This window comes from Coffea arabica, chromosome 8c, assembly GCF_036785885.1.
Source record: "Coffea arabica cultivar ET-39 chromosome 8c, Coffea Arabica ET-39 HiFi, whole genome shotgun sequence".
Taxonomy (NCBI): Eukaryota; Viridiplantae; Streptophyta; class Magnoliopsida; order Gentianales; family Rubiaceae; genus Coffea; species Coffea arabica.
The window spans coordinates 10,224,376-10,296,464 of NC_092325.1; the positions used below are offsets into that span (position 1 = coordinate 10,224,376).

At 35.7% G+C, this 72,089-nt stretch overlaps 2 protein-coding genes across 2 annotated transcripts; both read left to right on the plus strand.

Moving 5' to 3' along the window:
* The first annotated feature begins 20,923 nt into the window (after window positions 1-20,923).
* Window positions 20,924-23,806, plus strand: LOC113705777 (disease resistance protein RPM1-like). Its single transcript, XM_027227687.1, has one exon. It carries the CDS (start codon window positions 20,924-20,926, stop codon window positions 23,804-23,806), a length of 2,883 nt encoding a protein of 960 aa, XP_027083488.1.
* Window positions 23,807-30,581: 6,775 nt separating this feature from the next.
* LOC113705778 (disease resistance protein RPM1-like) lies at window positions 30,582-33,455 on the plus strand. Its single transcript, XM_027227688.1, has one exon. The coding sequence runs from the start codon at window positions 30,582-30,584 to the stop codon at window positions 33,453-33,455; it is 2,874 nt and encodes a 957-aa protein (XP_027083489.1).
* Window positions 33,456-72,089: the final 38,634 nt, after the last annotated feature.

The following is a 72,089-nucleotide window of genomic DNA, read 5'->3' on the forward strand; positions in this document are numbered from 1 at the left end:
CTCCAATCAGAACTCGCATTTACTAAATTTGGCATACAATTGATGTTCCCTTAACATCTGTAACACCACTCTCAAATGCTCCTCATGCTCCTCACGTGTCTTAGAGTAGACCAAAATGTCATCAATGAACACAACGACAAATCGGTTCAGATAGGGTTTGAAAACCCTATGCATTAGGTCCATAAAGGCGGCGGGAGCATTGGTCAGTCCAAAGGGCATAACGGCGAACTCGTAATGCCCATATCTCGAGTTGAAAGCGGTTTTCGGAATATCCTCATTCCTAATTAACAACTGATAATATCCTTGTCGGAGGTCCAACTTTGAGAAGATCACTGCTCCTTGCAGCTGGTCGAACAACTCGTCGATGTGGGGCAGTGGATATTTATTCTTGATCGTAACATTGTTCAGACGCCGGTAGTCAATACACATCTTCAAGGTTCCGTCCTTTTTCTTCACAAATAGGACAGGAGCTCCCCAAGGAGACCCACTCTCATGAATGAATCCCCGCTCTAAAAGGTCTTGTAATTGCAATTTAATCTCCTTAAGTTCTGCAGGCGCCATTCGGTAAGGGGTTTTTGAGATAGGTGAGGTTCCAGGTAACAGGTCTATTTGGAATTCTATCTCCCGTTCTGGAGGTAAGGCTACTGACTCATCAGGGAATACATCCGGAAATTCCCTCACTACGGCCACGTCTTCCACTTTTAACTTATCTGTAGGGGTGTTAATCAAAAAGGCCAAAAATCCTTGTGCCCCTCTACTTATCAGTTTCCTAACTCGAATGCCCGAAATTAAAGCAGATGAAACTAACCTACCCCTTATATCCAACCTTAAGGTTGCCTCACCAGGAATGCGAAATTCCACCACTTTCGTTTTACAATCCAGTTGGGCATTATATTTGGCTAGTCAGTCCATACCCAAAATCACATCATACCCCTTAATGGACAAGCTTATCAGGTCTCCTAAAAATCTCTTTTCACCTACCCACACATCACAATCCCTATAAACCATACTAGTCACCAAACGTTGATTTCCCGTAGGTGTACTAACTTCTAGGTCATATGGTAAACTAGCAGGTTTTATATCGATGCCACACATGAAATCAGGGTTAACAAACGAATGAGTGGCACCATGATCAATTAAAACTTTGGCAAAACGGTGGAAAATAGGGATCGTACCTTCTACGATCTCTGAAAACTCTAGGACCTGATGGGGCTCTAAGGAATACACCCTAGCCGGCACTTTAGGTTTGGACTCATCTCCCTTTGCTGGTCCAGCATTGGTCCTCGGCGGTGGTTGGCTTCCCTTTCCATCTTGTTTCAGGACCGGGCAAGTAGCCAATTGGTGGTCTGCGCTTCCATATCGCAGACATTTGCCCTGTTTCCTCCAGCAGTTATCTTCGGTGTGGTTTGGCTTCCCGCAATGCCCGCAGGGACCGCGAGGTGCTGAAGTTGAGCCACTCTGAGCATTTTCCCTTTGTGCTCGCCCAACTTGGCCACCCCTGAATGGAGTCCCTCTACCTGAACCAGATTGTCGACCACCTCCCGTTTCTCGTCCAAATTTAGAGGGAGTACTCTTCTCACCCTGTCCAGAACTACTCCCAGGAAAGCCACGCTTCTTCGCCTGGAAGTTCCGAACTTGCAACCGCGCACTTTCAACTCGTTGGGCCTTTTCCACAACCTCGCTAAACGTATTGATTTGAGCCACTGCGAGATCTTTCTGAATCTCAACATTCAAACCCTGAATAAAGCGCCTAATCCGTCGTTGCTCAGTCATGATTAACTCAGGCGCAAACTTGGACAGGCGGGTGAATTGACTCTCATATTCCGCCACAATTTGAGCCCCTTGACGGAGCCTAATAAACTCGTCTTCCTTCCTCTCCTGAACTAGAGGAGGGAAAAACTTCGCATTAAACTCTCGGATGAAATTCACCCAAGTCCTGGGCGTCTGCTCCCTTTCCCATTTCTGTCGGATTACGTTCCACCAGGAACGGGCCGCCCCCTCAAGCTGGAACACGGCAAAAGTCACCTGCCGTTCGTCAGGGTAGTGTAGGGCTACAAATATATCAACCATCTTTTCAAGCCATCTTTCGGCAACGTCCGGGTCGCGTCCCCCAACAAACTTCGGCAGGGCAAACTTTTGAAAGCGTTCGAGAGTTCTATCTTCGCTCTCGATATGGTTACCAGGGTTTCCGGGGTTAGGGTTTGGGTCTTGGCCTTGTTGCTGCACCACTTGTGCTAGCAAGTTTGTCATTTGCTGCATAGCAGCAGCTATTTGCACATTAGGGTCTGCTTGTGGTTCAAGATTGGGTCCAGTAGAGGTTTCTCCCGTACCCCTAACGGGTGTGGGTTGTCTAGTTCCGCGCCCACGTCCCCGACCACCCCGTGTACCTTTCATGAGTTTTACTCGATTTAGGCAATAGTATTAAACCAAAGTAGTAACAAGGCATGTAAGTAACATTCAAAACTTTCACAATAACACATATTTATACATTCCAAACATGATCATAAACGTATATATACAAGCCAAGTAAGATCAAGCCACACACATATATACAATCAGTCGAGTCAAGTACAGGCAAGTCAGAAACAAACACAGACGTCCCCCGAGGAATGGCCTTATCAAAAGAAATTTACACGTAGCTAATCCAACAACCAAAACGATTAGCTAAGGCTCTTTCCCTATCCCTATGTACATACAAAAACCACCAAACTATCCCAAAAGAAGCCTAGAAGTCAAGGCCTAGTCAATTGCCGGGCTCTGGGACTCAGGCGATGGGGTAGATTCCTCCCCAGCCTCGGCCCCGCATACGAAGCCTCATCACTATCCTCCTCAAGCCCGTCGTCACAAAGATTAAGGATCGACTCAGCGCGACCCCTGACTTTGCGAGCTCGCTTAATCTCGCGCTCTCGTGCCTCCCTCAGTTGAGCGCAGAGGTCGTCAACCCTATCCTCGACCTCAAGCACGTCGTATTCTAGCTCTTTAATACGTGCAGCTTGCTTCTCGTTGGTCGCCCTAACTTGGGTCACCTCAGCTTCCAACTTAGCATTATCCTCAGCTAGTTCCTTACGCTCCTCCGTCACAGCCAATACTAGAGCGTTCGGATAGGCATAAGTGTGACGGCACTCACACTGTCGGAGGCGATTGGCCGGGTTCCAACGAACTACGGCCCCCTTTTGCCTGATCTGGTACTTAATCTGCGGTAGCCCGCCACGAGGAAGATCTCCAGCCGGACGATCACTCGGTTCACCACTTCCGTCCATCCTATATCAAAGGAAGAAATAACATGAATACACTTAAAGGGGCATGAACAAAGGAACCCTCAAGTCGAGCTTGTCTATACACCCAAACTAATTCAAACCTAAGCTCTGATACCACCTGTGACAGCCCCACCTTCCCCTAAGGCGAACCAAAGGGGTTAGCGGACTGCCTGCCCAACTCTCGCCAGGACTAACGGATCAGTTTACGTCGATCTACTACGTCCCGGAACACACCAACAAGTCAAAATCACAAAATAAAAAAAAATGAAAAATCAAGCCGATGATGAACAGTACCGGCCACGTCAGAATCCGGAGTTCAACCAAACATCAATCCAACATATATACATCGAAATTTAACATTTACAAGCCAAAGCGGCATACCAAAATATCCAACAAGTTCATACATGTGCAATTAGCCAATTACAAACCAACCATTGGTTGAAACAAAATATTTAGGGTTTTCACCCTCAAGGAGCTATTCAAAATATACATTTACATGAGCTCAACTTGACAACCAACTAGCACAACCTTTCCCAAAATAGTCATTTTCCTGTAAGGAAAACAAATGGAACGGAGTGAGCTAAAGCTCAATGAGTTACTACCACATAAGCAACGAAGAGCATATAGCATAACCTTTCATTTCAAGTACACAATTAAGGAATAAAACAAATCGGTAAAAGGATACAGACGGCTCTCAAGAGCCCCTTTCCACGCTTACATTCTTGATCCAACCTCATTGACCCTCCGTCAATGTTTAAGAGTACCAACCGTAGACCTCACTTCACTTCCATTCCTTCCACTCAACATACCCCAATCGGGCCCGCACTTCAAACAGTAGCTTTTGGTAATACTCGAGTTTACCGGAATCAAGAGTCTCATTACTACAAGATTCCACAGTACAGTCCCCGTAGCATGTCAATTTTCACGACCAAGCCTTCGCTGGCTCGATTCATTTGACTACCAACGGGGTTGAGATCAGTAACACAGTAAGGCCGTTGGATATTCGTCCAAATGACACCAAATCAAGTTTCCATGAAATGGAATTCAATAACTCATATATCAAGTTCAGTATTACAGTGAAACGGTAAACAGTCATTAACAGTATCAAAAGGGGTGAGGGCAGCCAAGTACACCCTCACCTTAACCAATTCCAATGGCCAAGTAAGCCTTCACGGCATCACAATCACATATATCAAAACCACATTGTAAACATTCATGTGAGTAGTACACTCACCAATCAAGTATGTGATGTTTCATGCACCGTCGTCAAAAGTACGTCGTGAACCACCGTCACGCCCTAGAACACGCAAACAAGTACAATGAGACTCGATAACGAGTCATAAAACAATGCGAATCACAACCCCAATAGGGTTTCATAAGCATATACAAGCATCACAGGTAACCAGAAAATCAGGAAATGGCATTAGCTTTAATCCTGATAAAAACAATGTTTGACCTCATTTTGCGGGAATAGCACCAAAGACACTACGATTGTCGGATTAGGGTGTAAGACCCACCGTTTCGAAGCTAAGAAACAGGGATACAACACTGTAAAAGGTCACTCAGTCCAATTCCTAGCACAATTAGGTCAAATATGCGAGATACTAACCCAGAACCACAATAACAGGTTCACAAACTACATTTTGCTGTAATCAGTACAACTCAGTCTATACAGGTCCAAATCTAGAAATTCCAAAGGCATATGGTAGCTAGGACATCAAGCTACATTTCATCAGAAGACCTCAACAACCAAATCCAAAGCAATTCCAGCCAAAACAACCAATTTCAGACACAGTTCTTACATTCGGATGAATCCAGAACAGCAATAGTAATTTCGACTTTTCTCATTCTACACTACTCCGATTGACCTGAAATTTTGTAGGCACCTCTAAAATGTCATTCTCTACAACTTTTATGTTTTAAGCTAATGCCAATTCGGCCTCTAACTAGGACCTAAAATTTCGAACAGAATGCCCCCTCAAGAACCCTAGTTTTCTAAAATTTCTTCCAAACCCAAAATTGGTTGCAAATACCAATCATGTACACCTACTAGAGTCATTAATCATCATTTCCAACCATCATAGATAGCCACAACATCATGATCACATTAAACCAGAAAAATCACCAATAAATTGAAAACTTCATCAATTCATCCAAAAGTAAGAAATAAACCACAAAATTCAACACTTTAGCCACCACTAGGCACAAATTAAGCTTCATTAAGTGAAGAAAAAAGTTCAATCACCACTCACCTAGTAAACAAGAGAGGAAGAGTTGTTTGTCACCTTAGTTTCTCCAAATACTTCACCAAACCACTTACTAACACCAAATGGAGAGGTTTTATGGAGTAGAAACAAGATCAAATGGTTGGATGGTTACACTCAAGCAAGATGGAAGCAAGAATCTTGAAGAGTTTTCTTTCTTCTTTGCTCAAGGTGGCCGGCCACAATGGAGAAGACAAGAGTGAATTTTTGGTGATTTTTGAGATATTTATTCAATTGGTAAGAAAAGTCAAAAAGGTGAATAGTGTCCAACAAGTGTAACAAACCACAAAGTGACACTTGTCACTCCATAAAAGCATCCCTATCCTTTTGTTTCCTCTCACATCAATCACATCTCATCCTCTACTTATCTCTTAACACCCGATAAATTTCAACCAGTATCCGGAACTTACCCTAATTGGTCGAATTTTTTCGAACTTTTCGCACTAGTGGGTCCCACGTCCATTATATATCCTTAATTTTTCAAAAACTATCCAATACAAGAAAAATTATCTAAAAACTATAACTACTCATAAAATTCACCAGGAAAATTTTCCTAAGCCAGAAAATGCAGAAAACATGCCATTAAAGGGGAAAAACCCTAGGAAAATTATTAGGGAATTTACGAGTTCTCATACTCTGACGCGAAACATGCGTACTTACACGAAATGCGTGAACTTACGACGCGCGCGTGAAAAATCGAAACTTAAGAAAAATTCATGCACTACTAGGGTAATTAAATATAACTAGGGCAATTAATTATAAAAAAACTAAATTAAGAATAAAAAACACGAGTCCTCACAGAACTAGCATGGAAATTTCTGGTTTTGAACCTTGAGATTCTTGTCCTGCTTTCTTCACAAGTCTTGACTATCATTGACATTTTCTTGCTTCATATGATACTTGACATATTGATTTATCATGCATGAGATTTCACCCCTAGATTTGAATAAGAAAATTTTGCATTTTTAACAACTATATGGGGGATAAACCTACAAATCACTTTATTGGCTAAGTGAAGTTTCAAATTTCATAGTTTGCATTTATATTGGGATGAATTGACTAGACTCTTGATGTATGAGATGACCACAAGACTCGAGAGTGACCAAGAGAAAGAACCATGGTTTGAAATAAAAAGATTGCAATCAATTGGTGAGTTTTCCAACTGTATATTAGGACCATGTGATGTATTTTATTGATGCTGCCATATATCCTGAACTACAAATGAATAGGCGAGTGTGTATTTTATAACACTCGACCTAATTTGCTTGAACTCTTGTTATACTATTACAAGTAAAATGTTTTCAAGTGAATTGTTATAAGTGAAATGTTTACAAGTGAACTGATATTCATGTGCATGACTTGAAAGTGACTGCTAGTTAGTTGAATCGAACTAGCAAGAGTTTGGTTGAGAAGATTGACGAACTATGGGTACTGTTGCTATTTATTCCACTATTTAATCCATTGGATGCGTCCTTTGGAATCGGTATACTCGAATATTACCACCCAATATTCTAGTGTTTTTGGATTTCGGGCCGGAAGGGGGTTGATCGGTGGACGGAGATTGGAGTTAAGTGGTGCTCTACTGGATTTATTATAATTCTATGGTTGACGGAGTGCCAACGAATCCTGGACAAACTGCTATGGAACTTGCTCTCGGAGCAGACTGTACCCTTAAGTTGCAAATGAAATACTGAACGGGACCAAATGCTATGCCTAAAATCTGGGAGGAGACACCGTATTAGCTGTATCAAAGTTTGAATCTTGGGTGCTCTGCCGATAATCCGGCAGGAGCCACTATAACAGCTGTATCAACGTTTGAATTCTGAGTGCTATGTTTAGAATCTGGCGGGAGCCATCGTATCAATATCATATCCTTTTCTTGCTGGTGTTAAATTGCTTATTTGAATATGTGAACTATTAATGACATCGTTTGTAACTGTTTACTGTTTTTGCTTTAAGATTATGATATATATGATTGATATCTTGCCAATTTGACTGCATGTTTTCTTGGAACCCTACCGGTCTTTTAGTTCATCCCGTTATTTGTTTTCCTTAATAGGGTGCTGGATGAGACAAATTATGACATCCCGGATTTTTGTAAGAAGAAGAGAGTGTGGCGACTTGAAAATTTGCTCATATTTTTTTTAATTTCATCTTATTTTGAATAAACTATTTTATAATTCCTTTACTACTACTTTACTTTCTCATTATTTGTAATATATAAGGGAATCAAGAGTTTTACCTTTAGTTTTATAATTAGCGTAAATTTGAATTTTTCGCGTATTTTGGTAGTGTGATTAATTGTGGAGGTGTGTGTACTAAATTTGGTGGTTAAGAGTGACTTTTATATAAGAGAAAGTGTGTGTTTAGAAGTGCTAATAATAAGTTAGTGAATCATAAGTTAAAACACCAGTACGCGAGAGTTGAGGAAAAACGGATTGAACCGATGTGCACCGTTTGTTACCGGTTGAGTACATCGCTTGAACAATATTCTCTTACTTTAATCTCCTTGGTTTTATTTCATTTAATCCTCCCTTAATCTTGTGACAGCCCCACCTTTCCCTAGGGCGTACCCTAAGGGTTAGCGAACTGACTGCCCAACTCTTGGTAGGATTACTAAGACAATCACACAAAGGCCAAACCGTTCCGAATCCCAATTAAGTACCAGTAACTTTATATAACCCTAGAGAATGTACATACTAAACCAAATATAACATATGAACATGATTAAACACTTTATATACACACGTTGGTAAATTTACAAATCAAAAGGGAAACATTTGGATCAAGGTACATTTAGGGTTTTCCAACTACCGAGGAGCTATACAAAAGAATATCTATACTAGCTCAATTCATTTTTCAAAACATCGTAGTTCCAAAATATTGTTCCCTGTAAGGAAAACAAAGTTAACGGAGTGAGTTTTCGCCCAATGAGGTACCATCATGCAAGTATTCAAGAATCACATAAACACAATGAAACTCAATTCAAATACGTTCATCAAGTGAGCAGAACAAACACCACACATCAATATAAATTAAGAGGATACGGGCGGCTCTCAAGAGACTTTTTCCTCTTTTGCCATACTTGATCTCACCTCGTTGACTCTCCGTCAATGCTTAAAGAGTAACCATTATCGTAGACTCCACTTTACTCCGATTTCCATCCACCACACATACCCCTTACTGGGTTCGAACACCAAACAGAATAGAAATGATAATACTCGAGTATACTGGAATCAAGAGTCTCATACCCAACGATTCCCTAAAACAGTACCCATGGCTTGTCAATTTTCCTTGACCACGCCCTTGCTGGTTCGATTCAATTGACTACCAATGGGGTTGAGCTCAGGGTTAACAGTAAAAGTTGTTGGATACACGTCCAAACGACACCAGTTCAAGTACAATCAAGAGAATTCCAAGTGATACAGTAAACGGTTAAATAAGCCATAGAGTACAAGAGTGATAAAGTACACCCTCGTCTCAGCTAACATCATTAGTAATCATAAGCATTCCAGTCACAGATTTCAAGTACAATAAAGCTATGAAATAACAATCATGTGAGTAGTGCACTCACTAATTCAAACAAAAAAATTTCACAAATTTTCGCCTGACGTATGCCTTGGATCACCGGCACGCCCTACAACAATCAAGAAAACACAATGGGACTCGAACACGAGTCATAAACCTAATCAATAAACTACTAATGCAAGGCCAAATAGAACTTGGAAGTGAAAATAAGGAACACTTGGTGCTAAAAGCATAACCAACCCCAAAACCTTTCATTTCTACCCAATCTAAATCTCAACTCAAAGGAACCCAATATCCCCAAATTTTGGACAGCATATCCCCTTAAATTTCATGCTATTCCATCCTATAAACAACCACCAACTTCATCCAATCACAACCACAAGTACAACTACAATTCATAGGCTATTCAACACACCTTATTAAGGTTACATTACCCTTCAATCTTAGCCAACCAAGAGCTCCACAACAAACCATAGTAAAGCCTTAATTTTGAAACCCTAAAACTGAAATTTTTCGCATAAGTTGAAATTTTCCGCAAACAACCATAACTAACATACACAAGCTCCATTTTACACCATATTAAGCTATCATTCCATGGCCAACCAATAATTATCATATAAAATCAAAAAATTCACCAATAAATCAGAAATTTATCAAACTCTACTTAAAACCATGAAATCTTCTACAAAATAGCATATTTAGCCACTAAAAACCACTAATCTACCCTTATTAAGAACAAAGAGAGAATTGCTAGGCAAGGTACCTTGAAACCTCAAGAAAGGTGGTAGCTTAGTCCTTTCTCCTCCAAAATTAATCCACCAATAACTTTAGTCTTCCTTAAGTAGCAACTTTGATGGTGTATTTTGCAACTCACTTGGTTAGAACTCAAAATTGAAGCAAATTGAAGTTGGCAAATGAAGTTTTCTCCCTTGGTTTTTCTTCTCAAGAAGCTCAGCCAAGAAGTTAAAAAGTGAAGCCAAAATTGGTCAAAATTAGTTTTAATAAAGGTGAAACATCTTGGTCAAAAGTCCACCTTCGAATAAGAACGCGACACATGGCACCTTTTATGTTTAAATCTATCTTCTTGTCTCTCCAAAGGATAATTATCTAGCTCACCTCTAATTATCTCCAAACACCTAGTAAAATAATATCCCTTAATGCAAAACTTAATCTAATTGGCCGAATTAATCGCACTTAACGCACTAGCGGATTCCACGTCTACTATACACTCCTAATATCTCATGAACTAATTTATACTACAAAAATGATTTAAAAACTATTTTTACTTATAAAAATATCTATAAAATTAATATAATAACAAAAATATAGAAAACATGTGCAAAGAATTAAAATAATGCCTAGAAATTAAGAAAATTTTCGGGTTCTCACAAATCTCACCCTAAATCTGGCCAAAATTGTTGACTAAAAACAAGAGAAAAGAAAACAAAAACAAGAGAAAAATTGGTGGTGACAAGTATTGGCAATTAAAGCTAGGGTTGATTACGACTTTTCTTTCCTTCTTATCTTTCCTTTTGGCCACTTTTTCTTCATTCTTTCTTCATCATGGCCGAACCTCTTGAGGGAAAAACAAAGAAAGAAAACTTCTATGCCTACCATGATTCTTACCTTGTTTAAGTGAAGATAAAAAAGAACAATAAAACTAAACCGAACAAAGTGGCAATAAGGTAGCAAGGAAGCTTGTAGTAGAGTTTCTTTGGAGAGGAAAGGCTTGTTTTTAACTTTCTCTTGGAGGATTGAAGGTAATAAGCTGGAAAATTATCTTTCTCTTTCTATTCTTGAAATTTATTAGGATGATGACCTGAAATTCGAAGTTTTATGGAAGATATCATGAATTTGTGAAGATTGGTGAAATTTCCAGCTTAGGGTTTCATTTTCCAGCATTGATTTGTGTTTTTAACTATGATATGATGGTAACTAACTTTGTTAAGGACTTGTGTGAAGATTTATAGCTTTATTTTGACTTTTTAGCTTTCAACTAAGAATTTCCAGCTTTAGCTCTAAAATTTCAGTTTTGTCAAGCAATTTCCAGCTTTAGCCCTGTTTTTGAAGCCAACTGGAACTGCATGTTCGTCCATGATAAAGGCCAAATCAATTCTTGCTCAAAACATGAAAGTTGTAGAGAATTGATTTAAATATCTACCTGAAAAATTTCAACTCAATCGGAGTAGTGTATATTGTGAAATGACTAAAATACCGCTGACTGCCCAATGCCCTGTTTAACAGGCAGCTTTTTGTTTTCTCTGAGATTTCAATTTTTGACCTTAAAGATACAAGAACTGGGTGTTGATGTGTTCATAGGAAATGTAGGTGTCTGTCTTAGCTTCGAAACACCATAAAATTTATCCCAATCCGATAAGCATATCTTTAGTTGTGACCAAAATGCCAAAAGATTACAAACCTGCTACTTAGCCATTCATCTTTAAAACTGGTTTCTAGCTTTGATTTTGATGGTTGCATTGCTAGAATTGATTTGTATTTGGATGATATTGAGCCTAGTTGAAGAGGTATTTTATTACGCTTGCTTATGTGATGAATTTGGCCTGAGTTAAGGAAAATAATGAAGCTATATATGGCTGAAAAATAACGAAATACAAAGGGCGTGCTGCCCAAATTTTCATTCGAGGGTTAAGCAGATGTACTTGCGACTTGAACGAAGATTTGAGGTCGAATTGGACTTGGTTTGTCTCGGGTATTCGAGGTTTCTTTGATAGAAGTATATAAGTTGAAATTTCGCCGGAACTCGTACCTTGAAAAAAATGAAAGTAGTGACTCTTTAAAAATATGATTTTCTCGATCTTTTATATCAAGTGCGATTTTAGAAGTATAAACCACTTTCTTATCAAAACTAAACGAGCGAGCATGAATTTTCTAGAGTTTGATGACTAACTTGAATACTACTTAAAACGAGTTTCATTTACTTGATTTTTTTGAAATGAAACTCCTATGTTTCAAACCCTAGTTGATTTTAAATTCTTGAATAATATTTTATCGTAGATTTGGACTCCATCCAAGGAGTTGCACCTGAGCGTGACCTTGAAAAGCACTAGACCTTTGGTGAGTGCTTCCAAGTGCATGTTTGTATTTGATACTTGTTTTTACATGATTTATTAATGTGTTTGGATAATATTTGACTTGTTTGGACAGACAAGGGTGTACTTTATCGCACTTGTCCTAAACATGACTTGTTGCTATGCCTTGATGGCACTTGACTTGATATTCTTGTCTGATGTACTTGTGTCACGGCCCCACCTCCCCCTAAGGCGAACCAAAGGGTTTGGCGAGTCGCCTGCCCGGCTCTCGCCGGGACTCAGTCGTTCCTTAATCAAATCCAAAATAATTCACAAGAATAAATAGGGCAGCAATCCAAACTTAAAACGGAACTTATATACATTGCTATCTCAAAAGGAAGTACAGCCATCAAATGTACAAAGGTTCTCACTTCACCATACAACCAGCCCGTGCCAAGCACTAGGGCGAGAACCATTACAAAAGAAACAAAATACCTAGACTAGGCTAGTCTATGCTCCCATCCTGCTCGCCGTCCCCTGTTAAGGAAAACAAAACTAAAGGGGTGAGTTAAAAACTCAGTGAGGTTCCGAACAGATAATCAACAATCAATTCAATACATTAAACATGGAGTATCAATAATTCAAGGAATATTTACAATGGAAAGCAATAGTTACATTCATTAAAAGGATACAGGTTCACATGGAGCTATTCGTTCTTTCGTTCGTTCCCCTGACATTTTTCCTTATTCCTCCAATTATTTGAAAATTTTCTTTTTGAGAAATAAAACCCTCGTGCCTTTGTTCGTTTATTCATCCCTTTCCGGACATTGACCGGACTCCACCCATCCGGACGTTGACCGGACTCCACCCATCCGGACGTAGCCAGACTACAAGGTAATACTCGAGTATACCAAATTCACCCAGGGTCATCATATCGCCCGACCGAATCCGCTTCTGGCTCGAGTCGATCGGTAACGAAGGGCAGGGCCCAATTCAGCCAAAAGGCTTACATCATGCGTAACTAATGTTTCCATCATTAAATCATTGAAAATTTCACGTTTCATTAAGGTCGAGCGCGATAAAGTACACGCTCGCCTAGAAAACTCGTTTTAAAAATTCTTGAAAGCACTTAACACATTATCAAACAACAACAACAAGTCATGAAGTCAAGGAGAATATAACAAACAAGGAACACTCACCTAGTTATGCAAAATAACGTGCAAAATATCCTTCCGGATATTACCCTTAGTCACCAATGAAACCTAAGGTTGAACAAGAGAACATATTACAGTTTATCGAGCAAAACATTTAAGAGAAACAAAGAAACCCGACTAATTAGGAATAAAACGTGTAAAGATCACTTTCAAGTAAGAAGAGGGTTGTTTGAACCCAAGGATGAAAAATCATATTTTAAAATGGAAAGCCGGTCATGCTATTGGCCAAACAAAAGTATTCAAGTTCAAATAGGAACCTAGCCCTCGAGCGAAAATTTGGGCAGCACACCCTTTGTGTTTACCTAATTTTCCAGCCATTTAGGCTTCATTATTTTTCCTCAGCCAATCCCAAAGTCATATATATCATAAATGCAAGTCAATAGCCGTTCCATAGGCTCATAACATCATAAGAATAAGAATCAAAGTCATAACAAGTGTGGAAATACAATCTAGCAAAAGACAGATTTGACGTGTGGTTGCGGAAATAACACATCCGAGACTACGCTTATCGGATTGAGGCACAACTTATACCATTTCGAAGCTAAGACACAGGGCTACAATTTTCATGAAGATCACTTAGTCCAGTTTCCAATGCAACCTAGTCAAATCCTCAATTTACAGAACCAAAATCTCACTCGTCGGCTATTTAACCGCTCTGCACTGGAATGGTCATATCTCAGGTTACCAAGGTCCGATTAAGGTGTTCTTGGTGGTATTCAAAAGCTAAGACATAATACTAAAACTTTCATGTTTTGAAAAAAAGCTAAATCAGTATGGATCCTAGTGAATAAACGTGATAAACTGGATAAACTGACCAAAACGGAACACTGGAAATTTCCTAAAATAGTGAGGGTATTTTGGTCTTTTCACGGGCTACGTTGCTCCGATTGAGCTGAAATTTTGTAGGCACCTATAAAATACAATTCTATACAACTTTCATGTTTTATTCCAAGCCCAATTCGGCCTCTAACATAGGGCAATAAAAACGGGCAGAACCTAGTGACAATTTTCCAGAAATCTGAAATCTTTTGGTTTCAATGATAACTTTCTTAATTTCTTACTCCACTTGCTACCAAAACCCCCTATATAACCTTGGATACAACATATATTCATCATACATCAAGTTTAGGCAGAAATTTATTAAACTCTAACTCATGTAACAAAAGGAAAAATTACCCAAAACATGATAACAACCGTAATTCATCACAATCTTGAGATGCTAAGCTAATTTAAACAAGATTAAGAGTAAAAATTGGGGAAATCATCATCCTTACCTTGCTTAGTGTCTACCAAGAGCAACCCTAGCCTTCCCCTTCAAAATTTCACCAATAGCTCACTCAATAAACACTCAAGGGTGCCTTTAATCGGTTTAGTTCCTTTGTTTCCTCACTTTGTGACTTGATTCAAGAAGAAATGGAGAAGCTTTTCTCTTGTTTTTGCTCTCTCTCTCTCACGGCTCTTCAGCAGAAATAATGAGGAAGAATGGTGCAATTTTGGGGATAAGAAGGTTGGACAATGTCTTGGTCAATGGCCTCTAATGGTGTGACACTTGTCACAACCCTTACCAAGTAAAATTTCCTTTTCTTTTCTTGTATTTTCAGCCTCTAATTTCGGTCAAGCTTAGCTGGAATTTAGGAGATATTTTGCTCAAATATCAATAAGCTTGTATGGTAAGAAAGTGGTGGTCAAGTGGTGCGTTCAACCGGTAGTGCGCGGGACCCGCCGGTTCGCGCCGTTTTTCTTAAAAACACACGTACTAGGGTTTTTACTTCCTATTCACCAACCTTATCTCATTACTCCTAATCATATATTATTTCTCACTTAAAAGTCACTTTTAATCACCAAATTTGATCCTTGCTCCATACCGAAATTTCATCCGGCGAAAAATCGCGAAAACCCTAATTTTGCTCCAAACTTGAAACCGAAGCGTGAAACTCTACTTTCTAGGTTTATTTGCACTTCTTGTGAAAAGATTGGGTGGTAGGGCTTTAATAAATAACAATTTCCAAATAAAAGGGTATTTTTGAGAAAAAAATACAAGAAATTTGCGAGTCCTCACAACTTGTCTATGCGTGAGCACTCTGGAATTCCAGAAATCCTGAGGCTAGTTAATCGAGTCGAGCCGGCAAGGGTCTGGTCGATTAGATAACAAACCCTGGGTCTCTTGTTTTGTCGAGTGGAGTGATACCTCCTCGACTAATCGGTATGCTCGAGTATTACCACATGTGTTTATCTGAATGTTCAGGCCCGGTAAGGGGGTTGAATGGTGGACGAATTGGCGTCAAGCGGGGCTCTACTGGACTAGTTACTCTACTTGAAAGTTGATGGAGTCAATTACTACTTGATCAAGTTATGGCGGAGCTATTTTGAAATAGCAGTTGTATTCTTTTACTTGACATGTTAAATATCCAGTGCTTGGCTTTACAAACCTTTATTGCTCATTTTCTTGACTTCATATGCTTGCTATTTTGATACATGTGATTTTAAATCATGGTCAACTTGCCATTTGGATCTGCATGAAGTTTTGGAGCCTCACTGAGTTTTAGCTGATTCTATGAGATTTGTTTTGCTTACTGGGGATACGAGCAAGGGTGTGTGGACTGGTACAGGCTAGCAAAGTTTGGTTTTTAAATTTTTGCGATTGTACTCGCGTTAGTGCTTGACTAGGGTTGGATGTATTTGGATTTTGAAATATTTTGATACATTTGGGCATGTATGAGAGCTGGATTTAAGTATTAATGTGTATCTTTTAAGCTTGGACATTGTTATTTTAAGCTTGGAAATTGTTATTTTATTTCCTTTCTATGATTGTATTCTTTCAGTAAGTGAGTGAGTCCTGGTGAGAGTTGGATAGACGGTCCGTTAAATCCTAGGGTAGCCCTAAGGGGAGGTGGGGTCGTCACAGAAACAAGAATGATAATAGTTTCTAATAGGATATCTTGCGCTTATATTTGGCCGACATTATATTATGGTACTAGTGGCTTAAGTTCTTATCTTTTGGTTTATATATTTGGATAATTTGTAGCTTGCAAATGTTATATTGAGGGATTTTAGTGTAATTGATTCGGTATCCAAAGAATAATGAGTTTGAAAGTTATAGTCCTCATTTTAAGTAATTACCATCCTATTTATACTTAGTGAATTGATTGAACTACTCGGTCTGTTTAGTTGTGCATATAAGGATGAATGTTTTGAAAAGTTGGATGGTTTGTAATATTTATTGAAGAGTTTTCTTGCTTACTTTGGTGTTAATGTTATTTTTAAAGTTAATGTTAATGAGTGAGTCCTGATGAGAATTGGGCAGGCGGTCCGCTAACCTCTGGGGTATACGCGAAAATTATGTCCCAAATGCTTACATCAAGTTATTAATTAGTAGCCTATTACATAGTTATTAATTAGTAGCCCATTACACAAGATTTTATTTTTTGTTTTTTTTTTGTCGCACATCTAGTCTAATTTAGTTTACTCCTACTCCTACATTGGGGAGGGGGGGAGAGCCTACTCTAGGGGATGGCCCAATTGAGTCGAGGGAAACTGACGGGAATTGAACCACCATCAAACTAGACGGACTCGTATGGATTTAGAACAATCCTCATATAGAGGCACATTGATAAGAAGCAAGATTTGAACTCTTGACCTTTCACCCACAATAAATGTAGTGACCAACTCCTCTTGGTTTAAGATTTTGTCTATCAATCAATACTTTCATCCATTTCTAATATGGGAAAAGGGGCATGATAATTAGTCTTTTAATGAAAGAATCCAATGGTTGCATAATATAGTCGATTAGTGTCACTTCATTCAAATTCAAATTTTATCCAATCTTGAGATAGATATACTCGTTCTCCATTATTAATTTTGGGTAAGTTCCTTTTCCCAATAGAAAAAAAAAACATAAAATAACAGGTAGTAGCGGAGTTAGGACCCTATGGTGAGGGAGTGCAATAGTCAGTTTCAATGTAAATTATGCTCGTAGATGTATATAAGAAATATACTGTGTACTTTAATTTAAAAAGCCCAATCCTTTTCTTACATTAGGGTGTCGTTAATGTTTAATTTGGAACATGTCCAAAATTTTTGTTAGAGGTAATCAATAAAAAATTTTATTTGTTTAGGAGAAATTTAGAATAAGGGGAGAATATCTAAAACTTCAAAAGATAATCTATATAGAGAAAGCAATTTTCTTAAATTTAAGGGGGACAATATAACTAAAAGAGAGAATTTTATGAAATTCAGGAAGTGTAAATATGACACAAACTTAAAAACCTTGAAAATTTTCAAGGTCATTATATAATTCTATCAAATTTGATGGGGTACAATTGCCCACCCTCAATCATATGTGGCTCCGCCATTAATAGGCAAACGACAAAGTGTATATAGTATTGCACATCAAGACATTTTAAATATCTAATGATATCATGGTCAGATTTCAACTAAATATAATATAAAACCTAATGATTCCCTTATCAATAAAATTTTACAATTTGTTTAATCATCCAATTGCAGATCTCCAGTTTTTTTGTCAGTGTATTTTTCTACTTGATTGGCTTCTAGTATTGTAAGTTCAGGGCAACTTCCTGAAGAATTTAGAAATCATTTTGATGTGCTTTCTACACCATTAGCAACCTTATACTGTTAATTAATTTAATCTCTGTCGTTCGGTTTTCTGCTCCATTTCTAGGATGATGCAGCTGTCTTTTCTATCGCTGGCTTTTAATCATCATGGTCTAATTTGGTGATGCAGCTTGTCAGCAAATTCCCATTCATTTACCCCTATTTTCTGCTTTGGTTAAGGGTACAATCTTCACAAGTTTTCAGTAAAAATTTTGTAGCGTTAATTTCATGATGGTAATCATATCTACATATAGCGATGTATATACATGCACCTTACATCTTTTTATTTCATTAAAGGACTAAAGCAACAATCTTGGGGGAATCCTACATCGAAAGATTGTGGGGTCTTTACTCTGGGTTTAAGGATCTTGGAGAGCCTCTCCTGTCACCAATTAGCTGGATGGGGTTTCTCTGTAGGTCCCCCTTAGATTGTCCTTTGGGCCGATTTTCTCGATGCCTTCTGCGTCGTTTAAGTGAGCGGTGTGTGTGTGTTTTCTTTGACGTTTGTGAAAGAAAAAAAACTAGACTTCTGGCGAGGATTGCGCGGGAGGGGGTTGGGTGCACCATCCCACATCGAAAAATCATGGGGTCTTTACTTTGGGTTTAAGGTTCTCGGGGAGCCTCTCCGTCACCAATTGGCTGGATAGGGTTTCTCTGTGGATCCCCCTTAGATTGTCCTTTGGGTCGATTTTCTCAATGCCTTCTGCGTACGTTTGTGAAAGAAAAAAAACCAGACTTTTGGCGAGGATTGCGTGGGAGGGGGTTGGGTGCACTATCTCGCATCGAAAGATCGTGGGGTTTTTAATCTAGGTTTAAGATCCTCGGAGAGCCTCTCCTGTCACCAATTGACTGAATGGGGTTTTTCTGTGGGTTCCCCTTAAATTGTCCTTTGTGTCGATTTTTTCGATGCCTTCTGCGTTTTCTTTGACGTTTGTGAAAGAAAAAAACAATCTTGGGGGAAGGTTTCTTGTCCAAGTAGAAGAGAAAAAGAAAAAACGAAAATTAACCAGCAAATGACCAAGTGCGCAGTATTACTGTACAGATAATCATGACAATTTAAATAATTGATAATGTCATTGTCAATTTTTAACTCAACGTAATAGAATTATTGATTCCCGAATCAATAAAATTGTTGCAACTTGTTTAACATTCCAATTTCGAATCTCTATTTTTCTTTGTCAGTGGAGCAGCTTCGTCAAGAATTTAGAAATCAGTTTGATGTGATTTATGTACCTTGTTTTCTGATAAAATTCAAGGAGCCCACAAATTGTGATAAGATTTTTTTTTTGAAGGATAGCGATAAGATTCAAGGACACAATAGTGTCAGCAGTACACACATATTACAATCCAAACAAACTCACAAATGGTGAGAATTATAATTTAATATCACTACAAACTAAATAATTCTCATAACATGGGAGAAGAAACTCACATTTAGTGAGACTTGAAGTCAAGACCTCTAGGTACTGGAGCTGTTTATATACATTATGTAACCTTATGCTGTTAATATATTGAATCTCCTTTGTCTGGTTACAAGCTTCATTTCGAGGATGATGTAACTTTTGTCCAGATTCCCCTTCATTTACCCCTGTTTTCTGTTCTGGTTTAGGGTTCAATTTTCACAAGGTTTCAGTAAAAAATTTGTAGCATTAATATGGTTAGGGAAACATACCCATATGACATTGACGCACAGTGCCGGAGCTGCGCACACTTGAGGGTGGGCAATTACATCCCCTCAAGTTTTAAAAAATTATATAAGGGGCTTAAAGATTTCTAATATTTTTAATTTTTTACCTTGTTTGCACCCTCTAAATTTAGTAAAAGCATATTATTGCCCCAGTTCGCGTCTGATTAGCTAGTTGGTGAGGTAATAGCTAGTTGGTAGAGTTATCCCCATTCCCACCTTAAAAAATTTAAAAATTTCACACTTCTACATGCATCTTCTTCTTAGAATTTATAAAAACTTCTCCCCTATGTAAAAAGTTTGCAATAATTACTTTTCAAGAAGTTATTGTTTTTTTTCTAAACTAAACCTAAATATCACTTTGTAGCCCAAAAAAATGTTTCAATCTATTTTAGATTAAATCACATGCGTCATTTCATGGTAAACATATGGGATATCTCATACAACAAAGATGAATCTTAACTGTACACAAAATTTTTTAGTTCCGCCACTGATGATGCATCTTCACTATCTTGCTTTTCTTTTTTGTTTTTTTTTTTTGGTGACCTAGAGCATATCCCGATTCAAGTCACTTAGAACTCGAGCCGACATACCAAATCAGGGAATATGCTACCGCCCACGACGCACCCAAGTTAGATAGGGGGAGTTCAACTCTAGGGAAAAATTCGAACTCAGAACCTCATTCAGTCCAAGACCCGCTTTATCGCTAGAACATCATTTATCACAAGGCATCATTTTCTAAATTCAGTCAAATGAATTATTGCCTTTTTAGCCAATGACTCCAAACAAATTCAAGGAAAACCAATCCAAGAATATTGTTTTCTTTTTTCTTTGTAAAGCCTATATAGATTGAATATTTTTTAGAAAAACTTTTGTATTATTCAATATATTTTTTCTTGTGATGTAATATATGTAAAATAAGGAGCTAGTCATAAAACATGTTTAAGGAACAATAAAAAAAAATTTCAATAAAAAGCGTTCCGAAGACCCTCATAATAATCTCCATTATTAGGATACATTTGCTCTAATTCTTCTAGTCTTCACAATGATATGTAACATTAAGTGTCCCACAAATTGATTATCATTGCATAAGTAAATGTGCAAAGGACGGGACCACATGTGAATATGTCTGAAAAGTCTTTGGAGGACCGATGACTTGTGAGTTCGGCCCCACATCCTTTTCTATTTACTAATCTGAAACGCAGTTTTGATTTGTTGATATGTCAAAATTCATTATAAGCTTTTGGACCTAGAACCAACTCTTCTTTCTTCCCTTCCTGCAGACGGGAAACCCCTCTCTTGACATTCTTTAAGCTAAAGAGAAAGACTGAAAATGGCACTCACAATTCTGTCTTCTGTGTTAAATCAGCTCTCAATTCTTCTGCGTGAAGAGGGACAACTTTTGGGAGGGCTTCGCCAAGAGGTTGAACTCATCAGGGATGAGTTGGGGCGCATGAGAGCATTCCTGAGAGTGGCAGAAACAAAGGAAGAAGATGCTGATCCCGGCCTCCAAGAATGGATCAAGCAAGTACGAGAAGCCGCTTATGACATTGAAGATGTTCTTGATGAATTCGTATCTCGCTTTGCTCGCCATCGAGCAACGGGCTTCCATGGCTTTGTTCGGAAAATTTTCAACTCCATAAAGACTTTGCGAGCTCGTCATAAGGTTGCTGAGCAAATACAAAGCATCAAGGCTAGAGTAAAGTTTATTTCTGAAGGGCATCGAAGATACCAATTAGAATTCGGTGTTACTACCCAAGCGGCCGAGTCTCTTGCTACTGTTAACAACACAACATGGCGCTATAGCAGGGATGATGCACTTCTTGTGGAAGAAGCTGAACTAATTGGCATTGATAACCCCAGACAACAGCTAATTTCTCAACTACTCCAGGGGGATGATTCCCAACTCAAAGTTGTTTCTGTGGTTGGCATGGGAGGACTCGGTAAAACTACCTTAGTCAAAATAGTCCATGAAGATTTAGATATTAGAAGGCATTTCCCAGTTCGTGCCTTTGTAACTGTCTCTCAAACATGCAACATCCAGGAACTCCTAAAAGACTTGATTCTGCAGTTACACAATGATTTGAAGAAACAAGTTCCGCAATTGATTGAGGCAATGACTACAATTCAGCTGAAACAATTTGTTAAAGATTTTCTTCAACAAGCTGGAAGGTATGCAATTGTGTTTGATGACGTATGGGATGTGAAATTTTGGAATGCAATTAGAATTGCACTACCCAAGAATGGCTATGGCAATTGTGTCATGCTAACAACACGACAAGCCGATGTAGCCTTTGCATCTTGCACCCAATCTCAGGATTATGTCTTCAAAATGGAGTTCCTGTCTTTCGAGGATTCATGGACCCTATTTTGCAACAAGATCTTCAAAGGAAATGGTTGTCCTGCCCATCTAATAGATGTTGCAAAAGGTATACTGGGGAAATGTGAGGGATTGCCCCTTGCGATTCTTGCAATCAGTGGGCTTTGGGCTTTGAAAGACTTCAGTATTGCAGAGTGGGAGATGGTTCGACACAGCCTAGGAGGTGAATTAGAAGGCTCTGGTATGCTGGACCGGGTCAGAAAGATACTTTTTCTCAGTTACAATGATCTACCTTGTGATCTTAAGACCTGTTTGTTGTATTTAAGCATTTACCCAGAGGATTTTAAAATACGTTGTCATAGACTTGTTCAATTGTGGTCAGCTGAAGGATTTGTAGGAAAGACAGAAGGAATGACAATGAAAGATGTAGGCTTCAGTTACCTCACAGAACTTGTCAATAGGAGTCTAATTCAAGTGACTCAGAGTTTTTATGAAGGAATCCCCTATACATGTCGAATCCATGATCTTGTGCGAGAAGTTGTTCTTTCCAAGTCAAGGGAACAAAATATGATCGCAATTGCTAATGAGCAATGCACAAGGTGGTTTTCTGAGAAGGTACGCCGTTTGGTAGTCCATAGTAGCAGCAACAACACCGAGCAGCACCAAGAAAGCCAATGTTATAGCTTTAACCACCTTCGATCCTTTATTACGATTGAATCCATGAATCCACCGATATCCAGAGCCTTGTTATCTAAAGCTTTAAAGAGTAGCAGATTGTTAAAGGTTTTGGATTTGACTGATGAAAAGACATTGGAGGAAATCCCAAATGAGATTTTCAACTTGTATCATCTCAGGCATCTGAACCTATGCAGGACAGGGGTTAAAGCAGTCCCGAAATTCATAGGAAAGCTTCGAAATTTGGAGTATTTGGATTTGGGTGAAACTCAAGTCAAGGAATTACCCATGGAAATCCAGAAGCTAAAAAAGCTTGAGCATCTTATAGTACACCAAAAAGTTGATTTTTCTGAAGCAAGTTATGGATTTCATGGGTTTAAAGCTCCATCAAAATTGGGAGGACTTCTTGCCCTACAATCATTAACAACCATAGATGCAAGTGGCGGATCTGTAATAGTTAAAGAGATAGGAACATTGACTCAATTAAGCCGATTAGGGATTTCAAATCTGAGAAGAGAAGATGGAAAGGTGCTCTGCTCCTCCCTTGCCACCCTCACTAGTCTTCAGCTACTAGACATTGCTTCAATTAGAAATGAAGGTGGTGATTATGAGGTAATGGATCTGAATCATCATCATCAACAACAACATTCTCGTTCATCTTCAATGTCTTCTTCATTTCTCCAATCTCTTCGCATGCTAATATTGTGTGGCCGCTTAGAAAAGATGCCACAATGGATAGCTCATCTTCAAAGCTTGGTAAGAATAGATTTGGATTGGAGTGGCTTAAGGGATGAAGAGGATCCGCTTGAACCCCTGCACCATTTGCCAAATTTGGTTACTATTCAATTTTGTGGATCTTACCAAGGAGAGGGGTTGTGTTTCAAGACTGGAGGATTCCTGAAGTTAAAGGATTTGTACCTAAAGAAATTAGAAAAGTTAAAATGGCTGAAAGTGGAGGAGGGTGCATTAGCCAGTCTCCATGAACTGTGTCTGGATAGACTTCCATTGCTAGAGGAGTTACCTTTGGATATTCAACACCTGAGCCAACTTCGAAAGCTAGGTTTGCATGAGTTGAGTTCTCAACTGATGGAGAAACTAAATAGTCTAAATGAAGATAGTGAAGATTACAGAAAAATTGGACACATTCCTGAAGTTGAAATTGTATTTTTGACAAATGAGGGATGGAAATATCGCCTGCTATGGGGGAAGAAGATGATGTAAATATTCCTCTCTTAGCAGTCCTGTCTTCTTTTTTCTTTTCATTTTTTCTGCACGTTTGTTTGTAACTTGTAAGTTCATAATTTGCCTTATCTTTTATCTTATTGTATAAATATTGTATTGCACAATCTTGTTTGTATACGGTATTACACTCTAGGCATTATAGTGCGAACATTCTATTATGAATTTGTAGAGAAAGAAATTATTTTCGACTGTAATAAGTGAATTTGTCATATCTTTGACATAATATAAATTCGTACATAACAGTTGGGTATGATTGAAAATAATTTACTTGAAAATATTAATGTGCTCCTTCGAAATTTGTCAAAAAAGAACAGATGGATGAACACAAAGGAGTGATACAACAACCATTATTTGTCCAAAAATTACTGTATTACTAGAGAAATCAATTTCTAAGTCATATTAGCCTATAAACACAGGCGTCATGTATTAATTTTGGACCAACAACGAAATTGCTAAAATTGAGAACTTCTGCTGCACACGCTATAATTTCTTCTTGTGATAGAATACTGGTGCAATACATCACAATCACGTTTCAATACTTACTCCTATTTGTTGAAGAATGCAGAGTCTGCCCCTCCCCAAAAAGTACGCACAATGCTACCATTTAAATCTCAGTATGATCGTTGGTATAAATTACCAAAAGTAAGCTAAATGTTTCCATGCATCGGCTGTATATTAGTACCAATGAAAGGAGAAGGCATTAGGAGTAGAAAGATAATATAAGCAATTATTCAATCTCATCAGCTATATGTCTTCAATCAAGCGAAGCATTGCATCATACCAAGAAAATAAATTCAAATTTGATTTTAACGCTATTACTATATTCGTCAATACTTGAAGGCTTGCCCTTGGTCTACAGAGACACCTTATATTTGGTAATTATGGAACTTGAAGTGGATTACGTAAAGGTTTCCAAAATAATGTGTTTGGATTACAAATTTATCTCAGACAATATTTCTCTGTTATCATAAACACATTTCTCAATCCACTTTTTTATATTTTTAATTACTTTTTATCTCATGTACATCACAAAAAGTATTATAGTAATTATTTCAAATAATATTTTAAATAATACTCTATCAAGTCTGCAAGAGACATGGTTGAATTGATTCCTGTACTTGTAAAGCTTAAAAAACGTAAGGACAAATTAATATATATATATGTCACTCTTGTACTCTATTGCTTCTGCAGGAATAATAAAGTACACGAAACATAACCCGCCATTGTTTGTAATTAATTATCTCTATAGTCCCTAAGACCCTTAGAGTAAAATTCTGCTCCCTCAACACAAAATAGATGAACGATGTTTTAGATGAAACTTTTTTTCGAAAATTTATGAAATCAAAAGTGTTGATTTCAGAAGACGGAATGTCTAACGTTTTTTCACCCGGCGAACTAATTGGATTGTTGCGAGCAGAGCGAATGGGGCGCGCTTTTGAAGAAGCGATCTGTTACCGAGCCGTCTTATTGGGAATAACAAGAGCATCTCTCAATACTCAAAGTTTCATATCTGAAATGAGTTTTCAAGAAACTGCTCGGGTTTTAGCAAAAACCGCTCTTCATGGGCGTATCGATTGGTTGAAGGGTTTGAAAGAGAATGTAGTTTTGGGGGGAATGATACCCGTTGGAACCGGATTCAAAGGATTAGTGAAACCTTCAAAACAACATAACAAGGCTCTCTTGGAAACTTAAAAGAGCCTGACATCCAAACACTTCATGTTATAAATGAATCCGCTCCTTTCTTATTAGATTCATTTCTTTTTCTAATTAAGAAAAAAGAAACCAAACGCAATGATTCATTTCTTTTTCTAATTTCTAATTATTCAGTTTTGTAGGAAACCAAAAAAAATTACTTTTATTGTTACTGCTAGACTTGCTATCTACAATGAAAATGCAGGCTAATTTCTCAAAATACACGTAAAAGATAGAAAAGTCCGACAAATATAGCGGGTTAATAGAAAAAATAGTTCTGACACGGGTTACCGTGCACAGTCAGAATGGCAGCCAGCGGAATTTAAAAGCTGGCTACCGTGCTGCCTGTGCACGGTAGCCAGGGAATACGGAAAAATAAACAGGAATCGTTCAGTCAAAGGCACCAAGCCTTGACAGGTAAAGCATCTCAAATTTCCCTGAGCTTCTGCTTTCAGAAAAATCTGATCGGCAAAACGGCCTAGCACTACTGCTACTACTAGTATTGAGTTTGCTCATTTTTTCGATAAGCCCGCTTATTTGAAGGCTGTGATGATGATTTTAACTTTTAAAGCAAGTGGGTCAGCGGGCAACCGGATGGCAAATGTGATGGGGAGGAGGAGATGAGGGGTTCGAGGGGATCCATCCATCTTTCTGGGGTTGGGTCTCTCTCTGTTTTCTATTTCAGTGTTTTCTTCACATGACATTGCAACTGGTTTTGCAGCCATGACGGTGTCATTTTCTCTTTCTGATGCTTTTAATTGTAGCCGTGAATTGGTCTGAAATGGAACTTGTGAAGCCCCGTTTCCCTTTCTGTCACCAATGTTCTGTATTCTCTTGGCTGCAATGATGATTTTTCTTAGTTGTGATTTGGGCATGGAGGAAGTCGTGGACCCGTATCTTGGTGGTGCAGCCCTGATGGCACGTGAGATGAGAAGAATTTAAAGATGGGTTCTTTGTGCAGCCATGGTGGCGTCTTTTTTTTTTTTTTTTTTTCAAACGTCGCTGGCTACCGTGCTGATTGTGCATGGTCGCTTGCTGCCCTTGAAAAAAAAAATTTGCTGCCGTGCTTTTGTACCATTCCCGTGTCGGAGCTACGTTTAGCGGACTTTCCTTTTTTTTGACATATATATTGAGAAATTAGCCGAAAATGCATGTATTAACATTTAAAAGTTGCAATGAAGTGCACTTCACTCTCTGTAAATGTCAAGTACTGTCTCATTTTCTTTTTAATCCAGGCATTAAAATGGGATTAGGACCAAAGAACACTTGTATGCCTGGGTAATCTTGTCCATGTTCCTGGTTTCAGAAAAAAAACATTTGCAAGAAGATTCTCTTTTAGCACATCTACAAGGAAATCAAGGGTAGAGACACTTCAGCAAACTATAGTTCCAAATAATTTGTCCTTTTTTTTTTTCCATTGAAGAACGCAAAGAGTTGCAGAGGACTGGGAATTAACATAAGATTAAATCAAATTGGTGGTACCTATTCAAATTTTGTCCAATACAGTAGATGTACTCGTTCTCCATTACATTAGCAGAAGGTTTGTTTTCCCAATAGATTAGCATTATCAAGAATGGATTACTCAATTAAGTGCAGATGAAAAATCACCCAACCATGTGAGAAATGAATTTCCATCTGGTAGTTCCAGATCTTCGTATCTGTGGACAATTAAGTTGGTACTTATAACTAGAAGCTTTGATTTGGCTACAGATTCATGATATCCGCGCATTAGCAGCTCCACAAGTATTTGAGTCGAGACAATTTGTAGGAAAAGTTAGACTAACTCAAAAGAAAATATCTACACTATACAATAGATAAATAAAACAGAAACAGGAACCATTCCCTACCACCCCATCCCTTCTCGTACCCCACAAATAGGCCTGTCAACAGTCCGGGTCTAGACCCGGACCCGGATCGGATCCGTGAAATTTTTACGGGTACGGTTAGGGATTTAATTCCGTTATCCGAACCCAGATTCGGATCTGTTTTTTCAAACAAAAAAACGGGTCGGATACGGAATATAGTATTCCGACCCGTATTAGACCCGGATCCAGATATAAATGGATTAAAAATATATATATTTATCAATATAATTAGATTAGGGGTGATGTATTTGAGTAAAATCAATTTGATTTCTTTTCTTATTTGATTTTTTTTTTGTATTAGTTAGAAATTAGTTTACAAATATATTTTTTTCTCATTTTTATTAGAAATTGTAAGTTTTGATATTTTTTTCGGGTAGGCCTGACCCGGATCCGAGACCCATCGGATCCGGATTCGAAACATAGAGTAGAAGACCCCGTCGGATAAACGGGTCGGATCTGGGTCCGGAATAATGAATTCCGGCCCGAACCTGACCGGTTGACAGGCCTACCCACAAATACTCATCAGCCTAATACAAATTTTGTTGCATCCATAATTGGATATACTTGTCTGACAAGAGGCCCTAACTGCATCATAGCATAATACAACTTAAAAAATGAGGAATGTTATTAAAGCAATATTAGATCTTTGAGAGGCAGTAGAAAAAATTTGTCACAGATTCTAAAGCAAGGGCTGAGAAAACTACAGTCCTGTCAAATTGAACGAGTATGGTAACAACTCATCATATAAGCATATTCACAATCAACCCCACCTTGGTATATAAGCTTTGAAATGAAATTTAAGGTTCAAAGCAAAAAAAGACAAAATTGATCCACCAAATCCCAAGGTATAATATTTATACAATATCGGAATATAAATTAAAAAAAATTAAATCAATGTTTAGATCCAACTTCCATATAATCCCCAATGTTGATCAGCTCCGGTTAAACCATCAACAAGACCTTGGATATGTTAACCTATAATGTTGTTTAGGTCGATTCCCGTTCATACTAAGCTAATTTGCATTCTTTACTGAACGAAAGGCTGATATGACTTCACCCTTTGAATGAAAAATAATTGAGGACAGAATTACAACAATCAAAAACCAATTAAAGTGGTCTAGAAGCTATCAGCAAGCAGAAGCATAGATGCTAAAACTCGAAGCAGAAGGATCTAGAAATGAAGTGGAAAGTGAGTAACATGTACAGAAACCATTTCCACAAATACATGCAATCACTATAGGCATTCTTTGAATTTATATACTGCATATTAAACTTTCTACCCCACCCTTTTTTTATTTTTTTCTTTTCCCTTTATTTTCCGAGTTGCTACTTTCACTTGCCAATTGTCCTGTTTCAATATAGGCCTTATAAGTTTACCCATTTCTTGCTCCCCCTAATGTCACCAATCATTTCCTTTCCAAAAAAATCTTCACTTCAACTTACGTCATCTTCATGGCTGAAGCAATATCTGTTACTTACAGTCCACCCATTATATGAGTGGACAGTTGTAGCATAGCGTTGAGGTGATAGCTCCTTTACATCTCTTTATGCATTAGCTTTTTCATGTTTGTGTTTAACTTTTTACATTGTACATGGGAACATTGAAGGCTTAGCAGAACTTCCACTTGAAAGAGGTAATAAGCTCATGCCATGGCATGATAATAAAAGCAATCTAAGTAGCTAAAGAGCTTTCATTCACCAAGAACGCTCTCAGAAATGGCATCGTCTGGATCATGGTTCAAAGTCTCAGCTGAGACCAAGACCACTCGCCCGAGTTGTCTCTGGAACAGACCCCTCCGATATGATACCGGAACGAAATAACTCCGAAATACTTGACTCGCCGAGAACTCAGTTGAGTCACCGAAAACTTGATCAAGAAGTCTTCAATACGGATAGTCTAGGCCGAGTCAGCTCGAGTCATTTCAAGCGAACTCGCAAATTTACATTTTACAGATTTTCTTTTGCTAATTTTTTAATTATTTTTGTTTAGCATATTTTTGAATATTATTTAGAATTTTTAGAATATTAAATGTTTCAAAATTTGCATCTCATCGAAACCGTGACCGATATGTTGAGACCAATGTGGAACGATCCAAACGCAACCTCGACTTTGAACCATGGTCTGGATACATATCCGACGTCTACAGGACCCAACTTTTACACCACTGATTTGGAAGAAGGGAGGGTGGGGGTAGGGCTTAGAGTGCAATGCTTCACCAGCATCTACATTCACAAACCGCAGCCTTCCCTGTTCATGAACTCAGACAAACACATCAGTCAGTTGCATCACTACGGTAGATCCTCAATAGAAACCACGATTCTTCTAAACCCCCAGTATATATTGGTTTGAAAATTAAGACAGGAAATGGAAGAATAGGCTGTTTGCTTGATGAAATTTGATCAGAAACTAGATTTAAGGAGTGGAGGTTAAATAGCGATTAGGAGAGGAAGAGAGAAAAAGAAAGGAAGTAAAGAAGACTACTTAGACTTCACGCGTAAAAAATTAAGAGGGGGGTTCATTCTGAAACTTTCTTGATTCAAACTCTCACTCTTATGTACAAAAACTAATGCAAGCTATTCAAAGAATCTAACACAGCAACCAAAAAGTTTTCTCTTTTGAAAAAAGCAGTGATTCAAGAGTAGAGTTGGTGACAATTGTTGTCCAATACAATAGTAGCTATGTTGGGTGACCATTGAACTTCCAACCGTGTGTGTTCTTTGAAAGTCCACCCATGCTTGCCATTGGACTTCCAATCACGCTTTACCCTTAGCCTTCCACTAGGAGCTTCAAGTACAGTATCAGTATCCGGCAGCCAACTACTTACAAAAAGTTGCAGCAATAAGCTCAACAGTTGCACATTAAAAATTGGCAAGTGCCTCACAAATTAAATATCATTGCACAGGACGGATTCACATGTGAACATGTCTGGAAAGTCTTTAAGTAAATATGCAAAGGACGGATTCGCATGTGAATATGTCTGGAAAGTCTTTGGAGGATCAAAGACTTGTAAGTTCATTCCCACATTCTTTTCTATTCACTGATCTGAAACGCGGTATTTGATTGTTGATAAATGGCACTGAGCCATATATCAAAATTCATAAGCTTTTGAAACTAGAACCAACTCTTCTTTCTTCCCTTCCTGTAGACGGGAAGCCCCTTTTTTTAACATTCTTTAAGCTAAAGAAAAAGGCTGAAAATGGCAGTAACAATTCTGTCTTCTGTGTTAAATCAGCTCTCAATTCTTCTGCTTGAAGAGGGACAACTTTTGGGCGGGCTTCGCCAAGAGGTTGAACTCATCAGGGATGAGTTGGGGCACATGAGAGCATTCCTGAGAGTGGCAGAAACAAAGGAAGAAGATGCTGATCCCAGGCTCCAAGAATGGATCAAGCAAGTACGAGAAGCCGCTTATGATATTGAAGATGTTCTTGATGAATTCGTAGCTCGCTTTGCTCGCCATCCAGCAACAGGCTTCCATGGCTCTGTTCGGAGAATTTTCAACTCCATAAAGACTTTGCGAGGTCGCCATAAGGTTGCTGAGCAAATACAAAGCATCAAGGCCAGAGTAAAGAATATTTCTGAAGGGCATCGGAGATACCAATTAGAATTCGGTGTTACTACCCGGGTATCTGGGTCTCCTCCTGCTGTTAACAACACAACATGGCGCCATAGCCGGGATGATGCAATTCTTGTGGAAGAAGCTGAATTGGTTGGCATTGACAAGCCCAAACAACAGCTAGTTTCTCAACTGCTCGGGGGAGATGAATCCCAACTCAAAGTCGTTTCTGTGGTTGGTATGGGAGGACTCGGTAAAACTACATTAGTTAAAAAAGTCCATGAAGATTTAGATGTTAGAAGGCATTTCCCAGTTCGTGCCTTTGTAACTGTCTCTCAAACATGCAACTTCCAGGAACTCCTAAAAGACTTGACTCGGCAGTTACACAATGAATTGAAGAAAGCAGTTCCAGAATCGATTGAGGCAATGACTGCAATTCAGCTGAAACAATGTGTTAAAGATTTTCTTCAACAAGCTGGAAGGTATGCAATTGTGTTTGATGATGTATGGGATACCGAATTTTGGAATGCAATCAGAATTGCACTACCCAAGAATGGCTATGGCAATCGTGTCATGCTAACAACACGAAAAGCCGATGTAGCCTTTGCATCTTGCACCCAATCTCAGGATTATGTCTTCAAAATGGTGCCCCTGTCTTTCGAGGATTCATGGACCCTATTTTGCAACAAGATCTTCAAAGGAAATGGTTGTCCTGCCCATCTAATAGATTTTGCAAAAGGTATATTGGGGAAATGTGAGGGATTGCCCCTTGCAATTCTTGCAATTAGCGGGCTTTTGGCTTTGAAAGACTTGAATATAGCAGAGGAATGGAAGATGGTTCGATGCAGTCTTGGGGGAGAATTAGAAGGCTCTGGTATGTTGGACAAGGTTAGAAAGGTACTCTCTCTTAGTTACAATGATCTACCTTGTCATCTTAAGACTTGTTTGTTATATTTAAGCATATACCCAGAGGATTTTGAAATAGGTTGTCATAGACTTGTTCAATTATGGACTGCTGAAAGATATGTAGAAAAGAGAGAAGAAATGACTCTGGAAGATGTAGGCTACAATTACCTCAAAGAACTTGCGAATAGGAGCCTAATTCAAGTGAGTGAAAGTTTCTATGAAGGAATACCTTACAGTTGTCGAATCCATGATCTAGTGCGAGAAGTTATTCTTTCCAAGTCAAGGAAACAAAACACGGTGGCAATTACTACTGGACAATACACAAGGTGGCCATCTAGTAAGGTACGGCGTTTGGTAGTCCATAATAGCAACAACACCCAGCAGCACCAAGAAAGCCAGTATTATTGCTTTGACCACCTTCGATCCTTCATTGCAATTGAATCCATGAATCCACTAGTATCCAAAAATTTGTTACCTAAAGTTTTAAGGAGTGGTAGATTGTTAAAGGTTTTGGATTTAAGAGGTGAAAAGACATTGGAGGAAATTCCAAATGAGATTTTCCACTTGTATCGTCTCAGGTATCTGAACCTATATGGTACAGGAATTAAATCAATCCCAAAATCCATAGGAAAACTTCGAAATTTGGAGTATTTGAATTTGAGTGATACTCAAGTTAGGGAGCTACCCATGGAAATCTTAAAGTTACAAAAGCTTCAGCATCTTAGAGTATTTAAACTAGTTGATCCTTTGGATCATAATTACGGATTTCGTGGATTTATGGCTCCTTCGAAATTGGGAGGGCTTTTTGCTCTACAATCATTGTTTGGCATAGATGCAAGTGAATCCATAATTGTTAAAGAGATAGGAAAATTGACTGAATTAAGAGAATTAGGGATTTCAAATCTGAGAAGAGAAGATGGAAAGGAGCTCTGTTCCTCCCTTGCCAACCTCACTAGTCTTCGAGAGTTAACCATTTCTTCAATTAGAAAAGATGATGACGATTATGAAGTGATGAATCTAAATCATCATCATCAACAACATTCTAATTCTTCTTCAGTGTCTTTTTCGTTTCTTGTATCTCTTCGTATGCTAGTATTGTCTGGCCGCTTAGAAAAGATGCCATGGTGGATAGCTCATCTTCAAAGCTTGGTAAGAGTAGATTTGAATTGGAGCAGCTTAAGTGATGAGGAGGATCCACTTGAATCCCTCCACCATTTGCCAAATTTGGGTGCTGTTCAATTTTGTGGATCTTACCAAGGGGAAGGATTGTGTTTCAAGGCTGGAGGATTTCTAAGGCTGAAGACTTTGTATCTAAAGAAAATAGATAAGTTAAGATGGATGAAAATGGAGGAGGGTGCATTGCCCAGTCTTCAAGAAATCACTCTGGTAGAACTTCCATTAATGCATGAGTTACCTTGGGGAATTGAACACTTGAGTCACCTTCAGAAGCTGCGTTTGTATCTGTTGAGTTCTCAAATGACGAGGAATCTAGTGGATCAAAATGAAGAAAGTGAAGATTATGCAAGAATTGCACACATCCCTGAAATTGTCATCGGATTTTTGTCTAATGAGGGATGGAATGAGCACCGACTGTGGGGGAAAAATATGTAAATATTTCCTTGATAGTAGCCATGCAAGTTCTCTTCTCTTGTTTGCTGCACTCCCTGTTGACAGTGATCTCTCTTCTTTTGTTTTTTCATTTACTTTCTTTGTATCTTATTGTACCTTAGAAGAATAAATGGGGGAGTTGGGATTATGAACAGTAACCTTGATCCCTTTGGACATCTTGAGTCCGTGTCATTGGATTTTGTATTGAAGAATATTGTTTGCTGTGTGTCAGACGTTATACTTTTTTTTTTTGTCAGCAATGATACATTTGTATAATCTACACTATCCTAATCTAGGGGGAGGGGGAGCCTGAAGAGGCTGTCGTAGGAACTAGTGGGTATACAGACCCAACTAGATCAAGGGAGTGCTATGGCACAACCCTTAGAATTTTTTCGTTGCAGGTCAAGTTTGAACCCTCATCTACAGCTCAAGGAGGGACTCCCTGGTGGCCACTGAGCCATTGGCCTAGTGGTTGTGTCTAGGGGTGTTTCGCGAATCGAGCTGCTTGCGAGCCGATCGCGAGCTGCTCGAATACGAGCTCGAGCTCAAAAACATTAAGCTCGTTGGCTCGCGAGCTCAATTATATATTTTTTTATTTTTTATTTTAATAGTAAAATTACATATATATCCATAATATTTTATTATTTGTTAAAAAATTATTATTTTATTCATTTTTAAAAATAAATAATTATTTTTTATTTTTTAAAAATAAAATAATAATAATTTTTTTTTATTTTTTAAGTTCGAGCTCGAGCTTGATATTTTGAACTCGTCGAGCTTGAGTTTCACAAAATTAACTCGAACTCGACTCGTTTGCACCCCTAGTTGTGTCAGAAGTTATACAATGTGGTTCACTTCTACATGGTATCACCATATTACCTCCTTTCGCCTATAGTACCTCGTCTATAGGTGGAGCTGGCGTTTTGTGTCTTTTTCCCTCGTCTGCTGTCTCCAAAGTCCAGACGGACACTCACCAACATACACTTCAACCTTCCCTCTCCTCTCCTCACATGAAGCCACCCTATCACCCCCTCATCGTCCTCCTTTGCCACGCATGTACTTTTTTTTTTTTTTTTTGAGTTATACAATTTGTTTCTATCTCAATAAAAGATGATTGGGAGATGGAAATTCTCTGTTTATCCATTACCTACTCGTCTTTTGTCTTGTGATGCAATGGATTTGCTAAGAAAAAACAGAAAGAGAGACAGAGACAGAGATTTTTGCAACGAAAGTTGAAATCTTTTCGTCTGATATACTGGGATGTCTTGTTCACAATTTTTGGTACAGAACTTTATACATAAAATTAATGAATCCATCAAGTGGATGTTAGTAATGTGCACTAGTTCATGAAACTGAATTTATCATTTGTTGCTCCAATAGTGTTTGATTAAATGCCATTTTCACGAATTCATAGAATTGGAGATCGTTTGAATTTCCTTGATTCTTGGTGTATAAAACATGCCTCTACATTAAATTGGAAAAGATTTCATTTCAACATGGAATTTGCAAGGGAGACAATTTAGTTCATTTTTTGGTCAAGCTTGTTCACAAGACTACACATAAACACAATACTATGGTGAAATAGTTTAAAGAACTAGCTGCTATACCTTTGCAGTCTACGTTAGTTTTGATAGAGTGCAAGAATAGCTGCTTTTTTATTTGATTAACATATGATCAAAATTAACTAATGATTTAATTCAAGTATGTGATCTGTTTAAATTCAAATATATAAACCATATGAAGAACTCTATCAGAGACATGTAGGTTGAAATGACTTCAAGATGCTTGGTATTGCAGAGCAAGAATCTAATTTCTCAAATTAAAGTTAAAACTTTAATACATGTGAATTTGATGAAAATCTTTATTGCCATATGATACCCTGATCCTACTTAATTTCCGATAAGAAATGAAAATGTGAGCAGCTGAACCATTAGTTGTTTTCCTATCGTTTCAGGATAAAAAAAAAAAAAAAAAAAAGAACCATTAGTTGCTTAGATGTCCATATGAGGCATGGTGGAATTATAGTCAAATTTCCTCAAAGAAGATTTTTCAATTTGTTTTTTCTGGCTATTCGATCAAAGAAGAAACATGAGGAAAGTTGAGTTTAAAAACAATGGCATTTAGAAGCTTGAAGGAAAGAAAAATCTTCAATCGGCACTAATAAGAAAAGTAGAGGTTTAGATTCCCGAGTTCAGGATTGTTGTTAAAGTTACAACCAACAAAATTAGAATCTAAAGCACAGTGTCTATAGCAATCAAGCAAGCAGATGACAAGCTATGAATTAACAATTATGGCCTCAACCTCTCAAACTTTCAGCTCATCTGGCACGCTTTCATTTTTGGTATATCGACTAAGGCTACTTTTACAACTTCTGCAATGGGCCTCTTTTGGAGGTATTGGTGAAAGAAAAGCTCTGATAAAATGACTATAACTTTAGATATTGGTTTAACCATAAGCGCACATGATTGAGCTGCTGTCGAATTCCCAAATTTGATACACATTTTAATAATGACGACTGGAATAGTTCCTTTAAGTGGGCTCTTGAAGTTGCTAAATTAGTACTCCAGGACAGTTTGAACTGTTACTTACTCTAGAACAGTTCTTTACACATGCAGATATCACCGAAGGACGAGCTTGTGAATACTCTATTGCTAATTCCCCAAAATTCCTGCATAATAACTGGCTTCATTGTCTACTCTTTTGTGTTTTTGAATCAAGAATATGCATATATTAAATTGGAAATGCCTGTTTATATGTCAGTAGGGTGAGTATCTAATAACAATCCTAGCCCTACTGATCCTTTATTTCTTACTTAAATCAATCCTATCTTTAGAATTCATGTATATTTTTACTTAGCATGATTTGTATATATAGATCACTGTATATGCATATTTTGTGAGATGATATCTTTAATTTTTGAGTGCACTCTTTAGGTGACCACCTGACTGTTGTCCATCTTTAAAATTTAGCATTTTGTTTGTGTTGTTTACTGCACTTTGTCCACATCAAGATAGTTGCTTAATAACTGCATATATATACTAACTGCATCAACTTAATGCATTCAATCAGAATATTGCTGCTTTCAATTATTTTTGTATTGTACTAGAATGAAAAGCATGGATCCAGATAGCTACCTTTGTTCTTTTGCTGATAGTTTTGCTCCAATCCCTTTGTTGAATATTCATATGCGATTGTTATAATCTTATAATCTTGCTCTATTTCAGTCACTCATATCTTTTTTTAACTTCTCTTTTGTCAAGCTGCTCCAACTTTTAATTGCATCTGGACTGCCTCACTCATGATTATAACTAATATATCTTGTACTGCGTGATCTTGTTTATATAACTGTACTTTATTTACTTTGTGATTTTGTATCTTTATCTTTTCTTTATTTGATTTAGCAAATGAGCAACAGGTGGCCGGTTGGAGGTGTATTATTTCTTGCATACAATATTGATTAAGAATCTAAAATTACAACCTAACACTTTGATCAGAATTAATACATAATGACAATGTTTATAATTGTAGGACTTAGAACCTTGTAAGTATGTCAAAAATTTGATGAATCAAATTATTTTAGTCATGAAAGAAATTTCTTTCACTATGAATTCATAACCAAATCTCTTCACAACTATGAAAATTCCACCAAGATCATTTGAACCAACTCAGTATATAACATTATCACATGTCTATCCTAACAATTGACTTTTGCTTCTTCTTCTTCTTCTTGTCTTTTTTTTTCCCATATGTGGAAGAAGCATGTGTGTTGCAAATGTTCTTTGAGTTGTGGCCAATTTGTATATTCAATCCTTAAACTAATTTTAAAAGTGGGATAGTTTCAGAATTCTTCCCTGAGATTTTTGTCAGTCGCACTTACCATTTCTAAGCTTTTAAAATCTCACTAACCTCTCCTAATTCAACCTTTTTGTCATTCATGTTTTTTCCAATTGAAACTAAGACAGTCCCTGCACAAAACAGAGAAATATGAAAGCTCAGATCTAGTAATTATGGCCTTTGATTAATAATTTTGAGCAAGGTTTTCAAAATCGGGATCCTACCTAGGATTGTTTTTTGGTTTGTAGGATCGGATTGTAGAATCGATAGATCCTACAAAAAATGTAATAAATTGTCATATTTATAATTTTTAAGTTTGCAATTCATAAATATAGTAACAAATAATGTAATTCATGTGCAATCAATATAATTATATTGTTAATTAAGGTTAATTCATTTCTAAAGGCTCTAAACCATATTAATTTATTATAATAAAGACGCAAAACACTAGCTCCATGTGATAACCTATAACAAAGATCATTTATTCACTTTAGTGAATTATATGAGTCAAATTTAAAGATTCATCAAATTTTCTAGGTTTGGAATTGGGCTTAATTATTTATATGGATTTAAAGCACTCTGAATATAGTTTACAACGCAACAAACGACACTCAATTTCGAGTTTTCTACACAAAAATATAGTCAAAATACTAAAATTGTTATTTAATTTAATGAAAATAATAGGATCGTATCAGGATCGTAGGTTGGATAGTTAGTCTTGATCCGGATCGTAAGATCATACGATCTTACGATCCGGATCGCGATCCTAACAACTATGATTCTGAGGTTTCAAATAGCATCAAACTTTGTGCAGCTTTCCTTTGCTTAGTCCTAAATTAATTCATTCCATAGATGCGATTCGTGTGAGTCAGTGATCACTGATGCATCCGATGCACAAGAAAACATTGATCTGATGACTTTTGCTCTGGTAGTTCTGTGCAGGCCGCAGCCCACCATATAGCTGAACCTTTTTTCTCTTACTATTATTTAACACCAATATTGTAAAGTTTTTCTTTTGGAGCACCAATATTGTAAAGTCACCCTTATAAAGTAAAACTAACTAAAAAATAATACTTTTACATTATTCCAGCATTTACATATTTACAACGGATAAATAAAACAAAACTAGGAATCCTTCCTACTACCCAAGTTACTCCAACCAACCGAAACCACATGTTAGATGATGGAAAAGTGAGAGCGAAAATGAACTTCAAGAGTGCAAACAAAGCTGCTCTGTAACTTATTAAAGCTTTAATTGGTAATTAAATTAAACTACTAAGGAATTAATCAAGCATTTCTGAGTTTGCCGCCTTTTGTTGAAAGGCATACAATTAATCATGGGATTCAAGAAATTGCTGTTAGAGTAATGCAGCACACAAGTCCCAATAACCAAAGCAACATCATTATCATTGCTATATAAAAAGTACCATGAGTCTTGATATTTTGGAATATAAGTGTAAGTGATCCTAGTTTTTATTATTTCAAGTATGCCCTTATTATTTGATGATTGAAGTTTCATATTGTACTTTTTTAACTTTTTATGATGATTAAAATTCATTATATCATATCTATTGATTTAGAAGAAAATAATAATTGATAACAATAAGCACTAGAAACTAAGTAGGATCTGGTCTTAGTTGTCTATTTAGCCAAAATACCCTTCTCTCTAGTAATTAGATTTATTGCATTTTAGTAATAGCAATAATTTTAGCAGTTAGGAAAATATTGTAACCTTTATTAAATTTGAATTATGAAGACTGATAAGTGACTAATTTACGTAATAATTGTATGACATTTTATATTATTTTTAGTCACTTTGGTTATATTATTGGAAGAATATGAATCATTTTGGCTATAATTGGTGAAAAATGCTTTTAAGTGATTAAATGAGGTTTTTATCACTTTTTACTTGGATTTTGTGTATTTTGACAGTTTTGACACATTTTCGTATTTCGGCTATAACTTGAGTTACAATGATCGGATTTGGATGATTCTTGAACCCATTTGAAGATAAGAGATAGATCTACAACTTTGGTGAAGACATCCGAATCCAGTTTGAAGGTTTTCAAAATCAAAAAGCCGAATTACATTAGCTAATTTCTGTTGGTCGAAGCTGAAACAGGGCAATGAGCAGACAAGGGTATTTCAGTCATATCTCAGCCTACACAGATCCAAATGAGGTGATTTTTGATGCATTGGAAAGATAACTCAAAAGGCTACAACTTTCGTGTTTTACACATGAGCTGGTTCAACCTCTAACATCAAGAAAAGATCGGTTGAAGTTGGGCCAAAAACAGAGCAAGTGATCCACACTCGGATCCACTATTCATCCGAACCCTCGGCTGTTTCTGGGTTAGTGGATCCGAGCTCGGATCCATACGGATCCGAGGCACTGTAGCAGCTCGGATCACTGGTCAGAAAAGGCTGCTTTATACGCGTAAAACTCAATTTCACCTCCACCAACTCACATGTGATGCTAGACATGTGAGAGACATTACCAGCTGTAAGGAGAAAGTGTAAAGCTTCATTTCTTGACCACCTTTCATCATTAAATAGCCAAATTCATTGCAAAATGGGAAAAGGGGATGATAGAGTAAGAGATAGAGAGACATACGGGAGAAGCTTGGAGTCTGCAGAAATGTAGCTCTTTCATCTTCCTAGTATTAGTTAGCTTAGTATAGAGTAGTATAGTTCATCCATTCTTGTTTATTATCTAGATTAGGATGAAGATGGAGGATGAAGAAGGCAAGGAAGAAAGCTCATGTGACAAGGGTTGTATTCCTTCCAAACTCTTTATCTTTTGTATTTGATTCCAAGTTTAGTTAATATACAAGTTCTGGATTTTGTGTTTAATATGTGTATCTAAAGTTTAAGCCTTGGGTTTGGTTGAACTTTCTATGATTGTTAGTGTTTATTATTTGGTTATTTGATTGCTATGATTTGAGCAAGTTATTTAGCACTTTGGCTCTTTAAATCATGATTAATCTGGTACCATTAATTGTGATTATCTAAGGTGTTGTTTCTGCAATGAAAATTGAGATTTAACACTAGTTCAAGAAGTGCTAAACATAGGGAGTACACTCACGAAAGTAGAGGTGCACTTATGTGGTTTTTAGTGATTCATTTCATGTAATTTCACTGAAGAAATGAACTTGTAGCTAATTTCATAACCATGAAAATAGGTATGGATTAGTTATGAGTATAGTTGATTCACTACGAAAGTAGGTTTCACATGTTTAAGGAAATTACACTATAACTAGCCTAGATGTAGTATTCAATGATCCAAATATAGCACTTGCATGAGTAGTTAGGGATACCACAACCTAAGGAGCTTTCATTTGCTATTTTCTTGTATAATTTCAATAGGTTTTAATTTGTATAATTCATTGATAGTCTAAATAATAGAGAAGCTTTAGTAATACCGGTAATTGTTCACTCTTCCCTGTGGGATCGACCCGATATATACCCTAAACTACTAGTTGATCTGTATACTTGCAGTGAACGGGTGTAATTCGGTATTTTTTTAACTTGCATGTATGTAAAATACCCGTCAAAGACAATAAACAAAATATAATAGGCCAAACTAATGTGTCTCTTTGCATTCTCTTTTTAATTTTTATTGTTATTAAAAATTCTTGATTAGTCAGAGCCTAACTAAATTTTTCAAAACTTCAAAAATATTGCTATTGACACAAAAACAAGGTGCTCTTAGGATGCTAGGTTCTTTGTCATTTGTACTTTATGTCGAATTCTAACTAAAAAATAAAATAGAAAAATAGGAAAAACTCAATTATCTCTTCCAATGAAATTTCAATTCTCAAAAAAGAGCAGCTAGACAGAAAAAAATTATATGTAATGGATCATTTATACTTCATTGTTAATAGAAATAATACACAAAATAATACAAAGAGTTCAATTTCAAAGAATGTACATGATCACTTTTAAAAAGTGGTGCAAATAACTTCATATTGAAGAATTTCATCAAGATACTGGCAAATGCAACTTAAGTAACATGAAAAATAATAATGGTAGAGCATGCAATAGATATTTATGCAGACAAGTATTTTTATTTTATTTTTTTCGCCGGGCATTTGTGTTTTTTTCATCCCTAAGCATAGAATTCGAATCCTGAATATGATATCAAAAAGAACTCTAAGGGTACGTTTGGTTCTATAGAATTAGAATTGAATTAGAATCAAAATTCGATAGAATTGGAATTTCAAGTCATTTCAATTCTTTCGTTTGGGAAATGCATAGAATTGATACGGAATTTATTTGGAATTCCAAATTCTTTGTTTGCATGAGAGAAGAATTCATTAGGAATTAGAATTGTTTTCAAGAAAATTTGCTTACATAAAATTTTTCTTTTTTTTTTCTATATAATAATTTCTTTTTTTCTTACATTTAGCTAATTTTTACTAAAGATTTAAAAGGAAAAACCAATTTGTGGCTTTAATAATTTATTTTTTCTCACTCTCATATCAATTTCATTGGTGAGCATTTCCTTTAGGATGTTTTGATCCATTATCCCTTTTTATGAAGAAATATTTCCCCATCTCAGCCGTGGTATTTTCAACTGTGTTTTGATATATATTTAATAAAGCAAAATTCTTTCTTATTTCTAATACTTATGCAAAATTCAAAAAAAAATTCATCAATCATAATAGCTATGCACAACTAAAACTCAAACTTGATAGGTTGTCAGCCTGTGTAATAATAAAAACCTGCTCAACTAAATTTAATTTTAGTAAATAGTGGTAAGCAGGGTCGAATCCACAAGAATTGGGTGTAACTGCTTTTTTTTTCAAATTCACAGTAACAAAGGGAGTGTTTTTGTGCAGAATGTGACAATCAAAGAAATTCAAATAAAATCTAAGAAGCTACTAAAAATTAAATAACAATTTACTAAAATCAAATGAATAATAATTAAGACTCTAGCCAAGAAATAACTTCAGCAATGGTTCACCTAATTGATCATCGATGCAAAGCCAATTTCAATTATTTACCAATAAATAGGTTATAACTGCCAAACAAGGGGATGACAGTCAAACCCTCCTTACTGTATCGGTGATTAAGGTACGCCCGTTAATCACTGCCCAAATTGAGAAATAATCCTAGGTACGCCCACAAGATTCAATTCCCCAATGGCCTTACGTATTAGAGGAGCCCTAGTCTAATCAAATAACGCACTACCAGGGTTATTTCAGATTAGCACGAAAAGGACTTGTGTTTTCAGATTAGCCCTTCGTTCCTTTCCTCCTTTTATTCTATCTTCCGCAAATTACCAAAAAGGACTTGTGTTTTCTTGTTCCAAATATACCCCTGAAGACCTTCCATTTGAATTCTTTCCCGATGACTGTCAAATTGGCCTTGATTGTGATATTTTTGTTCTACTCCCTGAAATAAATGCAAATTACGAAAAGTGAGTAGAATCTAATAATTAATTCACATCGGGTTAGGTAATAGAGGAAATTAATAATAAAATAAATGATAAAATTGCAACCTATCAATTCCCCCCATACCTAAACCATGCTTGTTCTCAAGCAAAGGAATAACAAACAAACACCAAAATTTGACAATGGCTATCGTTCCATCTACCAAATTGCCAATATATCGAAAAAAAAACATATATCAAGCATCAGTGATCAAGATCCAAGAAACATCACTCCGGTTAGTTTCTAAACCACAAACTCCTCCAATTTCACGTTAACTAATTTAAGAAAAAGGAATAATGCATAACATTTATCAACAAATGGTCCAGTTATTAACCAAAATCTCAACATTAAATCCACAAATCGGCAAGCTGACTTTTATCACACACTAACACAACTTTCACTTCTTTTTTTTGTTATTTATTTATTTATTATTTATTTCTTTTTTTTTCAATAGCACAAAAGACTTAGTCTCTAACCATCGGAGCCTTTTGACGCGAACTTCAACATTTGCCAAATGAAGGAGCCCTGTTACTCAGCTCCTATCGCTATACGACCACGTACTCATAGAAATTACTACTTTTTGACGCGAGAATCGACACTTTAGGTGAAAATCCCCGGTTACTCAGTAGTACCAAATAGCATAGTACAGTCAACTTTATTTCACAGCCAGATAATACAATATCTCACAATATCACAAAGAAAAAGCAGCTAGCCTCATTTTTTCCAAACATGAAGAATTAAAGTTAATCACTGGATCAATTCACATGAAAATGCCAACAATCATTCCCAGTGCCTAGAAAAGTTAACCAAAAATTAGAAGAGTCAAATAATCACGGATATTCACCAAAGAGATGTTTTTGGATTCAAACACATTAACTTGATACACTTTTATTATTAAAATTTGGCAATAGCAGAATTAGAGACAACAATTCAACATCAAACTTTGGTATTCATAAAAAAAAAAAAGAAAGTAAACGAAGACTAGACAAATAACAAACTAAAAATAAAAGAAGAACATCTGAAAACTAAAAACTAGAAAAAACTAGCACAGCTGTCCGATTCCCCCCACACCTAGATCCTACATTGTCCTCAATAGAGGGATTAAAACAATTAAAACGAAAAGGACAATGAAACTTTCCTCTCGAGTGGCTACGGGATAGGCGGGACGGTGGAGGGAAACCGATGTAGTGGAAGTAAGCGCCCAAGTTCTGAGACATCATAACTCAATTCAACCAGCAAATGCAAGATTTTGTACACCCAAAATCTCAACAAATGGCTCCAGTTGGCCAGTTAATGCCTTAACTCAGAATCAGCAATTTCAACAATGACAGCTTAGATATTTGACAATAATAACTTAGTCAACCAAATAGAGGTACCCAATTGAGGTCCAATTATCCCACCAATATCACCGGTGCAAATCACAATCCAAAACCAAAGAAATTGCTAGAGCAGAGCAAAGCAGTAGTAGAGCAAAGAAAGAATACTCAAAGAAAAATACCAACAAGATATGTATTCAACCCCGGCCACTGAAGTCAATAATCGGCCTAAAAAGGACTTCGAGCAGCTTGACAACCACAAACACAAATAAAACGATCGAAAGCACAGACAATGGTCCCCAAATTAGCAATATGAACCAATTGTCAGAATGTCCGCAGTAATGCAATTAGTGATGACCAATCTCACAAAGTAAATCACGCGGCACAGGGCCCCAATTCAATAGGCAATATCAGAAATAATTGAACCAAAACCTCAGTAATCGAAACACTGGCAGAGATGCCTTCCAATGATCAATAGACAAATGCAAAATTTCAGTCCACCCAAAATTTCATCAAATGACTCCAGTTGGACAGTTAATTGCACAAGCAACACCAAACAATATCAAAGACTTGGAATTGGAGTTCGAGTACCTCTACCATTGGAAGCTGCCAAATAATCGTTGTGATAGAGAATGATGTCGGCGGCCAAAGTACAGCTAGTGGTGGCAGCGTGCGTGAGAGGGTGGGATCGACGGCGGCGACTTGACTAGGTGGCCACGTGGACGGTGCGCGGCGAGGTTGAGCGCTCGAGGGAGATAGCCGTGAGGGGGAAAGAATGGGCGGCGCGAGCGGGCTAGGTGGGCAAAGAGAGAAAGAGATGCGGCGATGTGGATCGAAGAAACGGCGGTCGAACGGAGAGTGGCGGCGCACAGTAGCAGAGGAGATGGCGGCGGATCGATGGGCGCGGCGGACAAAGGTTTTGCATCGAGCAAGAGGAAGAAACAAGGGAAAAAAGAGAAAGAAGAAAGAAAGAAGAAAGAAGAAGAAAGAAAGAAAGAAAAAGGAAGAAAAAGAAAAAAAAAGATAAATTGTTTTTTTTTTAGTTAAAAAAAATTATACTTTGAAATTCTGAGCTACGGTGAATCAAAAATTTTAAATTTTTTTGAATTTTTTTTTAAAATTTTTTTCTCATAGGCAAATTTTATTTTCGAGATTCAAAAGTAGAGATTAACCGATAATCAACAATCGTTCTTGAGTTTTTTGAATACTTACTTTTCTCCCGAACGTGACGCGGGCACGTCAAAAAAGCAAGAACCCTTCTGACCATGAGCTCTCCATACGACCTGACGCGGGCGCGTCATAAAGGCACGAACCCTTCTGATCATGAGCTGTCCATACGACTTGACACGGGCGCGTCATGTCAGATAGAAATCTACGAATCATCAAAAACGAAAATTGAATCCAGAAATCAGTCAAATCCAAGGAAAAATATATTTAAACTAATGAACAAAAATGAACAAATAACTAAAAGAAATTGGGTTGCCTCTCAATGAGCGCCTTTCTTTAATGTTTTCGGCTAGACATCGTATTGTTTGTTCAGGGAGGATAAAATCTTGTGGCTCGTTTTAATGTTTCATCCTCTATATAGTCCTGAGAACCCTCGTAAAGTGAGTAATCCTTGAACACACGAGCTACGGTCTTCCATGGACTAGTAAATGGCGCCAAACAAGTCAACGATAATTTGAATTCTCTATTCACTCCTCCCTCACTTGTATTTATTGGTTCAAGATATCTTGCCAAATTTATTCCTGTCATGAAATTCAAAATTTTCTGGTATAATAAAGTCAATTTCATTAACTGGAATTGAAGAATAAGAGTTAGGAGAATATTGATAAAGGAATGGATGAGATGTCACCGCATTTGAAGATTATTCACTGGATTCATTCTCTTGAACGAGTTGATACTGGGGTCTCATTTCTTGCACTTCAACTTCCTTTTCAACTGCAGGTTTAGATCTGTTTTCTTGAAACTCTTGCAGTTTTATGTCATTGGGCCGGACAATTGCACTCTCATCTTCCTTAAGGTTGATATTGGTTTGTACGGGCAATTCTTCAAGGTGAGAAGCTAATCACGTTATTCTGGATGTCAATAGATGTACTTGATCTGCCATCCCGAATGTCAATAGTTGCACTTGATCCGCCATCGCTTGTATCTCCTGTTGAAATCGATATGAATTAGCAGTTAGTAATTCCATTATTTCTTCAAGAGACATACCTGACACGGAAGATGATTGCTGAGACTCTTGCTGTTGAAAATCCATTGGCCCGGTCGCATAATTAAAATTGAAATTATCCTACCATCCTTGATCATACCTGTTTGGGTAAGGGTCATACCACGTTTGAAATCGAGGTGGAAAATCTCCAAAAGTATCAATTGGAGCACTTAGATTATCTTGAAATGTGGGACATGTGTCGGTTGAATAACCTGAGGCAAAATAAGTTCCACAATTTGTAACAGTCCATTGATCATTAGGAAAAACACGAGTCTCATAACCCCATTTAGAAATAAAGTCCAGTCTATCACCAAAAAACAGAATGTTAGCAGCTATAAACTATATAAAAAATAAAAAAATAAATAAAAAAATGAAAACAGGATGAACTAAAAAAGAAACAAATAAGGGTTAATCACATTTTATCCCCTTAAAAAATACCTCATTTCTCAGTTTACCTCCTAACCTTTAATTTTGCTCATTTAACCCCCTTTAGGACAAAATTGCCCTTGCATTATTTTGACTTTTCATTTACTTGTTTTCCTTTCTTTTATTTCTTTTTCTCTTTCTTCTTTATTTAATTCTTTCTCTTTCCCACAAAAATCTTCACCTTAATGATTGAAATTAAAAAAGAGAAATTGCAAAGATCTATCTTCTCCTTAAATGATTAAAAAAATATTCAAATCACTTTCCTAAAATACAATTTTTTTAGCCTTTCAATTCTTTTAATTTTGGATTTTCCTCTTTCCTTTCTAGTTTCTCATTTTATTCCCAAGAAAATATTTTAAGATGAAATTGTGACCTGATTAATAAGCATCAATTGAAATTTGTGACATGTGACATCATACAAAAAATTAAAATTAGTTTTTGATGTCTTTTAAACTTTCACCCAGAAATATGCAATTACAAACTCAAAACAAAAATTTTCGTTGAAATGGAATTTCTATTGGGAAGGATGAAAAAGAGAAGAAAGAGAAAAAGAAATAAAAGAAAGGAAAACAATTTCATCTTATGATATTTTCTTGAGAATAAAATGAGAAACTAGAAAGGAAAGAGGAAAATTCAAAATTAAAAGAATTGATAGGCTAAAAAAATTGTATTTTAGAAAAGCGATTTGAATATTTTTTTTAATCATTTAAGGAGAAAATAGATCTCTGCAATTCCTCTTTTTTAATTTCAATCATTAAGGTGAAGATTTTTGTGGGAAAGAGAAAGAATTAAATAAAGAAGAAAGAGAAAAAGAAATAAAAGAAAGGAAAACAAGGTAAATGAAAAGTCAAAATAATGCAAGGGCAATTTTGTCCTAAAGGGGGTTAAGTGAGCAAAATTAAAGGTTAGGGGGTAAACTGAGAAATGGGATATTCTTTAAGGGGATAAAATGTGATTAACCCAACAAATAACTAGCGCCAGTCCCCGGCAACGACGCCAAAAATTGACAGGTTGTCAGCCTATGCAATAATAAAAACCTGTTCAACTAAAGGTAATTGTTGTAAATAGTGGTAAGCAGGGTCGAATCCACAGGGAGTGGGTGTAACTGTTTCTTTTCAAATTCACAGTAACAAAGGGAGTGTTTTTTGTGCAGAAGGTGACAATCAAAGAAATTCAAATAATATCTAAGAAACTACTAAAAATTAAATAACAATTTACTAAAATCAAATGAATAATAATTAAGGCTCTAGCCAAGAAATAACTTCAGCAATGGTTCACCTAATTGATCATCGATGCAAAGCCAATTCCAATTATTTACCAATAAATAGGTTATAACTGCCAAACAAGCGATGACAGTCAACCCCTTCTTACTGTGTCGGTGATTAAAGTACACCCATTAATCACTGCCCTAATTGAGAAATAATCCTAGGTACGCCCATAAGATTTAATTTCTCAATTGTCTTACGTATTAGAGGTGTTCTATTCTAACCAAATAACGCACTACCAGAATTATTTCAGATTAGCCCGCATATTCCCCTGACACGAATCTAATCATGCCAATTATCACTATTTTGAGACAATTAAACAATTACAGATTTAACGTCCCAATTGATAATAGATTATCAAATCAACTAATTATCCGGATCCAAGACAATCAATTAATTAAACAATCATAAGCACTGTAATCAGGGAATATGCGAATACCAATAAATAAAAGAAAAAGAAAAAATTAAATCGATCTTATAATTTTTAGATGAATCAGAACCTCCGTTGTCCCTGGACTAGAGTGAGGAAAATAGTTCATATTTGATGAACAAAACTCATAGGAAATTGAAGCAATAGTCGCGGCCATCACGTGGGTAAATTCAATCCGTTTGAATTACCAAGGACAAACAAGCTACAGGAAGTAAATTTTGGTCTCCACTTTGTCTACACACATGGAGGAAGAAAAACACTAGAAACCGAAAAGAAAAGTCAAAGCCATCCAAAGTGCTCTGACGCGTGAGAAGAAAATACCAAAAAAAAGTCCTAATCCTCTGCTATTCTAATTTCTATCTAATTGTTACTCTAATTCCCTCCTGTGCGGCGGCCCCCTCCTCTGGAGGAAGAAGAAGCAGATTTAGCCCTTCGTTCCTTTCCTCCTTTTATTCTATCTTCCGCAAATTATCAAAATGGACTTGTGCCTCCTTGTTCCAAAAATACCCCTGAAGACCTTCCATTTGAATTCTTTCCCGATGACTGTCAAATTGGTCTTGATTGTGATATTTTTGTTCTACTCCCTGAAATAAATGCAAATTACGAAAAGTGAGTAGAATCTAATTACCAAAAAGGACTCGTGCCTCCTTGTTCCAAAAATACCCCTGAAGACCTTCCATTTGAATTCTTTCCCGATGACTGTCAAATTGGTATTGATTGTGATATTTTTGTTCTACTCCCTGAAATAAATGCAAATTACGAAAAGTGAGTAGAATCTAATAATTAATTCACATCGGGTTAGGTAATAGAGGAAATTAATAATAAAATAAATAATAAAATTGCAACCTATCAATTCCCCCCACACCTAAACCATACTTGTCCTCAAGCATAGGAATAGCAAACAAACACCTAAATTTGACAATGGCTATCGCTCCACAATCAACTACACATCATAATTCCACAACCAACTTTGCAGAAACTAAGTAAATTGCGGAGCGCTGAGATAAAGAAATCACCCATAAACATATGATTCTAACATCAGAAACTATTCATTACCTTGAATTGCAGAAAAGGTTTATCACGAGTTAATTGATCAAATTAAAGAGAAATCAAGAAATAGAGATACAAGAAACCGAAATCAAGTAAATTAACCACATTAACCAAGAAACAAGGAATCAGTCAAATTAAAATAATACAAAAAATGAACTAATGGAGAAAAAGAAGAAATTCTTACCAGAGCTGAAAGGATATGATCAATCCTCTCTTTAATCCCAAAATCAGGAATCCAGTATCTACACAAAGTAAAACACGAAATATAGACACAATGATAGTAAAAATAACAAGAGGAAAAAAAGAAAAAAGAAGAAGAAGAAAAGGAAACTGAGACCAACTTTATCCATGCATGACAATAAACTCTCCGTCTTTGAACAAATTTGGTGGCCAATTTGCCAGTATCATAGTCAAGTTTGACCACAATTCTGTCACAAAATTCAAGCTCAAGTGGAGAAAAGCAAATGAATTTGCTTTCACCTCCCCGGAATATACAAATCTCCAAAGAAGAGAGCACTCGGAGGGGTGGCAGGAGTGGTGAAGGGTAGAGGGATCGGAGGAGCGAAGGGCAATGAGGGTGATGGTGGTGCGAGAGGCAAAATGTTAAAGTTGAGATGGAAGCGGTGGTGGAGAGCAAGAGCCATTGAGTCGAGCAAAAGCGGTGAATTAGACAGAAAGAGGGACGCGAATAAATTTGACCTGACTTTTATTTTTTACCCACATTGGATCTGCGTGTAGACCCATTTTTTAGGGTTTAGACGTGGAATTGGAATCAGAATTATTTTGGTCTGATAAAGAATTCAACTCATGAAATTGGAACTTCTTGGAATTAGAATTCAATGCAAATTCTATGGAAAAGGCAACATCCAAACACAAGAATTAGAATTGGGGTTCCAATTCTAATTCTAAACCCCAATTCTATGGGGTACCAAATGCACCCGAAGAGTATTCCCCTAACCATTGAGCTAACTCCAGTGGTTAGCAAATAATTAATTTTTGCTTACCATGCAAATTTAGGTCATCCGACACCAAAAGAAAAATAAAAATATTCATATATTTAATTAAAAACAAACAATTTTAGTGGTATTATCATAATTTGTTTGTCATATGGGAAAAAAGAAAAACAAAAGACATAACTAGAAATATCAATGTTGTACATACCATTCAAAATTGATGCTGTTGTCAAATCATTTCATATTTGGTCAAATCTTTAGTTTTTTAATGATAATTTTTCATCTTCTTTAATTAATTGTCCTTAAAACTATTGTTTTAAATTGGAAGAAACTAAATGTAGCCTCATTTGTTAAAAAATTCTTTGGAGATTGTATACAAATTTGTAGATATAACGTTTTGTGATCCTTTTTTTTCTTTTAAAATAATGATTTTAAGGATAATTAATTAAAGAAGATGAAAATTTAAATGAAAAAATAGAAAAAATGCAAATATTAAATTTATTAAAAAATTCCACAACTAAATTTTAATGTATATGAAATTTTATATTTATGATATTATTATCACGTGCAAAGCACATGGCCTATTACTAGTTGAGTTAAATACCTTAACAATATTGAAGTAATTATGAGACATGCTCATGCTCAATTCAAAAGCATGATTCTTCAAAATTCAACTTGAAAATAAATTGATTTGCAAATAATGAAATAATGAGCTGTTTGATTAAAGAAATTGGAGCAAAAACATAATAGATGACAGTTGAGTAGCGATTAGGAGAGGAAGAGGGTAAAGAAAGGAAGGGAAGAAGAGAACTACTTCCCAACCAAGGTTGCTACAACATGCTCAATGCTTAGACTCTGAATTAAACACTGAAAATTTGGCAAATTAACCACAATCAGAAGTGTCTTAAATGAATTCGAAATTTAAAATAATGTCAAACTGAAATTTCCTTTCATCAATTTTTTCTGACGGCTTTCATGCCCTGCGTCACACGGCTAAGCCGTGGCTACAATTCTTTGATCTTCAGTGGTGGAGCCAGGATATTGTTCTAATTTAGGCACAAACTAAAATGAGATTCTTTTAATTTTACCAACAGAACAAGAAAATAAATCCACATACCAAGTAATGGCAAATAGACATATGTGTGTTACATAAGATGATGCAAAACCCCCACGATTATTATCAGAAGTTATCAAAGTAGGAACTATTTGCGGGTAAACTCCTACAAATAATGCCCGACTTATACTTGCAGTGCTTGGCAAACAAAATGCCCAATATAGAAATCAAAATGATTGTTTCTACAAAGTACTCTTACTGTCCACAATAAAAATGATATATATGAAAAAATTCCCTAAAATCTAACCAACATTGTCAGATATCATTGAAACGAATCAATTTACAAGATCTACCTAAGGCACAACGCTAGCATCGGCGCCCAACACTTGCTGCCTTACTGAGCATGAAATCGTATAGATCATCTTAGCAAGCAATATTCTGATGCCTAGCTCCAAATGCTAATTGTTAAAGTAGTGCTTAGCATTTTTTTTTTGGGGGTTTGTTATCCATAAGTTAGACTCAAGAGGATTAAAAGTTGAAAATGGAACAGCATCATTTCTGTCGTCTTACAGTAACTCTTATCTGAGAAATTAAGCATCAAAAAGATCAAAAGCTTGAAATTTTTGTTAAAATACTTGGGAAAAGATATACATACTCTTTTATTAGTGGATAATGTGTAGAACTTTTTGCATGATCTTGATGGGCTTTGGTGATGGATGTTTACATGCATTTATAGTTGGAAATTCATGGCATATATATATATATATATCTGTGTATGTGTGTGTGTGTGTATTTGCCATGAAAAGCTATATTTCATAATTATTTTTCAAATTTTGGTTAAATAGTTTATTCTTAGAATCTCTTAAGATTTTGTCAGAAATGAAGAACTTTATTTGAACCCACGAATTATAGGATCAAAAGAACGACTTCTTTGAATTTAGATGAGTCCTTGAAGTGTGTCTTTGAGTTTTCTTAAACTTCGTGAAGATTGGGAATGTCGTGACATAGATAGATCGACTTTGCAAAATTTTTTTAAACTTATTTTTAAAATTTTTTCTGACGGAAGAGGAGTAGAATTTAAAAAACAGGGAGGTGAACTTCGCAAGTTATTTATTGTATTTGAAAATTAGACTAGGGAAAGCTCTACTTTAATGAATTTTTCAATCATCTTTAAGCCAAAATTTTAGAATGATCTTTTATGAAAATTTAGCTCTCTAAGGGAAGTTTTCAGTTGTATAAATCTTATTATGATATGATATGAATTTTTTTTTGGTAAAACATGGCAAATATGTAAAGTAACTTTTCGACTTAACATATTTTGCAGTCTAAGGCAAATAATAATATATTATTGTTTCTTCATAAAATATTTACTTTAGGTGTATTTTCTAATGATCTAAGAAACAAAAGCCACCTGACTTAAGCATCTCATAACGTGCTTGTCTTCTTTAAACGTGGTTAAACCCGGAATTTTATATATGATTGAGTGGATTTTGCAAACACTATGGTACAATTACTATATCTTAATGCAAGATTATGGTAACAATCTACCACGAAAATTTTAGTAATTAGTATGTCTTCATCACTATCCATTCCGAAATTCTGTTTTAAATACCATTACAAACTTGCTAATGACCCTATTACTCAAGTTAGGTCCAATTCATTTATAAACTGATAAGTTTTAAATTTGCATACTTTTAGTGTGTTTTATTACTTAGTTTTTGATGTGTTTTAGTTATTTTAAGAGATAATTAACTAGGTTTCTAGTGAATTTTGCACTTTATTGTAAAAGTGAGAAATGTTGCATTTCTATGGATTTAGGTGGTTAAACTTCATGTTTTTATGACTTTAAATGATTCAATCACGAAATGAAATGAAGTGAAAAGATAATTTTATGATTCTTGATGATTTGAAGTGCTTTCAAGTGAACATAAAGTGCAAAATATTCAAAAGATGAAATACAATCAAGCTTGATGGAGAAAAGATTGGTAGCCTTGATATATTTTGGTATTTCAATTATCACTTGAGTTATAAATATTGGATTGAAATGATTCTTGAAGTATTTTTAAAACCAAGATAAAGGACTACATTTCTTATGAGACATCAAAGTCCAGTTTACACATTTTCCTAGTCAAAAAGTTGATATACAGTCATGTACTTTTGCTACTAGTTAGGAGTATTTTTATCATTTATTAGCCTACAGACCTCCAAATGACATGATTCTTAATACATTAGAGCTAGTTCAACCTCCATCATTCAGAAATTTGCAGTTCAAATTGGTGCAAAATAGAGCAATTTTTAGAATCCAATCAGAAGTGTCAAACCTGCAATAGAGTACTCAAAACGTGACCTCACCCACGTTTTCTCTTTGAGGCTGTGCAAGTTGCTATATATGTTCATACAGCTTTTTGGATTATTTTCCGATCAAATTTCAGTTATAGCTACTCAAGAAATCTTGAGGATTTCATGAAACACCTTTTGAAGATTCCAAGGAGCTATACTTGCACAACTTGAAACAAGATTGTTTGGAGCATGATTCATGCATAAATAGGCCCTCTTATGAAGCATTTTTGCAGCTTTTGAAGGCTAGTAATTACACCAAAATGTAGTCTTTCACTAGACTTTCTTAGTTCATTAGTTTAGTATAGAGTAGTATAGTATTATTCAATCTTTGTATATAGCTAAGCATAGATGAGTTAGAAGGTGAAGATGGAGAGTTTTAGAGCTCATTTAATATGGGTGACATCTCTTCTATCACTTTATTTCTTATATTGATTCTTAAGTTTAGTTGTAATACAAGTTTGACCCTTGTTTTCTTGTCTTTGATGTCTTGCTAGGTTTACGCCTAGGGTTGGATGAACTATCTATGCTTGTTATGTGAGTTTTTGTGGCTATTTCAGTTACATCATGTGTAAGTTATTTATCACTTTTGTCACTACAATCATGATTACCTTGGTACCATTAATTATGATTATCTAAAAGTGTCACATTATCAATGAAAATTGAGATTTAACACTAGTTCATGGAAGTGTTAAATTTAGGGAGTTAACTCACAAAAATAGGATTGCACTATTGTGGTTTTAACCATATAATTTCATAGAATTTAATGAGCTTATGGCTAGTTTCTTTATCACGAAACGTAGGTGAGGGATAGTTATAGGTATGGCTAGTAGATTGGTGAAAGTGAGTATCACGTACATCAGGAAATTAGTCATGATTTAACCAAGATAATCAACTTTAACTGGTAATTTTGATTTGCATGAGTAGATATGAATTCTATAACCTAGGAACATCTTTATTATTGTTTTTACTACTTTTATATCATGCTTGTAGGGTAGATTTACTTGATTTATTTGTAGTTGACTAAATAATAAAAGAGTTCGAATCACACTGGTAATTGACAATCTTCTATGTGGGATCATCACTCGAATAAGAGAAATTTCCAAGTTTGTGATGAAATTTAAAAAAATTCTACAAAAGGGGTGATTTTGGTGAGGTATTCCGTAGGGGGGTCTTCGCATTCCACGAATGCGAGCTCAGCAGAATTTTTCGCAATTTTTTTTTCGGAGGGCAATAGAGCTCGCATTCGCGGAATGCGAGTTCTCCCAAATTTAAGCTTTGGGAATTTAATCTCTCCCAAATGACACCTGCACTGGCTCATGGAGATCTTTACATGTTGCAGCCACTGCCTGCAGTCCTTCATCGCATACCGAGTCAAGCACTTGCATAAATCAAGGGTAAGGAAAACCAAAAGATTGACAGAATCAACATTCAAACGGAAATTCCATTTACTTACCCACAAAGTCTGGAGCTTATGGCAATGATAGATAAAGGATTTCAGTTGTTCAGTACTGATTGTGGCGTAGCTAAGATTCAGAGAGGTAAGGTTAGCACACACTGGAACTATTGTAGGCAGATAATGAGCATTGATTTCTCTGAATCCAGAAAGGCAAACTAGAGATTTGCATGCAGCAAAAGCAGAAACGTAGTCTGGCACCTGTTCACCCTGAGCAACAATCTCTCCGGGGCCAAATGAACTAGTTCCCAAGTGGGTGAGCTGTGGAGCTCGAACCATCAAACGATAGAGCTGCACAATTGTTACATGTCGATTCAATCTAAGCTTCTTCAAAGACGGTGACTTAACCGCAAGTCTCTCCAATGCCTCAAAATTAATAGGGGAGTCCACACAGTCAAATATCAAAGACTCGAGACAAGTTCCATTCTGTGGAAAACATGAAATCCAGTCCACTTCATCTTCTACCAACTCTGACTCAATCAAATCGAGCACTCTAATCTTCCTGAGATCACGTAAAAACAACTCACATTACACAAAAGAAGATCACATTAAATGCGAGCTCATTGACCTCGCATTCCCAAAATGCGAGCTCTCACTGAGCTCGCATTTTGGGAATGCGAGGTCAGTGAGCTCGCATTCCCGGAATGCGAACACCCTATTTGTAGAACCCTCTCCAAAAAACGCCCTCGTTGTAGAATTCCTTTTTTTTTTTCATCATAAACTAAGAATTCACCTCTCGAATAATATCTATATTCATGTACGACCTATGCACTTGCAGTAGTGGAAGCTAAGTTATATTTAAAACTTGGAAGAAATTAGAGATCAAACTCCCTACACATCATTAACTTAAAATTTCAAGAATGAAACTCTATTTAAAGGGTAGAATGTGATACAAGGTATCTTTTTGCATCAAAAATTAATAAATAATTAAATAATTGCCACATGGTCTTTTAACAGTATGCTATCCACAGCAAGTTACTTTTAAATAGGTGATGAATAACCATATATTAATGGTGATGATTTCATGGGTGAGGTAATGCTACAAGTAGTGGAAACTAAATAGGAAGTCATCAGTAAATGTATCATCAACAATGGCGATTAAATAGGATGGATAACATCGACCACTTAAACTAACTCTTAGCAGACCTCATAATTATAATACTTATCTTAGTTAGCCTAGTTAGCCTTCAGACTAGGAAAAAAATTAAGACAGAGAGAGAGAGAAGAAAAGAGGGTCATCTACTGGATGAGATAAAACATGAGGAAAGAGGAGGGAGGAGATGAATTCAATTTGGCATCTTGGAATCGCATGCACATAAGACTTGATTGTTAGTTTTTGCACAATTTTTCTTCTACAGTTCTATTTAGGCTTTGAAATTTTAACACAGATTCATCTAGGTGAATGTCTAGACTTGGAGTAGAAGTTTCGAAAGTTTTGTTAAATTTTATACTTGAGGTTAAGAAGGTATTTTCTACTAACGGATGCTAGTGTTACTGATAGAGAAGCATCAGGCGGTGAGAAGTTGTCTTCGATTTTTATAAGGAACTAGTTGAATTTGAGGCTGACACATGCGTGTCAACATGCTCAAGGTAGTGGATAATGGTTGAAGTAGAATAAAATATTGTTTAGTGGATCTTAAAGCTTAAAGATTTTATACTTGTCATTTGAAGTGAAAAATATCAGTAGGTTTTGAACAATCTTAGCTTTTTCTTATCTTGTTATTATGGATAGAAGACAATTGTCAAATGTCATTTGTAACGAGATGTTAGTAAAATTAGTACATACATACGTACGTACTTACATATATACATATATATATATATATATATATATATATATATATTAGATTTAGTGATGAAATGAGCTGTTACCGTTTTTAATTAATCATAATCAAGTAGAAGATATTAATCTTTTGTTTTGTTATTTAAATGATGAAACCGGGTATGAATATATCATTATTTAACCATATGTTTTTTTTTGGTGATTTTAATCCTGAATGTGATTTTTGAAGTCCTGTGGAATTTTTCTAGGGTTGTAGTTTTTTTTAGTCTTACTACATTAACTGTAGTTTGGAGTCATTGAGCCATTCTTGCGATTCAGTTATAAGTATTGTTTTTAATAGTTGCATTTGCTGATATACTAAATTATTTTTTATTGATATATAATAATTATATTTTTTATAGCTATTCTTGGTGTTGTAGTTGAGGTGTTTCCATTATAAATTTTTGTTTTTAGTATATTTTTCTAGGTGTTTCGCTGGCTATGAAGCAAGAGACCATTATCATGTATAATGTGTACATTCCTCAAACTGCTGAATTGAGGGTATGGTGTCAGTCATTAGGATAAGATGGAGCTAATTGATTTGATGTAATTAAATGTTGATATGAGGGAGTAATTCGTTTGTGTATGTTGAAATTTCCTTACCTGTGAGATTAGGATTGTAATTAAAGGTTTATATTCATAACTTGTAAGTTTACTTTGCGCAATGAGAGTGTAAATATTTAGTGTTTTCACTTTTTTCAAATGATTAATTCTCAAAAAATAGATATTTACACTGTATTTACAATGACATTTTAGCAAGTAAAATTAACGAAAGTTGATCAATCAGAAAATTTTGATATTTAAGTTCGTATATTATATGAGTAGTAAAGCACGACATATGTTATGAGCTATACTAAGAAACTAATTGATATCTTTTGTAAAATTAGTGAATGACATTATCGAAATCTAAGTTTTCACAAGTTGATGTTGAATTGTTCGCATTATATGAAAAGCTAAGCACCTAATGTTTTGAAGTAGATATCATTTTTTGTTCTATAGCAGATATGAATACCCTCCTTGCCAGTATTATCCCATTTTGGTGGCCAGATTGAGAAACAAAGGTTGCTTTGATGACATATAATTATTGTGCAAGTACTATAGATATCTAAAGTGCTCTTATCAGTAGCTTCCGATCCCCAATTAGGACGGTGCAAGAACCGCAGGTTCTACGGCTCACTCAATCCTCTACCATGTTGCATCTCCCATACTAATGAAATTTCAGATGCTACCTGCTTTAAGGACAAATTACAACAGGCATTTATACAAATGGCTCGAATAAATATTCGCAATTTGCATTTCTTGGCACTGATTCTAATGAAATCCAGCTTGTGCTCCCCCATACTAATGAATGAGAATCAGATATAGCTTTCTAAATTAAGCCCTTAAAATGCCGCAATCACGTTTCGATTGGGACATATCAAAATGCACAACAAACAAACGAAGTGAATTTCATGTAAACTGTTTCCTGCTTAATTTGTTATACTGTCTATAAACAAGGGCATAGGGCATCATAATATTAGAAAGTTGCTTATTGTAGCATCGTCTTTGACCCATCAGGTATTTGGTCTTCACATATTTTGAAATACTTGAGGTAATATGATTGGCCTGAAACCGTTTGCTAGAACTCTCGGTAGGAGGAGCCTCTTCTAATTCATCATCTGTGCCAATCATTGAAGAGCCCAACCTGGTTTGTTTAGCTATTCACCTTAGAATATGTACATTTAAGTAATAGTTTAGTATATAGCCTCTCTGCTTTGGCAAGGTAAGCACCCAAGGGCGGAATTGATCAAACTTTGTCCAAAAGATTTGGAATGCATTCTCACAACATCCTTGAACTTCTTTTGTTCTTCTAAAGTCCATAACTTGGAAACCTCTTCTCCCATGCACTCAATTTTCCATTGCCAAACGGCAGGCCCTAGATCAGATTGCAGCTGGATTTTCTTAGCATTGATGTCCTATCTGACACATTCAATAGATCCATGGGATATACATGAACAAGACTTAGGACTTTTATTCAATGGTTTTATACACTGGAGAGCTAATACTAATACTGATAATCATTTCTATGAATATGTTTTATATAAAAGTAGTTAGAGCAGTCATTTGTACTTCTCTCATAAGAGCTCATCTTCCGGTTTCCATTGAGTATCCGAATTTCAAAAATTAGTTTCATATTTCAAGAATGCAACGTTTAAATGCTAGATCAAATCTTAGAGGTATTAGTTTGACCAAATGAGATATGCTAATGTGGGAAATCAAGTATATAAAGACTACACAATTTCAGAAGGAAATGCCTTGACATAAAATTAGAGTGAACAAAGAGAGTCAATTCCAAATTCTAGAGCATCTTGAACAATTGCAGAAAACCATGGGTAACGGTACAAAATTGGTTAATTTGCACTATCTGGCGGGTGAACCTGGCCACTTGTAAGGTATAAGAGTAACTAAGAGCCCAATTAGTTCCAAAGGAGAACATAAGAATGATAAAAGAAGCAGCTTGCTTCAATAGAATAACTGAGTTAAAAGCCAAAAATTTCCCTTGAAAAAGTTACACAAGACATAATAATGGAGAGTTCATAATAATGACAAAACTTTTATACAAATGATAGGGAGGTCAATGCTCCTTACAACTCAAACCTAAAAGCATTAGAACAAACTCTGTCATGGCTTATATACAAGGCGGGAGAAGGAAATAATAGGAAAAAGGGGAGAAATAGGATATCAAGATCTACAGGAAGATTCATCTTGTGGCATCAACTTTTTTAGCATATTTTGTTCTTATAGTGTCAACAAAAGCTTATTCAGAACTTATTTTAGTGCTTGTAATATTTTCTCCACAAACTTCGCCACTATGCCACATTTTGTAAGCTAGTATATCTACATTTATATCAGCATCTCCTATCATCTATCATGTACCTTATCCTTCAAAGGAAATCTCAATCAAAACTGGACCTCATGAAGATTTTGACTTTGGTGGGTATCCTCCTTTGGAGAAAAGAGACAAATATAATTCTTTGGTGGGTATCCTCCTTTGAAACCAATTTAGACGACTATATAATTCTTTTACTTCTTTCGTAAGAAAACTTCGAGAATATATTTGAAATTATATCAAAATTCTATAAATATTATTAAAAATTTAAGGGGACAGTGGGACTCGTGCCCCCACCTTAAATCCGCCAGTAAATGGGATGAGGTTCACTTGAAGTCAAGCTATACTATTTGTCGACAAAAACTAGAAGCCTGAGTAATGATACTCTGTTTCGAGTCTTGCGCCCAAAAGAAAGAAGGAAAACAATTAAATATAAATTGATCAAACCTTGAGGTTATTGAATTGAAACGGTCTGAAATTTAGAACAAGAGTCGCGGCTTCGGGTTTCATGAAGCTAGCTTCGCAAGAAACTTAAAATTGAAAGAAAGGGGAGAGGGGTAGCGGCAACCACTAGCTGGCCAACGCAAGCAACTAAGCAGTCGCCGTAGCTATTGGCCATTTAGGCCTGTCACTCAGAGCTGTGTGAATTGAGTTTTGACATTTTGAAACTCAACTTATATAAAATTAAAATGTTACTTTTTTAAACTCAAGTTCAATGTAACTAGGCTCATTTTTTTTTGTAACTCATACTAAACTCAAAAAAAAAAAGTCAGATATCAGACCTAATTCGGGTAAGCCCAAATTCACATCATGTACTTTTCACGTTAATAAAATCTAGTTAAACAAAACGAATAGTCAATCCATGGACGTTTTATAACATCTATGTAAAGTTGCAATATTAATAAATGTTTAAATTTTATGACAAAAAATAGTATAGTTTATCATAACATCCATGACTCATCAATTAGAGATTAGAAAAAATAATACGAATAGGAACTTGGATTGACAATCCATGTCAATCCATGACAAAAATAGGAACTTTTGGTACGAATATTCGAATTAGGGCACTTTCTAAAAAGAGAAAATCTACTTAAAAGGAAAACTTTCCAAATAGGGAAACCTTCTAAAATGAGAAATTTTCCAAAGGGAAAAATTTTGTATTTTGGGAAACCTTTCAAGTACTCTTTATAGAAGATCAAAACATGATTTCTGTGGTTATTTAAGATAGAAATATGTAATGAAATGTAAAGTAATTGAGGTATACATATTATCGACTATATTTTGAAACAATTGTAAGGCATCTTAAGATCTCATCAAAAGAGCAGATTGAGATAGGTGGCACTTGCCCCTCCGTATTTTTTCCAACACTAGAATATTAATTTCTTCAAATGAAATCCTTTGTTATTATATGCAAAATGGATCATGTATGCTCATTTGTCTATGTTTTTTATGATACCAGTTATGAATGAGTGGCATATGTTACCAATTGAAAAGAATATACATGTGATCTATGAAATGAGTTTATATTATGAAAAGCTATAAATGGTCATGAGATGGATGGTAGGATTTATAGTCCTGCCATGTTCAAATATAGTTAATTATAGCTGTTTACCTAGCCTTTGACTCATAATTCACATATGGTTAGCTGTAGTCAGTTGCCGAGCCTCTAATCCATGTTCATGTTGGGCAAGTGGTAGTTGCGAAATCCCTTGACTGCCTTCCTAGAAAGAATAATTCTCTAGGCTAAGTACTCAAAATTTAACTATTATATGTATCTTGTTTATGACCGATTACCATGAAATGAAAATGATGTTATGTTGGAAATTAGTTTGTAGTTTGAAAGTGATCATAACTTATGACATGATCTTTCAATTTCATGTCTAGAAGTTTCATTCATGAATTTTCTACAAGATTCATTGGTACATTGGTGTATCTTCTCAAGTTCATTTATGAAACTTCTCAATTCATATACTTAGTGTACTAAATTCCTATGTGAATATTAAGTGAAGATACATTGATGTATCTTCTCAAGTTCATTAGTTCATGAACTTGGTGTACTAAATTCATGAATGGACATTGAGTGAAGTTATGTACTTTTACTCTTGTATTGTCTATAAATAAGAGATAGTCTTACCTCTCTTATGGCTACTTGTGCTTAAGGTACTATAGATTTGCAAAACTGACTTTTTGCATCCCTTTCTTGTGAAAACTAAGCTTAAACTTGCTATAGACTAGTTTTCATTTCCATTGTATTCTAAAGGTAATTTGCCATCTCAACTCCGTTAGCAAGATAGTGGGAACAAATAATACCTCAAAGAAATGATTACATGCCTTGGAAACTCTCTTGAATTCCCCATAATTAGTTTAGTCAAGTTCTTGAAATTATTCTTGTAATAGCTTTGTAGTAAGTTCCATACATTTGTAATTCCCATTTTTTCCAACAATCTTAAGGTGTTATTTAAAGTTGGTATGGAGTCTACTCAAGAATCTATTATCAAAATGATGAATCAAGACTTTGTCAAGTTGGACCGCTTGGATAGAACCGGAACCAATTTCAATAGATGGAAAGGTAAGATGATCTTTTTCTTAACAGCCTTGAAGGTAGCATACGTGTTGAAACTGAATCTTCCAGAAATTCCTCCTCTAGAGGATGACGATTCAAAGCCTCTGAAGAGACAAAGGGAAAAGCATGAAGAAGATGAAGTGGTGTGTAGAGGTCACATCTTCAATACTTTGTCAAATAGTCTCTATGATTTATTCACACTCGTCAAGTCACCAAAGGAGATTTGGGCTACCCTTGAGCGTCAACATGTCAACCAAAAGCAAGGCTCAAATAAGTTTCTTATCAAAAAATACTTTGAGTTCAAATTTATAGACAATTGCTCACTTCTTAATCAAATTCACAATTTACAAGTGATTGTTTCGAAACTCAAAGAGGAATTGACTTGAACCAGTTAAAATTATTGTATAATTAACTCTCCTTTACTTGATAGTTTGAGTACTTGAGTTTAATTGAATCATTGCATAATGGTTATTTGCCTTTTTTTTTTTTGAGGAAATGAAGTTGAATTGTGCATATATGTTTAATTTCAAAATCTTGGCTCATTTTTGGTTTGTAATTCTTAATTGTTTGAGCACAAGCAATAGTTTAAGTGGGGGAGAATTTGACAAGTATGCATTTTAAATGTTTTTAATGTATTTTGGTTTTTGGTGTTGGGTGTGTTTTATTTGTTTTTATAGCTAATTAACTAGATTTCTAGCGAAGAATGCATTTTGTGGTTTAAGTGTGAAAAATTACATTTTTAGGAATTAAAATAATGAAAACTTCATGTTTTTATATATGAAGTGACTTGAGAAGATATTTGGATGATTGTTGATAATTTAAAGTGATTTTAAAGAGAATATGAAGTGTCACATACTCAAAAGATGAAATGCAAGCAAGTATAAAAGAGGAAAAAATTGACAGCTTTGACACCTATTGGTATTTCGGCTATATCTTGAGTTACAAGTATCAAATTGAGGTTATTATTAAGCCATTTTGAAGCTAACACATGGTTCTATTTTTCTTGTGAAGACATTAAAATCTAGTTCATTTCCTAGTCAAAAAGTTAAACTACAATTGGTCATTTCTGTTGTTGAAAGCTGAAATAGAGTTTTGAGCAATCAAGGGTATTTTAGTCATTTGCCAAACTACAAAGCTCTAAATTGAATGATTCTTGAAGCATTTGAAGTATAACTCAAAGAACTACAATTTTCATACTCTGTACAAGAGTTAGTTCAGCCTTCATTATCAAAAAAAATATCAGTTGATGTTGGTGGTAAAACATAGCAAAGTTGAAGACTGACCAGAAATGAGAAAACCTACAAAAGAGAAAAACATGAGGTAAATACGCAACCTTAGCCCGCATTTTCTAAGGTCACATTTTCTTCAATTGTAGCTGCAACTTGTTCTGTAACTTGTACTCTATTCAAACAAACTTTTTGACCAATTTATCTATAAGAATTTCGACTGGATATGAGTAAGCAAGCATAGAAATTTCAAGAAGCAACCTTTGGTGATTTTAAGATGCATTTCACATCATTTTAACAACTCATTTTGGATCTTGAATTCCTCTATAAATAGGGCCTTTGTAGAGCTTGTTTAACAACTTTAGAAGGCTAGAGACACTACCAAAAATATAGTTTTCACTAGTTTTTCTTAGTTCATTAGTTTAGTATTAAACGGCTGAAGAGTAACAATAGGCACTAAACACACACAAATGACACAAGGAAATCACAAGAGATTCAAACCTTAGAACGAGAACAATTTTTTTTTGAATAGGGTAGGGTTTGGTAGAAGAACAAAGAGAAAAATAAGAAAAGAAAATGATATTAATCTAGATCAAGAGTCGAAACTGTTATACCAACTAATACGAATTCGATTCTCCGAGGACCATTCGAGAAGAAATCGAATCGATCATGTAGCGGAAGGATTTACATCGATCAGGTTATGGACACAAAAGAATCTCAACCCGTTGTTCACGTGGATAATGAATCTTGGTATAAGGAATGGAACCTAATTCGATCAGGGACCACTCAAGATGAATTAAGGTTGGTAGGAAGGCACCACAATCAAACGTGTTCTTTGATTGATAATCCATAGATGAACACTCAAGAACCCATCTCAAGTTTTCAAAGCAGTCAGCGATAAGTTAAGGGAAAACTCTCTAAAAAAAGTTCAATTTTCCTTCCCTTTGAATGGAACAATACAAATATTTATAACCCTACTATACATAAACTTAATGGACTCAACTTAACTTACCTAACACTAATCAACTAACTCATGGCCCAATTAAGAAACTTATTGCTAGCCAATTATTACACAAGCAAATAACTAACAACTTAATTAACCAACGGACTTGACAACTAATTCGGATGAACTCAACATGAGATCTTGGACCAAGTTGATTCTACCAAATTATCTAGAAATCTAGAAAATAAACTACTAAGCTACTAATAAAAACTTGACCTACTTGAAGCTTGAAACAGAGCCCTTAAGCAACCCATATTTCGTATTAAGAAGAAAAGGGAGGGATTGATGTGATAGGTGAAGTTTACGGGATAGATGTGGTGGCAGTTTGTGGCAAGGATGGGCGGCGCGTCATAGGGTTTCACCACCATTTTCTGAACACAAAAAAAACAAAAAGGTTTTGTAAAAATTCAATAATATGTTACAGTAAATTTTAGACAAACACTTAAAAAATGCACTAACTTTATTTGTCCAAAACATCGCCAAAAATGCCTCTTTCCCTCTCTTTCCACCACCTAATACCCATCACTGACACCTACCTTCGCCACTCACTACCGACAAATATGGTGGGTTTTCTTAAGATACTTTTTCTTTTTGTGTTTTTCTAAAACTTGTAAGTGTTTTAAAGTGTCAACAAGAAAAACAAGCTTGCTAAACAAATTCTAAGATATTTAACATAAGATCTTTTGATATAAGTTGACATTAGAATAATACTTTCATAAATTTTTTAACCTTTTCCTTTCACATAACTCATTTTGTTGAAAAGTATTATTATTATTGCAAAATAAAATGTTATGCATGGGTTAGAATATTTGTTATAATGTATTTGAAAAGAACTCTAGAGGTGACTCATACTTGAGGACTTTAGAGGCGACTCCTATCCTTAAGTAAATTTAGCACTTAGTGCTATATAACACTTAAATATTTGCTCTTCCTTGTATGCTCGTAGTCCAATGCCACAAATCTAATCTTGTAAATATCATTCGAGATTCAATCTGATACTAACTACAATTCTATGGACTTTGGTCCGATCCAGTAACTTATGAACATAATCCATATGTCCAAAATGCTTAAGCCAAAATCCATCTATAGTGGGACACGAGGCATGACAATTGGTGTTTCAATTAAAAAATCCAATCGTTGCAGTGCACGGTTGATTAGTGTTAAGACCATTTTTGTACATATTCTGAAGTTAGGGAAATTCAAATTTTGTCCAATCTTATGGCAGGTGTACTCATCCGCAATTGCTAATTGGGGGATAGATTTCTTGTCCAAACAAAAGCAAAAAAAGAAAAAAATTAATTAATAGCCAAATGACCAACTGCATAGTATTTTATGGATCAACATGTTTAAATAATCTAATGATATCATTGTCATTTTAACTCAACATCATATAAAATATAATGATTCCCTAATCAATAAAATTTTACAATTTGTTTAATCTTCCAGTTGTAGATCTTCATATTTTTTTGGTATGTTTTTCTACTTGATTGGCTTTCAGTTTTGTAAGTTCAGCACAAGTTCCTAAAGAATTTAAAAATCGTTTTGATGTCCATTCAGCACCATTCGCACTATACTGGTAATTAATTTAATCTCCATTGTTTGGTTTTGTTTCAAGGATGATGCGGTTTTTTACCAACAATTGACGAAGGTGATTCGGCTATTTTACCAACTGCTAACTTTTGCTCATCATGGTCTAATTTGGTGATGTGGCTTCTCAGCATATTTCAATTCATTTACCCCAATTTTTTTCTTTGGCTTAAGGGTTCAATTTTCACAAGTTTTGAGTAAAAATTTTGTATCATTAATATAGTTAGGACAATGAATCTATATATAGGGGTGGCCAGGATTTTAGAACCACCATTTTTAGTTTAAAAACTTTTGGTTCTAGTTTCTTTAAAAGGTGAAATTAGAATCGGCTCTTATAAAGATGGTTGTGATTATGGTTCTAGAACCTCCGATTTTGGTTTCAATTATGGTTTTGTTAGGAAATTGGTTTAATTTCTTTTAGGCAGGTTTCTTGTTTTGTGTGGAAGTAACTAGTTTCCTAATTGGTTTTAGTTACTTGAAGTAGTAGCCAAAGAATTTCATATTTTGTGTAGAATTAAAAGTTATTTCCTATTATGTACAAATCTAGGAGTTAAAATTAGTTTTCTATTGTTATTTGGGTTTTAGCCACTAATGTTCTCTATAAATAGGCAGATTGATATACTATAAAGACATACAATGGCACACAAGGGCAACATGTAGCCTTATACATGGAGTGTGAGAGAGGGTTCTTAAGAAATGAGAAATGATATACAACGGTTGGGTTTGGCTTCAATTTATATTCTTGTATAGGGATTTTCTCTTATAATAAAGAACGGATTTCTCTCCGTAGACATATACTCAATGGTGAAGTCGAACCACGTTAAATATTATGTGTCATTTATCTTTCATACTTGTAGCTTGTTTGTCATTAAATTGTTGCGTACTTGATGTTTCAATAGTTGTTTGATCTGTGCTTGGATCCTAACAAGTGATATCAGAGCTTGGTTGCGAAACTGGATTGCTCACAAGCACTTGGATCCCAATAAACTGAATGGTTGGATCAAGAGCTTAGTTGTTTAAGGTTAAATTCAGGTTAACTATTGAGATCAAGTGGATTGGTAGCTGTTACTAATTGAACAATTTAAGAAGTGGTATTCTTGTTTCGATAGCTTGGCAAAAAGCATTGATGGTGAATGATGAGAAGCCGAAAAACATGAAGATATTTGATGGTGAATCTAGGTAGGTGATTCAAGGGTTAAGGAAGAGGTGGAATCCAATGTTAATTTTGGACGTGAATCGATGGAGGCTTTTTCATACCTCCAATGGTTGATACTTCATCTCGGTAGCTTTTAGATTTCAGTTATGTTCTTTGGATGGTATGGCACGTGTCCCAAAGAAACAAAGAGATCGAATTTTCATGTGTCAGAAGACTCTGATAGTTACGAGTTTTTCGTTTTAGGTGAAGTCTTGGAAATCACACGTGGCGAGATAGTCCTAAGATTGGGAAGAAAAATGGTAATTTTACCACTTGGTTACCTCCATGATTAGAGTTAGCGCTCACAGAAAGGGATCTCGGTTTGCAAGTGGTAATGAGAAGAAACCCTGCAAAGGGAGATGGTGAATTGAAACACCTTCTCATGAGTCAACTGGAGGTTAGACTTGGGGTAACTGCACATGTTCAATTGCCGATTGAATCAATTTGATGTCAGGACTATATTGATTCGGGTGTGTAGTTTGATACCATATTATTTGGTAGTTGAAAGCAAATGGTTGCTAAAAGAAAATTTTGCCAAGGTGGAGATTTGTTAGGGAATTGACTTAATTTCTTTTAGACAGGTTTCTTGTTTTGTGTGAAAGTAACTAATTTTCTAATTGATTTTAGTTACTTGAAGTAGTAGCCAAGAAATTTTCGATTTTGTTTAGTAGAAGTTATTTCCTATTCTGTACAAATCTAGGAATTAGAATTGGTTTTTTGTTATTATTTGGATTTTGTTAAATAATGTTCTCTATAAATAGGCGGGTTGACATGCTATAAAGACACACAATGGCACACAAGAGTAACATGCAGCCTTATACATGAGATATGAGAGAGGGTTCTTGGGAAATAAGAGATGGTATACAGGAGTTGGGCTTGGTTCAACTTGTATTTTTGTATAGGGTTTTCCTCTCATAATAAAGGATGGGTTTCTCTCCATGGACGTAGGCTTAATGGTGGAGTCGAGTCACGTTAAATATTGTGTATCATTTATCTTTCATACTTGTGGCTTGTTTGTCATTAAATTATTGTGTACTTGATGTCTCAATAGTTGTTTGTTCCGCGTATTGATCTTAACAGGTTTCAATTCCGATTTCTTCCAATTACGGTTCCAGTTGTTTCTAATCATAGTTTATCTCTGATAATCAATGGTTAAGGAGAGCCTCTTAGAACTTTCCCATCACTAGTCAGGGGTTCCAACCCGCCTAATGCATTGTAACAAAGTATTGTGCTTCCTTTTTTTCAAAAGATCTAAAAAGTGTAGTACTGTACTTGTTTGGTTTGGAGGTTCATGCCCCAATCCCCTTAAAAGCCGAGTTGGGTTCCCTCTCCCTGATAGTATAGGAGTAGTGTAGACAAAACCAAAACAAAAACTCTTATAGTTACAAAATTAAATATTAAAAATATGACAATTAATTTAGAATAAGAAGAAATTAAAGAACATGAATGTAGAAGAAAAATAACACTTTATTATATTATTACATGATTGGAAAAAGAAAATGAAAATGATACAAATTTAATGAGAAAATACCACATATTCTTTTGAACATTTTAAATAAAACAAAAAATAAATAATTTTCTTATTGGAATTGAAATGGAATAGAAAAAATGTCTCAATTTTCTCATTAAATTGCTTTATGTATATTCTTACATGTATGTATGTATATGAGTGTGTGTATGTGTGTGTATGTATGTATGTATGTATGTATGTATGTATGTATTCTTAAAATAGTTTCAATTCCAAAATTGCAGGTTCTGATATTTTCTCAGTGCCCATGGAGTATTTACAAGGAGGTGCAGTATTTGGTCGAGTTGGTATCTCATTTTCCACGCATCTCTCACTGCTATCGTCAGGCTAACCGGGTTGCAGATTCATTGGCCAATGAAGGTTGTCGGCAGGGCCGGGATGAGATTTATTTGGCAGCTTCAACTTTACCCCGGTTAGCGAGAGGAGCATATCACCTTGATAGGATAGGAGTTGCATCTATTCGTGTGCTAAAGGAGTAGTACTGCATCTTTGGGGCCTTGTAATATTGTGTCCTATTATGGAATAAATAAAGTTTTATTAAAAAAAAAAGAATTGTAACTTTTAGTCATATTTCAATTTTCCAAAGTCAGTTCTAATTTTGGTTCAACAAACCATTGGTTTAGTTCAATTTGAATTCGGTTTAAACCTGCACCATAATCATGTCTATCTACATAACACAAATAATTATCCACACATCTTCACTATCTTTCATGTTATTTAGGACTAAAACATCATGCAACACAAGGTATCATTTTCTAAACTGAAATTACCCTTAGCTCTTAGCGTACATCTCATTGTCATTACATAAATTTTGTCACATCTCTTTCCAATAAAATTAAGTATTTATTGTTTGCCATCATCTCAAGCCTTGTCTGGTTCTTTCCGTTAGGACTTTTGATGTGTGGTGAATTTGATCTTCAATTGCTCTCAAATCTTAAATGTAATTCAAAATTCCACTACTAGAAGTGCACAGGTCATACATGAATATAGGAAATATTCGAGTATTGATCTCACAAGGAAGATTATCAAGTACTGGTGTAATTTGAACTCCTCTATTTTTTAGACTATCATAATTAAAGACTAAACTACAAACATGCAATAAAAGTAGTAAAAATGACAATAAACAAGTTTCTATGGTTATGGAATTCCTAACTACTCTTACAAGTGAAATTATTGGTCAAATGAGTATTATTATCTTGGCTAGTTACAACATAATTTTCAAATGTATGTGATATCTGCTTTCACAAATATACCAAATATACCTATAACTATTCCACACCTACTAACGTGATGTGAAACTAACTTTAGATTCATTGAATTTTACAAAAATACATGGTCAAAGCCACAAAGGCATAACCTTACATTGATGACTTAACTCCCCAAGTTTAACACTTCTATGAACTAGTGTCAAATCACAACTTACATTAATGAAACAACACCTTTATATTATCACAAATAATGGCTAATTAATCATGATTGTAATAGCAAAAGTGCTAAATGACTTTCAAAGACAAAAACTCAAATAACCATAAATCCTCACATAACAATGATAGATATTTCATCCATTCTCTAGGTTAGCAACACATGAAAGATTAAAAAAATTAAGGACCAAATTTGTAGGGTTAATTCCACTTTGTCCCCCCAAACTTTGGACGATTACCCACTTCAGTCCCTAAACTTCAAAATGGGACACTTAAGTCCCTAAATTTATAAATACCTCCCACTTAAATCCCTAAACTTATAAAATGGGACACTTAAATCCCTAAACCCTTATAAAATGGGACACTTCGACCACCAACGGCATTCAAGATTTGTTAACAATTTTCCTTAAGTGCCTAAACTTATAAAATGGGACACTTAAATCCCTAAACCCTTATAAAATGGGACACTTCGACCACCAACGGCATTCAGGATTTGTTAACAATTTTCCTTAAGTGGGAGGTATTTATAAGTTTAGGAACTTAAATGTCCCATTTTGAAGTTTAGGGACTGAAATGGGTAATCGTCCAAAATTTGGGGGGACAAAGTGGTATTAACCCAAATTTGTATTATAACTAAACATTAGAATCAATAAAAGAATAAAAATAATAGGAGAGAAGTCACCCTTATCACATGTGCTTCCAACTCCTCCATCTTCATCCATAATCTTCATCTATGCTTAGCTACACACAAAGATAGGATAAACTTACATTAATCTATACTAAACTAATAAAATAGAGAATTCTAGTGAAGGACTACATTTTGGTATAGTTTCTCTAGGCTCCCAAAGTTATCAAAATATACTCACAAGAGGCCTATTTATAGAAGATTAAAACGCTAAATAATCATGGTTCAAGTTGTGCAATTATCTCTTTGAGATTCCAATAGTTGCCTTTTGAAGTTTTTAAGATCACTTTGGGCAGAGCCAACCATAATATTTTTTAAAAAGTGATCAAAAAACTTGTGTAAACAAACTACAACTTCCTCTGTAACTTACATAGTTGTAAAGAGAAAACGAGGGTAGAAAATGAGGATGGGGCCTTATTTAAGTCTATGTTTTCACTTCTTTTGCAGGTTTGCATTTTTTTTTGTATGATTCTTCAAAATTGCTCTGTTTTTTAGACTAACTTGAACTGAAAATTTCTCAATGATGGAACTAATGGCTAAGCTAAGACCTTGGACCGAGGGCAAAGTTTGCGAAGTAATTTTTTGTTTAGAGAATTATTAGTTACTTTAAAAAAAAAATCAACCATTAAGTGAAATATTTATTGAATTATAATATGAATAAAGAAACTATTTTGACATAAATACATAAGATTCATAATTAGCCTCGACGAGTATTCATGTTTTGAAAACACTGAATTTATTGCTTTATTGTCGATACTATTGAAAATACCTCTCTCAATGTATGCCATCAAGTAGTCATTCATTCAATAATCTTCCATTCGATTGCGTAGCCAAATCTTCACAATCTTCATTACTGAAAATGCCCTTTCTACTATAGCAGCATCAACAAGTAAAACCAATGCCAATTTTATAAGTAAATAAACCAATGGATAAACAATGTTTCGTTGAGTCTCAACTTATTTCTTAGTTA

Bases quoted from the DNA above. Each gene is read 5' to 3' on its own strand.
- LOC113705777 (XM_027227687.1), top strand. From the start codon at position 20,924: ATGGCACTCACAATTCTGTCTTCTGTGTTAAATCAGCTCTCAATTCTT.
- LOC113705778 (XM_027227688.1), top strand. From the start codon at position 30,582: ATGGCAGTAACAATTCTGTCTTCTGTGTTAAATCAGCTCTCAATTCTT.